Source organism: Schistocerca gregaria, chromosome 4 (genome assembly GCF_023897955.1).
Source record: "Schistocerca gregaria isolate iqSchGreg1 chromosome 4, iqSchGreg1.2, whole genome shotgun sequence".
Taxonomy (NCBI): domain Eukaryota; kingdom Metazoa; phylum Arthropoda; class Insecta; order Orthoptera; family Acrididae; genus Schistocerca; species Schistocerca gregaria.
In genome coordinates, this window is record NC_064923.1 from 156528609 (window position 1) to 156600697 (window position 72089).

The following is a 72089-nucleotide window of genomic DNA, read 5'->3' on the forward strand; positions in this document are numbered from 1 at the left end:
TCACTCGTCCTTTTTTTCAGGTTTTATTAAAGCTAATCTAGATTTCAGCTAGAGCCTAGTCATCATCAATGCACTGTTTCGTAGTCTTGAACGCAGTGTGACAGAAACTTGAACAACACGGAACTGAGGTACTGGGACATGTGTTGATACTACGAAATAGTGCATTGATAATGGCTAGGCACTAGCCGAAATCTAGATTTAATAGAACCTGAAAAAAACGACAACTGATTCCTGTGCTCCATCGTTTTGACAGTTTATTTAAGTAAAGTACCTATTCCTATTTGTGTTATTTCCTGTGAAACACTTGATTTGGCCAGATCTTTCTTCACACGTGCAATTTAAGAAACACGTTTGCTCAGATTCACGTATAATGTATACTTTTGTACACAAAAGTCACATACGTAGTTATTAGAAAAATTAACATTTCATCGCAAATATTTTCTGGTTTCACGCTCTACCTCAGCGTGCCACTGGTCCATTTCAAACGTCATATGACCTATATGGAGCAATTTGAGCTACAACGAGGGTTATGGCGTAGAATTAATCCAATTGTTTGCGGTCCGTTGTATGCTTATTAAAATTTCATTATAAGATACGTCATGCAACCCTCAACAACTTTGAGAAGAGCAGGAAGAAATTTTTTTAACCCTTGACTAGAACACTTTCATCTCTATATTACTGTGGACATGTGATCATCCAACTGTAAATATTAATGAATAAGCAGATTTGTGTCGGTAAAGCATTTGATTCTTTTTCCGGAGGAATCCGTCTCAACCATTGCGCAGGCTAATAGGGCTTCTTTTCATCTCACGAAATGTCATTACGGGTGTTCTGTTTACCTTCCCTCACTCTACCATTAAAACCCTTGTACCAAGCCAGTTCTTACTGCATCATGAATAGCGGCTTGAAAAGTCACTGGAGCAGATGTGACATCTCGATGGAGGAAAGTTTCTTGCCTTCACCAAATCGTTTAGTGCTCTACATGTTCTTCAGAGAACTGGAATCATGGGGTAAGAGAAGTCTGACAGGGCAGCAACAACAGCCTGTTAAGAAAATACCACAGTGCACCATAATGTCCTCCCACTGGCTATCGTGACATTACAACAAGAATGTTGGATGAGTGGCTAAGTGGCTAGAAGAGACCAGCAACAAATTGCGGTCGTCAATACATCTATCCGACCATGGCGCACGCCCTTTCAGCTCAACAGAAAAAAAATTGAAATTTGTACTAAGTTCCTAAGGGACCAAACTGCTGAGGTTATCGGTCCCTAGACTTACACACTAGTTAATCTAACTTTAAATTACGCTAAGGACAACACACACACCCATGCCCGAAGGAGGACTCGGACCTCCGACGGTGGTAGCCGCACGAACCGTGGTAAGGTGCCTTCTTTGACCAAGCGGAGACTCAAAAAACAAAGTAGTCCTCAGTAATCTTCGTATCGGAACTGCCAAATAACAAATACTTGTTTCCTGCTGCATAAAGGTCCGCTGATATCCTATGTTAGTGGAGTGACACTTACAATGGATAGTGTCTCAACGCCGTGTGTTTTCTATGAAGATACGAGGGAAGTCTTTGGACGTTCGAAGGATTTACCTACCAGTTGAAGACACTGATGAGAAAGAGGAACAAAACTGTTCACATTTTGTGTCGCGTCAGGTCTCTTGCTCAATTTAATTGGACGATAATCAAAATGTGATTTTCTGTAGCGATTTATGCTGTTAGTGCCACGATCGACCGAACATACAATGCCATGAACTGTTTTATTAATACTATTAACGTAAGATAATGGTATGAGCAGATGTACTAAACCACGTATGCGTCATTTTTAGTGACTGAGGCTACAATTGTATTGCATTCGCCTTTAGTTTTAGGTAGAGTGATGACTTTCCAACAGTACAACGATATTGAAAACGAGCTCTGATGACTCTGCTGTTCAGTGTTCAACTCTTCTGAAACCATCCATCCATTCAATCCTCGTCCATTTATTTAATTTCGGTGGAATGAATTCAGCATCTCCAAATCTTCTTCATTGATAATACAGGTATGATGTATCTCATCGGTGAATTGTCCAAAAAGTATTCCTGTTTGTAGCTTCGAGGGCAAGCTAGAAAGTAATACCTTCGAATTTTTTTGTTCTCAATATCAGTTGAGGTGTTACATGTCATGTATGTTACTTCGTCGACTTTCCCGTTTGCTAACGCCCGTTGCAGCTCTCAGCCGCTGGAGGGCTCCAAATTGTAGTGTGTGACATGATGGTGCGTAACATATCTATATCGGTGCGTGTTGTAATCGAGTTCTACCACTCTATACATGGAGTAACCTCTTCTTCAGCATGAAAATGACAGACCACAGACGAAAACTGCCACATGTGCAACAAACTCGGGCTTTGGGTTCACTGTCGTAAGTCATCTTCCACCCAGTTACGACTTGGCCCCATCCGGTTTTCATCTGTTTCCAGAACATAACGATCATTTCCGAGGGCATCACTATGATATTGATGAAACTGTGCAAGCCGAGATGAGGTAGTGGCTCCGTCAATAAAGTCATTCCGCATTGACTGTATTAACACACTCTTCTCCAGTTGGGAGAATTGTGACCGCCGTCAAGGTGACTATATAGAGAAATAAACATGAAGGCATGAAGAATACATGCGCAGAATGTCAATAAAGTTTATTTTATTTTAAAAAATCTTTAAGAGTTATCAAATAAAAAAATGGAATCATTACTTTCCAGCACGCCTCCGTATTGGTTAAAATTTGTCTTTTATAAAAAGAGGCAGAAGTCGTTGCACACCCAAAATAAGTTTTATAGTTCTTAATTATGGGTGGCAGTGGTTTTTACAAAGAACCGAACAGAGTGGTCGACGAAATATATAGTGTAATATTGATGTTGTCAAATTTGGAAGTTAGTGCATAAGAGAGAAACAGGGGAGCTGATAGAAACCGGGAAGAAACAATGGAAAGAAGGAAACATTGCAGACTTTGGAGCAATGTGGGAAAAAAACGTTAAGAAGGTGTATGTATTTACATATAATAACGCGCAAACATGTTAATCACATATTTGGATGAAATTCGTAGTTCTGTGGTGATTCAAGATGCAGTGTATTTAAACAATTACTATGCTGTACACCTGAGACCAAATGTGTCCTCACCACCTTTGTCATGAGTTATGGAACTGTTTCGGAGACTGCTCGTGCGTAGAACGAACTGTAAGAGCTAAATGCAGGTACTAAACTTGTGTATTTTGTCTTCAGCATAGCACATTACTGTAGGAGGTAGAGATATATAAAGAATATAAAGTCTATATCGACTGATCTGTAGGCATGTTGCGAAAGAGATGCATCGAAGAATATTTGCGTACTCAGATTAGATAATGCTTTGTTTCTTATGTGGCGCTCCTTAGGCAACAGTCAACCTGTGAATGACAACAGAATCTGAATGTTGAGTTGTACGTCATACTTCTGGCGTTGAGAATCGAAGAAACGGTAGGAATAAAGGTGGACGACGATTAAGTTAACCACGAGGACAGATGAAATTTCTAACAAACGTTGATGCAATGCGTTATACTTATTTCGCAGGAAAATAAGATACATCCTCCTCGTAAATGTGCTTCCTGTGACGGCCTAGGTTTTTCTGGCATAGTTATTCGTACTATGTTTGTCCGGTTTACAGCTTGATTTTCAGGTTATTATGATACATTATTTCGACGTGTCATCTGGCTTCAATCTGTAGAAGCGCGGCTGGAATGCCTAGAAGGTGGATTTTTTCGATCTGAGCTTCGCAGCTGAAGATGGAGACTAGATGAGTAACCGAAATATTATGTCACAATTATTTTAGGACCCTTTCTGCAAACATGGCGAGCATACCATGAATTACTGTTATATTTTCGCCGTCAGTTTGTTAAGACCATGTTGACCTTTTGGGAACAGTTATGATGGTGACATAATCAGCTGCAACGCAGGAGATCTCTTTTGGCAGCCATATCAGGTATTTCAGCTCTAGCTACGCTATGCCACCGTCATCTCATCGCTTTGCCTCTGGACTGTCGAATTTATCGTCTCACCCTCATGTACTTCCGTGGAACTTACGGTCAGTCAGAAGTGCTCGACTCCACGTGAAAGACCCGGAATTATTTCTCCTCAATGTTTGTGCTAAACTATTCGATTTCGTGGGGAACACTGAGTTTTGTCATGTTATTATGGAGTGTAACTGATGATAAATGCTGAACCGTCCAACTTCATGCAACATTTCCTTCTACTTCTTATGTTTGTTTGTGGACATTAGTATTTTTTGCTAGGTATGAATATCTGGCAACTGTAGAAGTGCTTGTTTATTTCTGTAGGTTATAGTGATTATAGCAGTTAATGGACGTAGTTCCCACTTGGAATGGGAAAGTTTAGTATAACATATAGCAAGTCTAATTTTTGTGGCAGCAAGAAGTAAATAAATGTCGCTAAATATTAGAAATGAAAGCTCACGTCTAAGTTTGCCTGTACAGGCTAAGCTGAGGAATTTCGGTAAGGAATTTGATAGGGTTTTATCTAATAGATAGATTCTCGAGAAAGTTGTATTTATAATTTAGAAATATTCCGTGCAAGTTAATTGAACTGTGAGAAATTAAATTCACGCACCGCGTTCCTGTGGCTGCATGGGAAAGTTGGGTAAAGTGACCAACCTAAAAAAAAATTTTTCCTTCTTTCATATCATGCTTTTGATAAGTATACGAAATCTATCCGTCTGAGGGTCGTACACTCTGCAGCTTTTAAACACTTGTGCTATTATTTAAATTCTTGTATTGCAATGTACTACATAATGACCACTATGGGTGGTAGTTAGAGAAAAATGGTTAGGGACAGAGAAAAAAAAACTAGACAGGCATGAAGTGCAATTGCTATTAGGCTCACATTTTGATCGCTGTATCTAAACTATATCCCTCATTCTTTGACAGTCACCTTTTACTGTTTGTAGAATGGTTGTGTCTGGTTATTCCTCGCATCAATCTGAAATGCCTTAATACGTCCATGTCAAAAATATGCTCAAGGAGTTAAAACTCTCGCTCTTGATTGGATGCACATCTAACGTTCCTGAGAATCATCTTCCTTTCTGTAGCATCATGGATTTTTTTAAAAGCGCTCTTTTAAGTGTGTTTCTTGGGGCTTTTGTTGCAAACGACATATTTCCTGTTCTTACAGCATCCAATATCTTTTGTAGAATTCTGGAAACCTATGGCTGTTATACTGGTTTTCTTCAATAATTTAGTACAACTGTTAGAAGAGAACATAGCTTTTCACAAAGGTGTCAATACATCTATGCCTTGGTATACTTATTTTACGAAACGTTTTTGCCTTATTGTCAATTAGGTAGTCTTGAAACAAGGAAAACACACTACAAAACATGTGCTCTGGAAAAGTGGCCACTTGGCTAATTTGTCCAGCCAAGCAGTAGGCTTCTTTGTCCGACAGGACTTCATTTATCTACATGTAGTTTCAATACGATATTACACAAACTAGGTTGTTCATAAACCTGTTGTTACGAATGCTAAAATCTATCTCTGTACCAGCATTGTGGCAATTAGTTTTTAAAATATCTGCTCCTTTAACATATGCAACTGAATTTATCACACGCTTTACCTCATACTAGGGCAAATATTAAATATTTCACTGTTGAGGAATAGCCTATGCAGTGTTCGTGCGATAGCATGAAACTCACTAGCAAAATCAAAAAAGTCTCTCTGCATAGTTATGAATGTTAGCATGTCGGCTGCAACAATCTCCAAAGGAATAAAATGAAATGTTCACTTTACCGCTCTTGCCGTTGTGGCTATCCCTACATTCCGCGAGGGCAAAGCGCAAGAAACACTTTAGAGATTTTAATGTGGTTTCCGATAATAGATAGACTGATTTACGGAGAAAATTTGTGCATTTAATTAAAAAAATTTAGCGCCAGCCCACTATATTGTAATGAAGTTTGTCAGTTAACTCACTCTTTCGGATAACTTTCTTTGTGGGCACTACTTAAAGCATTTAATTATAACAGAATTTGCCTTCAATATTCAGCTACTTAAGTTGTTCTCTGAATTTTAGTTATAAATATTCGCACTGGCCCATAAACGACATGTTGTCCTGCTGTAGATAATATTTAGTCCTAGTAGGATACAATAAGGCAACCTTCGTCTGGACAGGTTTGCAGCTACAAAATATAAACGTCAATCTATATTTATCAACAACCTGCCCTATGTTTTGAAACTCTGCCATACCCTGTAGGTTGGCGTACGGGTAGGAACATCTCACGGGGCTTCGCTCCTGTGTAGTGATAGCTGATACCTCCAGCTCTGCGCTCTCCTGTCATACCCCTGTTGTTTGCCCGTCCGACGTGTCGTGGCCCTCTCCCTGTCTTCCAGAGTTTGCCCTCGTCGCAACAATACTGTAACAGGGGCTGCGCGATGCAGGACTGCCGCGGAGACTCGTCTGCAAACAGTAGGAGGCGGCAGGCTGCCGCCCTCGCAAATTGTCAACAAGCGGGGAGCAAGCGCCTGTGAGGTAGACTGCCGCGCGACACGCGCCAGGCGGCCAACGGTCCGCGAGCATTGTTTGCAGGCTGCGGAGTCGCGATCCTCCGCGAGACTGCAGCCGCCTCTACCGCCCCCGCGTCGGCACTGACTAACCGCGCCTCCCAGCCCCCGGCGGCCCGCTCCCTCTTGAAATATTCACCTAAGTCAAACATGTTCCGAGCCCACTCTCCGGTAACAAAGACCCCCAAAACTCGAGTGCGAATTTAATATTAATGTCCCCCGACGTGGATGAAACTGGCTGCCGTTCTGCCATCGCGCAAAGAGTTGAATGATATTCCTGCAGACCTTTCCAAAAACATTTCCGGTGACTTTTGCAAAATGTAGGAAGTGCCGCCTTCGCCATGACAGAGCACTTGAAATTGGACACCTAACCTTTTATTTTGTTGCTATTGAACTGTACATCGATTGATCGTTCCAATATTCATCCATTCAGTTGCATCTTATTAACATTAAGTCCATGTTTACTTATCTCTGTTCCGACAGTTCCGCTCAGCACAGATCTGTGACCGTACAGAAATGCACGTGAAACCAAGCATTATTACAACTGACTAATATCCTATTTCGTTTTGCTTATCTTTTCGTTTCTACACAGCTTCTGTGCACAGCACCTTCCATAATAAGTTTTCTGCATTTTAGTCCTTATGTAGCCATATAATTTTTCCCTCTATCACTCTCTCCAACGTAAAGTCAACTGTATTTTTTTTATGCTTTAGCAGACGCCTCACAAGCGTATTGTTCCCTCTTATGTTTTCCATAGCAAGCATTCCTCGTGTACTCTTCCTCATTTTGTTTTTTATTCCTCCATATAGTGCTGAATCTTGTCCTATAACATCACAGCTCATAAATTCCCCAGATTTTGCTTATCGACCTTTCAGCTGCATACATTATTGTTCTGGAATTGTACACTTTCGAAAGCCACTTCTTTATGTACAATATTTAAATCTAGCTGAGCTTTTCAGCTCTTTTTGTTTAAGATAGCTCTCCTAACCTCTGCAACATGTTACTGATTTCTTCCTTGCATCTGACATTCCATGTAGTTTCATTTAGGGGGATCCCTGCACTTGTATCATCTTTTGAAGTGAACAAAGTTGTTATTCTCCCTGTACTACACTTTATAATTTTCGTCTTCGCTTTATCTGTCATTAAACCCCATTCTGCGTGAAGTACAGTACCCATTCTTTTCAACAACTTATTACAAATGTTTTAACTGTACAACAAACAACAAATGGTTTGCAGGCAAGTACCAACTCAAAGACTGAGAGATTCTGAATCTGTTAAAGCATCGTACTCAATATGTATTCAGTGCTCAAAACACAAGTCTGGCAGAAGAAAGTGATAACCCTGAGAGCATATTTTCATTTATTACATTTTTCATGTTTGTTTAAATCGATCTAAAAAAATATATATACAGTAAGTCAAGGCCGAATGTACAACTGTGTTCCTTTTAGTTGCAAATGGGATAGTACTTGGCATCATCATCTGGTGCATTCTAAAACACAACAGACTTCGTGAACAGTCAAATCCTTAGTAAACAGAGGGTCTTCACCACCTATTAAAATGTTCTCCAATGCAGTCGAAATTAAAGGTTACCACTACATCGATAAATCTCTTCAGACGAATCCTTGGACAGATTCATCCAGTTTACCAAGTCTGATTTTCCGCACAGTCCTCCTCCAATAGGAACTTGTGCTAATGGCATTTCAGTGTTGGTATTTTTTCTGTCAACTTATTAAGCCCCGATCTGCCCTGAAACTTTCCGTGCCCGTCCCTTGTGCGTGTCAAAGTGAGCCAGTGCTCTGTCTACAAATTATCTGTCCCACAACCGCACCATATGCCACGAACCTCTAGTACTGTCGAATTGTGGAATTTTTACTTCGTTTTGGTTACCTGACATTGTCACACAGACAGAGAATGTAAAACGTCATGTACCGATGGTAAGTTATCAGTACTTCTTATCAGTGCTTAACACCAGTTATTACTATACTACTCTTGTGCGTCAGTTCCGGAGAGTAAAGCTCCTATATTTCAATAAATAGGGTGGCACAATGTTTCACGTATATAGATGTCCCACAGGGGGCAACTAAATCTTACCGAAAAAAGTTGTGTATGTATGTAATTACTGCGATCTGGTCAAATAAAACTTCTCTAAGAAGTAGATAATGTCTGTTTTTTAGGTTTTGTTCCCTCTTCCTCGAAATGTGGTAAAATGATGTATCCAAACCAGTATTTGTCATGTACCTTGTTATCCTACATTTTCCTGTTGAAGTGTGACAACAGTGGGTCATTGTTAGTTTGGTGTATGTAGAGTGAATATAATCTACAGATAAATCTGGGAAGCCAGATTTCATGTAACTTACATCCTGTTCCATCTACAACAATTGGTGACATTCAAACAGCTGTCATTCAAATAATTCGCTCTTCATGAATATACAAAAACATTATTGGTCGTCAAGTGTGTAATTGATATTTATTATAGTAATGCAAGAGTTAAAATATTACTTTCCAAAAGAAGTTTAATCTTGATTAACACTGAATGATGAAGAATCCTCCTGTGCCAGTAGTGCAAAGAACTCAGTCATATTTCTTACTGTGTTATATCACAATTATGAATTATACTCGATGTGGGATAATATGAACCCTTACATTTCTATGTTGTCCTATAAATGAAGTCTGAAATTCACATTCATTGTGAGGCTAATAGAGAAGATTATCCATCCATGTACACAGTTGTCAACTCGTTGCTAACTACTGGACTCCGTTTCATACGTAGCGATCTATGCCTCAGGCAAGGGTATAGACATTTAGTTGCTTAATCATATTCTCATTTATGATTTACAGTTAACAGCCTGTATCCTGATTACATAAACACAAATTAGTGGTTCAACACAAATAGTAAATATAATATACCCAGAACATTTTGTCTACTCGGTTTTACACTATCATACATCGACTGTTTACCAGAATATAGTAAATCACCATTATGTATTCAAACATTAGTACTATGTCAAGTTCGATTTCCTTCTAGTATTTGTTATTTGGTTATATTACCGATCCATATATTTCTAAAACAAGCGAACACTTATCTTACTTATTAAGATCATTTGAAATGACCAACAGTTCATAGTTCAATGTTTAATAAATAATATTGGTCATTTACTTTGCAGAATGTGAGTTCGTGTTTCAGTAGTTAGGATTGTCCCTTTTACATTTCAGAACGACAATACATGACACATACATACGTGGACTTACTGAGTCAATTACATTCACGTTAAAACATTCCCTGGCACATAATCAACACACTACATGGGAGGAATCCAGTTGGCATATAATAAGCTCTTCATGTTAAAAGTACTGCATTCTTTCTTTTCAAGAGGCTACAGTTTTATTTTAGTTATATGCAAATGTGATTGTGAATAATAAGAATAAATTACCTTAGATCTATGCATATTGTGTGACTGAAACTTTTGTTCGCTTCACTGCATAGAAATGAACAAAAAGGTAGCCAGGTAAGTTTAAGGTAAAATATGCATCCCATATGAACAGTATCCATTCTATACACGATATGAGGAGACATTGTGGTATTATGCTCTTGTATGTATATATTCTGATCACTACTTAATCTGTATTGAAAATTAAATGACAAAGGTCTGGTACTGAACTTGCTATTTAAAAAAAATGACTCAGCTCTGGAATAATCTTCGTAGAAAAACCGTTTCTACAAGTTTTCATTGGTTCTCTACTCTGCTGGCGCTAAGGAACGAGCTTGAAATAATTTCTTGTGTTAAGCAAACGGACGCTTGAATTCGGTTAATACTAATGGATGTTATAAGTTCCTCATGGCAGTGGTTGTTTCCTAGATAGAAAAATTTTCAATAAACAGTGAATTTCTTTAATATAGTGAGTTGCATCTTTGTTTGCCGCTCAAAGATTTATCTTAGTCTCGAGGATTATTCATTCAGTGTTCCACTGCGTCAAAAATACACCAGGGTGAAAAGAAACAGGCAACTGAGAAACTATACAACTCTTTTTAATTGAGTAAGACAGCCATATAATTTTTGGAGATCGTAAAAATCTGAGAACTGAAGCAACACGGTACTTCCGACGTGTAGAACTCTCTAATTAAAGACCGTTAAACGCAGAGCACCGGAGTGAAAGTGAGGCAGTGCGATGAAATATGTTCGGGATACCAAAATGATTGTTTTTCAGCGGTACCATTTAAAAGTAATTCATGTTTCTAAACATATTCCATAAAATGTTACTAGTAGAACCACCTCGCACGTAAGTGATTTGCTCTTTCCATCGACAGCAGAACTTGCGAGAGAATCATTAAAGTTAGACAGTATTCTCCTGGAGCGCTTATCACGAAATTTCTAGAAGTGAGATCGTCATATCTGCCCTCAAAGAATTAGATATCATTTATAGATGATAGGAACTTGATGTCAGCTGACAATAAACACAGAAAGTAAATAATCACAGTCATAGTTAGATTACTTCTAATCCTAGTATATTTATTTATTTTATGTATTTCTTAAACGTACAAGATTATGGCCTCATGGTTCTCTCTTGTATGTATTGAGATAACCTTAGAGGGTTACCACTTTCACAGTAGTTCAGGTATACATAGTACTAATAAAAGTAATGTATATAATATTATAAAATTATAGCTCCATTTGTACTGTTTTAGTGTTCTCATGCTATAAACTCCTTGTCAAAGGGGGGAAAGACTATAGTAATAGAAACACGAGGCAGTGTAGAAGGAATAAAAGACGCTAACTATTCAAGGGAAGAATGACAGAAAATGAGGTTTATTTGGCAGAAGAGGAGGAACAAAGAAAATGACCATATAGGATGAAGTAAATTGAGACTGTGTTCAGAAAGATTGAGAGATTTGAAAGTAAGGAGGCAGCTGGGATATGCTGAAAGGGAAGCTACCCCTTAAATAATGTGTAAACATTTGAAAGACTCTTGAGCACAAAGTGTTTCTGGACACTTCGTTCCAGTGTTGTATGATTGAAATGGGTAAGAACAAAAAGAGTTTCAGTCTGAGAAGGTGTGAGTCAAAGGACCTAGGAACCATATCCATTAGAGTAGTTAAGTCTTGAAAGCTATGTTGGGGAAGCACCAGAGCTCTAGGCGCTAATAGGAAATACTGAAGCACAAATAACAATAGTTCCTGAAAGCTGGATAAATATGGAAATAAATTCAGGCAACATCACTACCAAAGACCCTATAGTGTTAGAAAAGAAAGATTAAATACAGTTGGTGGTGTTGTGTTTGGTGCTGTTAGAAATATTTTATCTTGTATCAGACCAGAAGCTGATAGTTACTGTGAGTTAGTATAAGGAGAGGAGGTTATACTTGACAACTGGAATAAATTAATAATTGGTTAATTTTCCAACCTTCCAATAATACAGTGGCTGAACCGTTTAGTGAAGAATTTAATCTCATTTCAATAAAGTACCTCACTCATTCAACTATACGTAGTGGTGACTTCAATATACCCTCGATACATTGGTGAAAATACATGTTTAAATTAAATTATAAGCATAACATATCATTCAAGGCCGTAATGTATGTTTTCTCATAAAATTACTTGGTACAATTACTTCAGTAGCCAACTAGAAGTGTAAATGACCCTATAAACATACTCAACCTTATAGCACCAAATAATCCAGAGCAAATATGGAGCATTATGACTGGTATAGGGATTAGTGACATAAAAGACATTGTAGAGCGAATTAATACCATAACAAGTGTTCTCACCAAAAATAAAAGAAAAAAGCACCCATTTCCAAAAGGAGATAAAAATTCACTAGATGCCTTCTGCAGAGACAATCTCCATTTATTTCGTAGTAAATATGTAAGCATAAAGCAAATATGCCTTGGATGCAAAGTAACATTACTGGTAGCAACGGAGAGTCTTACACCAAATATATTTACAACAGGCTGAAATGACACCCCAGGGTACTCAAAACAGGAATCAAAACTGTTGCTCAAGAAACGAAATTAGCATGCCAAATACAAAATATCCCCAAGATAACCGAGGTTTCACAGAAACTCTAAATTTAGATCAAATCATAGTGTCAGATACTTTTAATATTTTCTACAACGAAATTCTATCTCGAAATCTAGCAGGAAATTCAAAGAGAATCTGATTGTATGTGAACATACGTCAGCTGCAAGACACAAGCAATACCTTCACATCGCGACAGCGGTGGTAATGCTACCGATGAATGTGCCACTAAGGCAGACTTCCTAAATTGCGTTTTCCGAAATACCTTACCGAAGAGGACGAAGTAAATATTCTAGATTTCGAATCATGAACTGCTGCTAACACAACATGTGTAAATTACAAATAGAAATCCTTGGGGTAGCAAAGCTGCTTAAATCATTTAAGGCAAGTCCTCAAATACGGATTGTATAGCAAATAGATTCCTCTCAGAGTTGCTGATACGATAGCTCCATATTTAACAATCATGTACCTAAGGACTAGATAGTAGCATAGGTCCCACCAATAACGAGGAAAGTAAATGGAAGTATCAGCTGAACTGCAGACCCCTATAACTCATGTCAACTGGCTGTAGGTTTCTGGAACGTACAATATGATCGAAGGTTGTGAAATGAAAAACGATGTGCTGACGCAGTCAGCAAATACCGTCATTGTGAAACACAACGAGCTCTTTATTCTCGTGACACAGTGGGTGCAGTCTACAGGAGGGTCTCAAGTCGATTCCATATTTATAGGTTTCCAAAAGACTTTCGATACCGTTCCTCACAAGTGGTTTCTAGTCAGGGTAAGCGCCTCTGGAGTGTCTTGTCATTGATGCGAATGAATTCATGATATCTTCTCAGAAAGATCGTAATTCGTAGTAATTTACGAAAAGTTATAGAATAAAACAGAAGAAGTGATTTGTGGTGCTTCGCCGGGAAGTGCTACAGGCCATCTCCTGTTTCTAATACACATAAACGATTTAGGAGACAACTTGCGCCCATCGTAGATTGCTTGCAGATGATGCTGTCATTTATCGTCTAGTAATGCCAGCAGAAGATGAAAATTAAGTACGAAGTGATTTAGACAAAACAGGTGTATGATGAAAAGAAATTAAGAATAACAAGTATGGGATCAACCACACGAGTACTAAGAGGAATACATACAATTTCTGCTACACAATAACTGAAATAAATCTAAATGCTCCCAATTCAAGTAAATACCTAGGGATTACAATTCCAAATAACTCAGATTCAAACGATCACATAGATAATGTTTCACAGAATGTAAGTCAAGTGCATTGTGTTGAGAGAACACTTTGAAGATGCAACAGGTCTACTGATAAGACAGCCTCCAATACGCTTGTTGTGCGGTGTTGGATCTTTATCAGGTAGGATTATTGGGGGACTTCGTAAAAGGCTCAAAGAATGGTGACTCGTTTTGCACTGTCGAGAAATAGTGGAGAGAGTTGGACGGATATGGCGAGCGAATTGGGGTGGCAATCATTAAACAAAAGGCAGTTTTAGTTGCGGAGAGATCTGCTCAGCAAATTTCAATCTCTAACACTCACCTGCGAAGGGATAAATGATAATTGTAATAAAATAAGAAAATCAGAGGGGGCATGGAAAGATTTAAGTGTTCGTTTTTTCCGTGCGCTGTTAGAGAGTCAAATAGTAGGGAATAGGAGGAATCTGGTTCGATGAAACTTCTACAAGTCATTTAAGTGTTAACTGCAGAATAGTGATGCAGATGTGGTAAGATTTAGAGCTGTTCATAGATACAGCAAAGACGCTATATTTCAATTTGGAACCTGTGACAGGTATTTCATATGTGAAGAGATATATTCATATGCCAGTGGCTAGGGACTAATGATGAAAACTGTATGTGCGGGAATCACATTAGCTGAAGAGGACTGACCTGATCAAGTAATGCAGTGGGAAACATGTCTTACGGAAAAATTAATGGTGGCTAGTCCCAGACATATGCAGGTTTTGGAGTTGATACAGTGCTGAACTAAATTAGAAAAATGGTGATTGTGTCTGGCTGATTTAACTAAATATATGTTTGTAGATAGAGATTCTCTGCGCAGTGTGACAGTCTGCCCTTGCTTACGTATCTCATCCAAGATCACATACGTGTGATTTACTTTGATTTTTGGTAGGGTAATTGAATTGAAGAGAGTTATGGCATGCTGCGACATTTGGCTATTCTTAGCTTTTAGTGTGATCTCTTATCAGTTTTAATTTTTTAAGAATGTAACTGGATAACATCAACAAAATCGGCGGGTGGGGGCGGGCCATTGCGTCGCGAAGAATTCACTGATCACCTTGCCGAGCAATATCAGGAAAACAAGTGATTTCGTACTGTTCGAACTGTAGGGGTGTTAGATACATACAGCAATTTCCGCTTCTTATAGCCCGCAGGTAAGGAGAGAACAGTGTCCGTACACCTTCTCCACGTATATAGCTTTGACTGTGGCGACAAAACATGTTGGGGCTCCCATGCACATCTCGGTTTAGCTCCTCCTGCGAAGGGTCCGTTCTGCTCCCGCTGCGAATGCGGAACGCTCGCCAAATAATATTAAGCTACATGAAAGCTCCCATTTTTGGACGAAATGAAAGAGTAATTTCGCTGTCTACCGAAGGAGGAGCGTAGCGCCGAAATTGCTGCGACTTCAAAGGCCTTTGCGCCAATTACAATTATTACGGTCCGTGGGTAAAATTGCCCGAGGAGATGAGCGGCGCAACCGTGAAATAACCGGAGTTAAAATATTAAAAACAAGCTGCTCGTGCCAGGTCATGGCCTGCTTGGCGGAAATGGGAGTGCTTGGACAGAAATTCGTTGAGGAGACATCCCAGAAAGTCTATCTCCATAGTTTTCTGTGAGTGCGTTAAGAGAACGTACAATTCTTTTTTGAAGCTAGAATATCACTAGGTGCAGCCCTTACTACATTTCCCGACTAGTGGAGGATGTTCTCTTGAATCTGCTATACTTACGCGATCATTTGCTTTCATCCACGAGTTTAAAACTGCACTAATAATTGTGCTACCTATTTTCTGCCTTCGACCGTCTTCTGGTAATCAGTAGGTCCCACGGTCGTCGCTTGTTACAACTAAAAGGCTTATGAAGAATGATTGTACACAAGATATATGAATACAGAGTACACTGCACTATGTTGTTTATACGATGTCAGAACGGCCAGAGACAATCAGGAAAGCTATAAACAAAAGAACTACTGTGTTGTCAATAAAATTATGAAGCATTATAATAGCGTAAATCTCTGAGTTGATAGTACGTCAATAGTTCTTAAATTTATGTCTCTGCATGACTACTCTGTTGGGCTCTCTCACAAAACTACTCATCTTAAAATTTAGTTTCAGGTATGTGCGGGGTTTTGTCTTTTAGTTTCTGACCTTCCTCAATTTGTTGTGGTGCTTAAAGACCGTAGAATAAATTCGTACGCTACTCTAGTCCAAAACGGCAATAATTCTCTTACCATACCCGCACATTTATTATTATTTCTGTACCTAAATTTTAGTTTACACACATGTATCTGTAAACGAAATTTTTCCGATACTGAAAGTAGGAGGTAGGTCACACCTGAGAAGCTGTAGAAAAAACATTTAATTTTTCTTAAATATCGTTAGACCATTGAAAAGGCCTTTGAAATCATTAGTTAAAGTGTGACGTCCCTTTAGCCCTAGCATTATTAATGCATTTTCAATAATGAGCACTGCTAAAGGAGGACAGGGGAGTACTTAGTATTCAGAATCAAAATGAAAAAAGAAATCATTAATTGCTGTTAAGTTTTACCAAAATATTCTTATTTTAAATTTATACTGGCGCATAAGTAGCGTACTGAACATGAAAATATCTTTTACCACAGTTTTAGCAGTATAAATGCTAATTCCGAAATGTATACACAGAGATGAAGAGTACTTTGAAACTGCCAAGGAAAACTTTAAAAAATACAAATTTCGTTAGATTTCACTGAGCTTTTTCCACAAAAAACTTTTTAAAGATGGATAGATGTGTAAGAAGGGTCCTGAACTTGAAAATGTTAGTTTGCCGTTTGTTGTAAAAAGTTGCATAATTCATTTAGATTTAAGTCTTTGAATTAAATTTTTCCGAAAAATTCATACAGTTACAGATACTTGTATAAGAATTATTTACTTGAATTGCTTTCAATTTAATTTTAATCAGCTTTAATACTATTAAATGCAATTTTAAAGTGATGAAGGATTAAAATAAGAAAATTTTCTTTAATTTTAAAATATAAAGTACATAACTAGGCTACACTATTTTAAAAAGGTGGGTGCACAGCATCATCTACCTCCTCGAATTGCAAGGATTTATTTGAAACTTAAAATTACTCAATTATCCCTAAACACAATTTCAGTGTTGTGTTTCCTCTCTATGCCATACTGTCGAAATATATCTTTTACGACTATGAAACGTCCTAGTGTTTTTCTAATACATATAGCAAAATATGTAATGATTCCTTCCATGCCATTAGAAAGTTAAAACTGTATTTTCGCTTTTAAATAAATGACTTTAAAAGCAAGTACCCTGTCAGTACCCAGATCTATTTACGAATAAACTAGGACAAGAGATTTGTGTGGTTCAACAACTTACCACGTGTTATTTTATTATTTACACATGATTAGCTAGTAATAGGCAGTCCGTAAGATGACATGTAAAAGACATAATGCCTCAGAATATACTATGAATATCTGATTTGGAAAAAAGTGAACTATTTGTATTCGATCCATGCTAATTCACCATTCGTTTTAACCAGAAATATGTGTAAGCCGTCACATACAACCCTTTTTACGTTGTTATCCAGTATTGTTAGTAACAGTCTTTTCCTTTATATGAACATAAGACTTTTGAACCAATACTGGTACTTCATCTGATGACTTCTTAACACCACATTGAAAGTTTTAGTCTTGTAGCAACTACAGACAGACTTTCACTATCTGAATCCTTAGCCTAGAATTTAGTTTTACATTGCTACTATGACTGTTACAACAGTTTTGTGCTATGAAAACGGAGAAAGGGAATATGAAATATACACACCATCACCCAAAACGAATTTGTTGCTACTAAAACCAACTTCATATACTCTCCATGCTTTCCAGAAAATAGCTTGGCCTGTTTAAAACAGGAGCACAGAGTAAGTATAAATGTCCCATTCATGATGGACACGAACTATTTTGCAACATGCAATGAACAGTAATGATGCTTATATTCTATTTGAAACCAAAATAGCTTTCAGTTTGTAGTAGCAGTCAATCAGTTATCTCTTCAGCGCTACAAATAGAAAAGATATCAAAACATTACGTTTACACGTTGGTATATAACCTTAACCTCAGAACGTTAGTTCTGTCTCTTTTTCTTATTATATCTACCTACTCAATGTGCTACAAAATGAAGACCCTCACTTCTTCATTTTAAAGGATGATTTATCCAGGGCTATGGAAAGCACATCTCTCAAGTAACAATAGTGTAACTGAAAAGTAGAGAGAGGAACAAAATGTCATGAACGTAAATTTAAATAGCCTCTTGTACCACATATGACCACCCTTACACTTTCATATTCCGATATGTGTGTGATAATTAAGAATGATTTATGAAAGGATAGATGTATGATGCGAATTAAATCGTCTATGATGGACATATATGAAATATTTCACTTTGCGATTATTATTTTTCATATTATCTCACAATTTACTGAGGGCTGTAATTACGTCAGCTATGAATTTTTCAGAAAGGAATCTACGATGCAAAAAAATCAGCCTCTTCTAAAATGACAATGTGTAAATCGTCAGCCTTTCTGATTTCTCTACCAAAGATTTCCTTCACTTTGAAAAAGTTAATAATACTGAACTACTTTACGTTTCTCACTTAAGAATTTTGGAAGTATTTTGAGATTTCCTTTAGAAATTATGTCAAAGACATTAAAAATCGCCAACTTATTTGATAGCTGACTTACCACTTTCAAGGATTTTATTTTCTACATGCGGCAGTACACTTATAACTGATTTTATTTTCTGCATGCGACAGTACCCTTCTAATTACCTGTTTTTCTATGACAAAATGGAGTAGTGTTTATTTTGTAGTTACTACAAGTAGAGACATTTTAAAATAAAGAATATGCTATTGCTACTGACATTAGGCTCTGTGTTAAAGTATAAATATAAAAAGTACTAAGTCTACATTGATAGTCGTCCCACTATTCTGATCATTTAACAGAAAAATGTGGTATATAATTGTAGCCTATTTGAAAATGAAATGCAAGAAGTAGTGCTATGGTATTGGGGCTGCAATTTGGTCACAGTTTGAAGTGGCAGAATCGCACCTTAGATCTAATTATATGGTTCAGACCAGTTATGTGAGGAGTGTATATAATTTGAGGTACAAGTAAATTGGTTTGTTGTATGGATTGCCTGTCGATAATGAGTAGCAGAGAAACATTTTAGCGAAATATTTTCTGCAAAATAGAAGTGTGATCTAACAGCTGTGACTTACATAAAACATCGAATGAAAGCAAGCAATGCAATGAAATCGGACCCTCTGCTGTGATCACAGGCGGTTATTGATCAATTAACTTAATAATGAAGGTTGAAGATTAATGAAGAATCGGTAAATAGTACAAATGCTACTCTAGTGAAGATTATGGCCAAAGAGATAGTCAAGAACCAAGGCATTCAAGCGTAATTTAATTCCAACTATTACTGAATAATTATGGAACTTTGTATTTTACTTTGCTTATAGTTAATTAGAGTATACTGACTTCTTTCTACACCTAGAGAATGCTTCTCATGGGATACATAGGACATTGTACCTGCTGGAAGGAGAATAATTTAAAATACATATAGAGAAACTTGGTTGCCAATATATTTGAAGATCTTGCTACAAAACTAGAATGAAAACTCACTAGTAGGTTAAACGTTAACAATGGTGGAAACTTCATTAAAGTGACAGATCATGGGGGGTCGGTAAGTAAACACGAAACATTCACTGGATCTCCAATAACAACACCCATAACTTGTTGGTTACACAAAAAAGCAAGGAAGGAATCGAACAGCATTTGGCGAACTGGCTATGGAGCCAAATTACTGTATCAGTTTCCAATCCATACAGTCACCAACAATTACCATGAATTTCATTGGCTCCATTCTAGGTAAACAGCATCAACTGACAATGAAAGAGATTCTCATTAAGAATTCTGATGTCACATTGCATACTCTGTAGTATCATGGGGCTGTGAAAGGTTTCAAGCCTAGTGAACAAGAGTGCATACTGTTGATTTTCGACTATGTAGGAAATTTAAATGGAGAGTTTATGTGAACAAGAAGTTTTGCATGTGTGATGGTGTAGAAGAAACGATGGTCGGCTGGTACAATTCATGTGCAGCATTAGTGTCTACATAGACGCTCTTTGGCATCGTTTTAAAAACAGTAGTTTTTATCAATATATGTAAATTGTTTACTAATTCACTCTGGAAAAGTGTACAGGATATCCTAGAAGTAAATGCGCGGAAACATGAAGACTAAAGCCCTTTATGTACAAATTTGTGCTTACAGTATGTTATCGATGATGTTCTTAAAGGACATTTATCTTTTTAAATATAGTTTATTAATGCAAGTGATGTCCCAAGTTACTTCACTCAAATTCTAATATTTCTGGTACTTTTAAAGAAACACGTGCCTGTTGATAGAAGTGGTGAGGCTTATCAATAAATATGTGTAAGTTAAGGGCACACTTGAACATATAATTATGCTGAATGTTTTTTTTCCACGTACTATCACCATGCATCTCTCTTGCATTACATGTCCTAACTTCCATCATCCTTTAGCTGATACACACAGAAATGAATGGAATTTACTCAGAATTTTATCTTCAGTAGTGACAATTTGAGAATGCCACACAACAATTTTAATGCCAGATTATTGGCAGTAGGCACTACTGGATACATTAGACTTTGGGGACATTTCAGATATAGTGGATGGTAAAATATACCTCAAGTGTTTTATCACTAAAATAATTTGCATTATATTCGTAAATTCTGTAGAAATCCTGAAAGCTGTAGCACTTTATTACGTGATTGTGTACAGTGAACAATATAGCGGATTTATATTGGATAGTTCACTCAGCTTCTTTATATCCTGGGCTGTCCTTGTCAAAGTAAACAGTTAAGAAAGGAAATGTTCCTTTACACCAATCGTACTTTTCATTGTAAAACTCTAAAATCGTAATATCTCCAGTATCGCTGTAAGAACCTCCAATATGTGAATACAAAAAGAGCTCCACAACCACAGTAATAGCGTTGTTCTGTAACTAACGATTAAATACTGGTGTTCAGGAAATAGAAGCGTTCTTAGTAACTGGAACAGTCATCTATGGTATTGGCGAAATTATTGTTCTTGCATTAATATTTGATACAGTGAAGATGTATAATCGAACTAAGGCAATGTGTACTTTACTTAAGTTTGTATTATATATTTTTTTGAATTTACCTTTACTTGGAGGTATCAAAGGTAACACATCTTATGAGTTCCTACAGTTTCATCAGTCTTCTCGTAGATGCATAATTAACATCTATATCAGTTCACATCCTCATATTTATACCCCTCACAAAAGGATGTGATATATTAAGTCCCTGCCAGGTAAGATGTTTCTGTTTGCATATACCATTTAGTAACAGAAACGAGAATGTACGGGTTAATAACTGTATTAGTCCATACCTGGTATATACATGTATTAAAGGGATAGAATCACAGTATATGTAGGAGATGGAAGCATGTAGGACGATAAGTCACTGTTCTCTCAATGAATTCTCAACTTCTTTATTTATTAAATATGTTATTACTCTGTGTGCCAACTAAAGAGGAAACAATGTATCACACAATCATAAGCTTCCTTTGAAGAATGGCGATGGAAAAATATTGGTATAAATGGATCATGCTGGATGTAAACGAGGCCAGACAGAAGGAATGTCATTCACCTGTAAACTGAGTGAACAAATATTAAACGACGTACACTCGTATCATGCTCGTACTCGAATAACTAATGTAAGCGAACCATTCATTACAGTGAATGGCTGTTTGTGAATGGAAGTGCCAGGGTGCTGCAAGCAAATGTGCATAACCTTCACGTAATTTTTGTATGGTGTTATAAATGATTTTAGTGGTGGTTGGAGAGAAAGCAGACTAGTGTGAGAATAAAAATAACAACAGCATCAAATATATTAAATTTTGAAGCCTTTCATAAATGCTTCTCTCACTATTCTTCAGCCTCTATTGGTTTCTCAAACCTTACATAGCAGTTAAGCTGAAATATAAGTATAGGTAACTGTTGAGTCATAAAGAGTTGGAACACATTTATTAAAAACAATCTTAGAACTACAATGCAACAAGAACTATCTCTGAAGTATCAATGACTAGAAACTGGTTTTTGCCCTATTACACTATATCGACATCTAGAAGCAGAGCATTTAACCCTCGTTGTACTCCAACATGTCCGACAGTTTAACTTTAAGATTGACTTCCTCAATATTGGAATATTCTAGTTGGTGCAGTAGGACAACGTTTTCACCTACATGTGAAGATCGTAGAAATAAATAGAACATATGTGAACGCATCTGTGTCAGATTTGAACTTAGCCTTTTGGCAGAAAGAAAACGTATTTAGACATTTTTGCTGTTGACACTATTTAAAGAAGTTAAAACACAATGGTGGTTGATTCATGTTACTAATGAGATATATGTAAAATTCTGTGATGGGGGACAACAGCTAGGTAATGCAAGGAACACAAATCGTTGTAGTTTGTTAACAGATATTCCATAAAAACTACTAACTTGGCGCTAATTCACCGACAGTTAATTTGAAGAAAACGAGATACTTTCCTCTATTTGTTTCTCTGTGAATGTCGCTATTTAGTGTACCGTCTGCATTCGCAAGTATAATATAATTATGGGCGCTCAAGAACTTGTGAAATATTATTCTCGCACCTAAAACTAGATGCAATATATTTGCGTTAGAAACACCAGTGCTCTTACTAACATTCTTTTGCAAATAGCATTCCTTCTTACCTGAAATGGCTGTTTGTACTACGCCTAGTCATAATAAAATGCTTATAGTTCACATGAAAGGTATACTGTTTGTCTAGTTACAAGAAAGACAATTTTGTATATTGATGAAAAATTCTGGCAGCTGTACATAATATAGGATTAGTATAGCCTCTATATAGCCAAATTCAGAGTACAATATAAGCATCCGGAGATTAAATGTACCATCTCAGAAATTCTGCATTCACATACAGAACACATTATTGTGCAGTAGCGACAGTTACAACAAACAGTCGTTACACGTCAATATATAACCCGCACTGCCTCTGTTTGTTAAGATGGACCACGAATGAGTTTGTACAAATTGTAGCGTTTAGTTCCTATGTAAATAACAACATTAGTACTTCGCAGATCATTTCATTTCTCTGTGCGAAGTGTTCTCAGTACAATTATATGGCCCTCCTTGTCTCTCCAGAAGACACCTTGAGGTAAATTTGTCCGTAAAGATACGACTTCCATAGTTGGTTCTTAAGGAATTTTCGAAAGAAGCAAACTGGTGAAAAGATAATAGTTTTCCGTTGCGTTTAAACTGTACAGATATCTCATGTCTGAGGGAAAACTACTTTTTTCAAATGCACGGCTTCTAAATGTCGAAGTAACACGCGCTTAACGTCGGAAACGGCAGATGAGGAATTTTGCAGTCCACGACTGCGTTCTTTGCCTGGTTTCTTTTAACTACGCGGAAAATCGCCATAAAAAAAGTCGTTCCCTAACTGGCAAACATCTAAGCTCAGTAGCATACCCGCGTAATGAACAGAAGCTTAAAAAAAGCGTCTACTGTGACATTTCCTTTCCATCTGTTCGAAACTGATGCTACTTTATCTGTTTTAAGTACGTTATCGATACGTATTTACGACTCACGCTGCGTGTTTATTGATGTAGGACAGACAGTAACGGTAGAAGTGTGACACATTTGAGTTTGTCTGCTTTCGATGGATACAAAAACGATCACATGGAACGACAAACGTGGCCGCTGTTATGTAAACAAACGACCGACGTAGAGGTCACGTTATTTTTCTTTTGTTCTAAGTTTACGGTGGGAAGTAGGTCAGCCTTGTGCCGCGTTATCACGTTCCTGAAGTGTAGCTGGAAACATTGGGAGAGTGGGAGGGGTAGAAGACCAGCTGTGGCTACTGTCGCTGGGGGCAACATGCGGCAGCGCCTCAGACGTGGCATCGGTAAACAAGTGCCCGAGTGGCGCGCGCACCGGCGGAGCACATGGCGGCCACGTGGTTACCTTGCCGGGGGCGGACGCGGCGGCGGCGGCGGCTGCGGCGGCGGCAGCGGCGGCGGCGGCGGCGGCTCCTCCGGCGGCGGCAGCAGACGGGCTGTTGGAGGCGGCGGTGGCGGCCGTGGCGGCAGCCACCGTGCCCGCTAGGGGCGGCGGCGGCGCGAAGCTAGGCACCGAGAACGGCACGAACAACATGGGCGTCGGCGTCGCGGTGGCCACAATGTCCTCTGGGGCGGCAGCCGGGATGGCGGGAGCGGCGGGGGCGGCGGGGGCCGCGGCCTGCGGGTCGTGGGCCCGGCAGCGGGCGCACGTGGGCACCGGCTGCGGCTGTCCGGCCGCTGCTGCTGTGGCTACTGTGGTCGCGACGGCGGCAGCTGCGGGGGCGGCGGCAGCTGCTGCTGCTGCTGCGGGGGCGGCGGCGGCGGCGGAGGCGGCCCGCAGATGGTAGAAAGGCTGCGAGGGCGCGGGATAGGGCGCGGCGCGCGCCAGCCTGCAGTCGCAGCGGCGCGGCCTCCACACCGCAGCCGCGCACGGGTACACGTATCCCAGCAGCACAGGGCTCTTGGTGCTGCCGCTACAGCTGCCTAGCGCAGCCGCATCACCGCAACGCGCGCACGACCACGTGGTGCCGGTCCCGGCGACGACCGCACCGCGAGCACAGTCCGTCGCTCCGCCGTCAGCCGGCTACGTACGTGAGCGTGCGCGTGCCTGCCCGAACGTCCTACTGCGAGAGCACCGGGCTCCGCGACTGCTACTGCTGCTGCTGTACTGGCGGTTGCGGCGCCGCTGCTCGCCTCGCGCTGCCGTGCCCGTGGAGCGCCGACCGTGTCACACCTCACGACGCCAGCGCAATCAATGAAAATATATACGCTACAGTACAAGTAGGGGGCGCCGCGGCGGCAGCCGGCGGCTAGGCGGCGGCGCAGGGGCAGAGCGCCGCGCAGACGGGCCCGTGGTGGGGGCGCGCCGCCGGGTGGGGGCGGCGGGGGCGGCGGCGGCGGCGGAGGCGGAGGGGCGCGCCGCGCCGTGACGCGCCAGTCGCCGCGCCGAGCGCCGGCGGGCGCCACGCAACGTGGCCAGCTACTCTCCCGCTAAGCGTCGCTCGCCACTTTCCACGTCAAACATACCGTGCTTTTCTCTTAATCATGAAATCATTTTCGCTTTAGAACAGGTCTGCCAACTCTCCACAATATCCACATCAGTTTGCAGATTGACTGTTACATATACTGCCAACCGGGGTGGCCGAGCGGTTCTAGGCGTTACAGTCTGGAACCGTGAGATCGCTACGGTCGGAGGTTCGAATCCTGCCTCGGGCATAGATGTGTGCGATGTCCTTAGGTTAGTTAGGTTAGAGTAGTTCTAAGTTGTATGGGACTGATGACCTTAGAAGTTAAGACCCATAGTGCTCAGGGCCATTTGAAAATTTTTTTGTTACATATACTACCAAGGAGTAAGAAAACAACAAAAGAAATAATCAAATAGTGGCTACCACTCAACGGTTTGAGCATTTGTAACATTATATCCAAAATACCAGAGTCAGAACACGGACTCTCATTTTGGCACTGTTATATTTCTATATATATACTGTGTCGAAGCTGCATAGGTCGCAAGGTAATAAGTCATTAACTAAATAATAAGTACATTGATGCAAAGTGGCGCCCTTCCGCCTATGCCGTCATCAGGTAAAACTGACCATGAAGGTAAGCAAAGGACCTGATGATAATTGTGTATTATGTTAATATCTTTTTAACTATCGGGTCCATTGGTTACATTCAGTGCCAAGATCAAAGAAGTAATTTCATATTCAGTATATATCTTATTATCTCGCTACCTTCTAAGGTTATACAGACTACATACTTGGTTTACCACGCCTGATTTGATATTACTACTGTGCAGTACAGTCATATGTCTATTATTACTTTGTCTACGTACTGAGAATTTGTAGGGGAATGTTGTCTCAACTGTAATACTTTGGCAATTTTAATTATTATACCCCAAACAACAAGTTACGAAATTACTTATACAATGTCATCTTCAAATGCAGAATTTTGTTCTGGGCATCTGATTTAAAGACAGGAAACTCCGAGAAAAATAAACACACTTCACTTAATTTGCTAGCCGGCCTTTGTGACCCAGCAGTTCTAGGCGCTTCAGTACGGAATCGCGCTGCTGCTGCGGTCGCAGGTTCGAATCCTGCCCCAGGCATGGATGTATGTGGTGTCCTAAGGGATAGTTACGTTTAGGTAGTTCTAAGTCTAGGGGACTGGTTGAGCTATGATGTTATGTCCCATAGAGCTTAGAGCCATTTGAACCATTTTTGAACTTAATTTGCTAATCGTCTGCCAGTGGTAACACATTGGGATCTGACTTCCTAATTTGTACCAGTTGGTGCACAAACTTAACCTCCCTCGTAAACTGTGCCACTGACCTTAAAGAAATTTACTAGTCAAAGTTTAAGGAAACGTTCCATACTTTTGGTTCTTACATCTTGCAACATAAATTTTTCACTCCTTTTTCCATTTCTGGACACGGTTACTTGAATCCACAATTTGCACCTCAATTAGCGGATCATTTCTTCCGTTCGATATTTATCATACCATTCGCGGTATCTGTGCTGTGTTTTACGTTTCCATTCTACAGGTGGACTTTCTTCTCTACTCTTAGTTTCGTTTTTTGAGTGGATTAGTGTGTAGCTCCGATGTGCCTTAGCTAAGAGTTGTTTAGGTCTTTCAACATCTGCCGTGGATTCAGTGAAATTTTTTTCTTGGAGACCTTCTGACAATTTTTTGCCTGCTATGGCCTCTTCTGCAATGAAACTGATGATCAACTGTTGAAGTATAACAATATGCAATCGTACTTCGTTTTCAACATCCTTGGAAAACACTTCCTGTGGCCAAAAGCTATTATATCCCAGTTTGCATTTTTCTTTTCTCTTTTCAGCATGTTCCGAAGTTATTAGCTGAGTTTTATTTTTATGCATGCACATTCAAGTAATCCATTTCGATATGTTGTTTGAGCTAAATGTAGTTCATGTGTGTTCCATTTTCCATAACACCTTTATTTTGCCTGTCAGAGTCGCCGAGCGGTTCTAGGCGCTACAGTCGGGAAACGCGCAGTTCGAAACCTGCCTCGTGCAGGGATGTGGGATGTGTGTGATGTCCTTAGGCTTTTTTTTTTTTTTTTTTTTTTTTTTTTTTTTTTTTTTTTTTTTTTTTTGGTCATCAGTCTACTGACTGGTTTGATATGCGGCCCGCCACGAATTCCTTTCCTGTGCTAACCTCTTCATCTTAGAGTAGCACTTGCAACCTACGCCCTCAATTATTTGCTTGACGTATTCCAATCTCTGTCTCCCTCTACAGTTTTTGCCCTCTACAGTTCCCTCGTGTCTTAGCAGATGTCCTATCATCCTGTCCCTTCTCCTTATCAGTGTTTTCCACATATTCCTTTCCTCTCCGATTCTGCGTAGAACCTCCTCATACCTTACCTTATCAGTCCACCTAATTTTCAACATTCTTCTATAGCACCACATCTCAAATGCTTCCATTCTCCTCTGTTCCGGTTTTCCCACAGTCCATGTTTCACTACCATACAATGCTGTACTCCAGACGTACATCCTCAGAAATTTCCTCCTCAAATTAAGGCCGGTATTTGATATTAGTAGACTTCTCTTGGCCATAAATGCCTTTTTTGCCATAGCGAGTCTGCTTTTATGTCCTCCTTGCTCCGTCCGTCATTGGTTATCTTACTGCCTAGGTAGCAGAATTCCTTAACTTCACTGACTTCGTGACCATCAATCCTGATGTTAAGTTTCTCGCTGTTCTCTTTTCTACTACTTCTCATTACCTTGGTCTTTCTCCGTTTTTCTCTCAAACCATACTGTGTACTCATTAGACTGTTCATTCCGTTCAGCAGATCATTTAATTCTTCTTCACTTTCACTCAGGATAGCAACGTCATCAGCGAATCCTATCATTGATATCCTTTCACCTTGTATTTTAATTCCACTCCTGAATCTTTCTTTTATTTCCATCGTTGCTTCCTCGATGCACAGATTGAAGAGTAGGGGCGAAAGGCTACAGCCTTGTCTTACTCCCTTCTTAATACGAGTACATCGTTCTTGATCGTCCACTCTTATTATTCCCTCTTGGTTGTTGTACATATTGTATATGACCCGTCTCTCCCTATAGCTTACCAGTACTTTTTTCAGAATGTCGAACAGCTTGCACCATTTTATATTGTCGAACGCTTTTCCCAGGTCGACAAATCCTATGAATGTGTCTTGATTTTTCTTTAGTCTTGCTTCCATTATTAGCAGTAACGTCAGAATTGCCTCTCTCGTGCCTTTACTTTTCCTAAAGCCAAACTGATCGTCACCTAGCGCATTCTAAATTTTCTTTTCCATTCTTCTGTATATTATTCTTGTAAGCAGCTTCGATGCATGAGCTGTTAAGCTGATTGTGCGATAATTCTCGCACTTGTCAGCTCTTGCCGTCTTCGGAATTGGGTGGATGATGCTTTTCCTAAAGTCAGATGATATGTCGCCAGACACATATATTCTACACACCAACGTGAATAGTCGTTTTGTTGCCACTTCCCATAATGATTTTAGAAATTCTGATGGAATGTTATCTACCCCTTCTGCCTTATTTGACCGTAAGTCCTCCAAAGCTCTTTTAAACTCCGATTCTAATACTGGATCCCCTATCTCTTCTAAATCGACTCCTGTTTCTTCTTCTATCGCACCAGACAAATCATCACCCTCATAGAGGCTTTCAATGTATTCTTTCCAGCTATCTGCTCTCTCCTCTGCATTTAACAGTGAAATTCCCGTTGCACTCTTAATGTTGCCACCGTTGCTTTTCATGTGATCAAAGGTTGTTTTGACTTTCCTGTATGCTGAGTCTGTCCTTCCGACAATCATATATTTTTCGATGTGTTCACATTTTTCCTGCAGCCATTTCGTCTTTGCTTCCCTACACTTCCTATTTATTTCATTCCTCAGCGATTTGTATTTCTGTATTCCTGATTTTCCCGTAACATATTTGTACTTCCCCCTTTCATCAACCAACTGAAGTATTTCTTCTATTACCCATGGTTTCTTCGCAGCTACCTTCTTTGTACCTATGTTTTCCTTCCCAACTTCTGTGATGGCCCTTCTTAGAGATGTCCATACCTCTTCAACTGTACTGCCTACTGCGCTATTCGTTATTTCTGTATCTATAGCGTTAGAGAACTTCAAACGTATCTCGTCATTCATTAGAACATCCGTATCCCACTTCTTTGCGTATCCTTAGGTTGTTAGGTTTAAGTAGTTGTAAATTGTAGGGGACTGATGACCTCAGATGTTCAGTCCCATAGTGCTCAGAGACATTTGTGACTTTATTTTCTCCTACTCTAATAAAAATAATTACTCAATTAATATCTTAGGATAAATGTCACATTATAATATTCAACATATCGTTTATTAACATTATATTGCACAGTTGTTATTGCTGTTTTGGTTTTCAGTCCACAGACTGGATTGATGCAGCTCGCCAGGCTACTCTATCCTGTGCAAGCTTTTTCATCTCCGAGTAACTACTGCAACCTAGATCCTTCTGAATTTGTTTCGTGTATTCATGCCGTGGTCCCCCTGCACGATTTTTACACTCCGTACGACCCTCCAATACTAAATTCATGATCTCTTGATGTCTCATAACGTGTCCTACCAACAGATCCTTCCTGCTAGTCAAGTGCCAAGAATTGCTCTTTCCCCCCGTTCTGTTCAGTACTTCCTTATTAGTTACCCGATCTACCCATCTAATCTTCAGCTTTCTTCTGTAGCACCACATTTCGAAAGCTTCTATTCTCTTCAACTAATTAATGTCCATGTTTAACTTCCATACATGGCTACACTCCGAACTTCCTGACACTTAAATTTATATTTTATGTTAACAAATTTCGCTTCTTCGAAATGCGTTCCTTGCAATTGCCACTCTACATTTTATATCCTCTTTACTTCGTCCATCATCAGTTATTTTGCCCCAAAATAATAAAACTCATCTACTACTTTATGTTTCTCATTTCCTAATGTAATTACCTGAGTATCACCTGATTTAATTCGACTACATTCCATTATACTCATTTTGCTTTTGTTGATGTTCATCTTGTATCCTCGTTTCAAGACACTATCCATTCCCTTCTACTGCTCTTCCACGTACTTTGCCGTCTCTGATACAATTAGAATGTCGTCTACAAACGTCAAAGTTTTTATTTCTTTCCTTTACTGCTTGCTGAATATACAGAAAGAATGACATCAGAGATAGGCTCCTACCCTGTCGCACTCTCTTGTCAATCACTACCTCCCTTTCATGCCGCTCGACTCTTATAACTATAATCTGGTTCCTGTACTAATTGTAAATAGCCTTTCGCTCCCTGTATTTTACCCTTCCAGAATTTGAAAGAGACTATTCCAGCCAACATTCTCAAAACGTATGTTTCCCTACCAATAATGCTAAAATGCTCTAATAATGTTAAAAATGTTTTTAAGGGGGGTATGACGTCAAACGGGACGACTTATTGCAGGAGAGCACCACAGGACATTTCTAATTTCACTTTCTATACTTTTACAAATAAAATCATAAAAATTTTTCAGTATGACCAAGAAGTATTCAGGACTCACACTGATAGCAGTGGACGTTGAAAATCATACCAAAAGCAATTTGTTTTATATGTGTAATTCGACTATTTGTTCCATTACCATTGGCTGCATTAATTGATTTAGGTACACTTCTCTTCATAAGTAAGATGAATGTTCCACAGCATACAAATCATTCTTAAAGGTGGATGAAAGTCTACAATTTATTTAATTTAGGAAAAAACTGACTGAGTTATTATATTTTAAACTTCATTGTTGGAAAAAACACAAATTTTGTAGTTAATTATCCCAATTTTTAATAGATATGGAACATTCTAGAGTTCTGCATTAAGGAGTTTGTGTTTAATAAGCATACCAAGTTTGATAGTAATAGGATATTTATTTTGGATGCTACATGTACCTAAGTACAGAAAATTGTGTTTTGCGGAAAATAGTCGGTAAAGTTTCTGCTTGTATTTGGCATAGTTTTAGAACTGTCCAGAACAATAAGCTGGTTGTTTATCGTTTTCAATATCAGTTTCCTTCATCTTCACATTCCTATGATGCACTCTTCTTGATTTTATGACCTCCAAAAATGATTTATCTGCTTTCACTACACACTCTCTGTCTGTCATACAAAGCTTTGATACAGTTCACTCCAGGTTTGATTCCCATTTTCTGTAACACATGTATCCTGCTTTGCACACCGTCATTTAAACATAAAACTGCATCATAGACACTCATAGCAAGTGCATTTCTTCTCACAAAAACGGTTTTTGGCAATCTTTCCCAAACACATCGGTTAAAACTTTCTTTTGGGTTTTCGGTACCACCACGAAGGCATTTCTTCAGTAAGTTCAAGTCCGCTGTGTTTGTTCTTATTGCCAAACCATAATATGTCTGTAGTTTGTGAATTTCTGCACCCGTCAGTCGCCCTCTAGGTTTTATTCCCTTCCCATCAGATATTTTTTTCCTGACAAATCATGTCTCAGCCTTCTAAGTCTAGTGTCAAATCTTTTCTGTACACGTCCCACACATTCCAACTTCTGCACAATAGTCTCAGCTCCATATGGTGCACACTTTTGAATCTCAAGGAAACCTTTACTTTCACCATCACCAAGGTACTTCTCATAATTTAGGCCAAGGGAGGCAACAGATCTGGTAAACATGCTTACAACTCCCTGCAGTTCCATACCTTCACTTGATCCTTTATAGTTCATATTACATACATGATCAGCAATTCCTTTCACACAACTATGACAAAATTTACTCAGCACTTCAACATCTAGTACCTTACCAGTGTCAACAGATGTTGCTGTTACAACACCGTTCAATGAAGTGTATCCTCTTTTTTGCCAGGTACCATCAAAAGCAGTCACTATGTCCCTGTTACCATCATTTTCGACAGTAGATTCTTCTGCAGCACTTCTCATTGAAGATTCTGCAACTTCTTTTTCAGCGTCAATCAGTAAGCCATAATACCTCTCAAACTTTGCTGGAGGAGGAGGAAGATTCATCACTTCACAAAGTATTCTTGCTGCCTTCTGTCCCCTACCAATACAGAGCATGCCATATGCTACCCTCAAATTCACATCATAACCTTTGTTTGCGATTTTAGATGTCTTGCAAGACGCACCAACGTTGCATTTGCTGCATATCACAGATACGTTCATAGCAAGGCCTTTCCTGGCACACTTATCTTCTACCAAAGAAACACACTGAACACCGGATCAATGGTTGCACTTAACATTGTCCAATATTAATTGTGACAGTATGTTAACATCAACGATAATAGTACATGAACCTTTGGATTCACAGCCTCCATTTTCATCAGCACCAAAAACAAGTTTCCTTCTAGAAGCACTCGGTGGTGAATTTTTTACCTGGCTCTGAGAGATTGCAGTCTTGAGTCACTGGTGTAACATTTGTTGTAACACCCTTTACTGTGTATTAGTTGCCGTGGTGACGTTGTTTACGGTTGAAGCAACTAATTCTAGGCATCCTGTGCGATAATATGCCAGAAACGAACACAAAACAACAGAGCAAAATGAAAATTGTGTCGAAGATCACAGCACCTCACGGCACGCCTTTCAAAACATAGAACAAAGAAAACCAGCGATCAAAACAATGCATGTCGATAGCAGCAGAGAAAGTATCGATATCGATAGTCCTCTGTTTCACTTATGACTATCTTTGGCATAAATATTACATTCGAATTCTACAGAGCGAAATACACTTAGGTATGACAGAAGAATGCTGTGCAGAGGGGTGTGGCGCTGCTTCTTCATACAATTAGGACCAAATTACGTACTTTATAACTCCTCAAATATGTATGTTTTGTACATCAAATTATTCAGGAAGATGTGGGCTACAAAAAAGCATATTTTTTAAAAATCGATTTTTTTTTAAATTGTAGACGTCCTACCCCCCTTAAAGCTCACTAAACCAGAAAGTTCCTGAAATTGTACCTCTACAATATCAGAAGTTTCTTGCTGTGCATTATACGCCACCGTTCCCCTTTCTCTTTATCAGTGTCCCACACATAAATCCAACATATACATGAGTGTCAGGAAACTAAGGTTATTTCATTTTCTTTCACTTATAAATAAAACAAAGCGTTGTAACAGTCGTTCTCTTCGTCACGTGCTACAAAAGTTAGGTGAAAACTACAATTAAATGGGAGGATGTACGGAAATCTCAATTAGCTTTGCTGTAGTTTCAAATGCTGATGAAGCATCAATTCAGCTAGCAGTTGCTCTCAACTGTTTTCCGCTACTCAGTTATCTTATAATGTTAATTATTCAATGGGACTTTAGATGAGCGTTTAGTTGGTCAGAATAGGCAGTCGGCATATGCAGCCGGGTTTCTGCTTGTCTCTATGTCCTCCTACTTGCAATTTTTGTCATTGAGGCATCAGTCTCCTGACTGGTTTGATTCTGCCGCCACTAATTCCTTCCCTGTGCAAATCTCTACATCTCAGAGTAGCACTTGCTACCTACGTCCTCAATTATCTTCTGTATGTATTCCAATCTCTGTCTCCCTCTACTAGTACAGCTCCCCATAGTACCACGGAAGTTATTCCGTTATGTCTTATAAGATATCCTGTCATCCTGTTCCTTCTCTTTATCAGTGTTTTTCATATACTCCTTTCCTCTCCGATTCCTTACCTTATCAGTCGACCTGATTTTCAACATTGGGCAGTAGCAGCACATATCAAATGCTTCGACTCTCTTCCGGTTCGATTTTTCCCACGGTCCATGTTTCACATCCATACAATGCTGTGTCCCAAACATATATTTAAAGAACTTTTTTCGTCAAATAAAGGCCAATGTTTGATACCAGTAGATTTCTCTTGGGCAGGAATGCCCTTTTTGCCAGTATTAGTCTCCTTTTGGTGTCTTCCTTGCTCCGCCCGTCACTGTATTTTGCAGCGTAAGTAGCAGAATTCCATAATTTCATCTACTTGATGTCCATCAATCCTGATGTTAAGCTTCTCGCTGTTCTTCTATCTGCTACTTTTCATTACTTTTCTCTTTCTTCGACGTCATCTGAATCCATATCCTGCACTCATTACGGTGTCCAGCAGATCATATAATTCTTCTTCACTTTCACACAGCAAAGTCATCAGTGAATCCTCTCATTAATATCCTCTCACCTTCAATTATATTCCATTCCTGAATCTTTCTTTAATTTCCATTATTGTTTCTTCGATGTACAGAGTGAACAGTAGGGCGAAAGAGTACATTGCAGTCTTAAACCCTTTTTAATCCGAGCACTTCATTTTGGTCGTCCACTCTTATCATTTCCTCTTGGCTCTTATACATATTGTATATTACCCGCCTGTTCCTATAGCTAAACCCTATTTTTCTTAGAATTTCGAGCATCTGGCACCAGTTTACATTGTCGAACGCTTTTTCCAGGATGACAAATCCTATGAACTCGTCTCGATTTTTCTTTTTTTTTTTCTTTCGTCTTGCATCTGTTTTCAACCGCAAGATCAGAATTGCCTCTATTTTTCTTTTCCCTTCCCTAATGTCAAACTGATAGTCATATAACACGTCCTCAATTTTCTTTTCGATTCTTGCTTATACCAGGTATCATTTTTGTCAGAATATTGGATGGATGAGCTGTTACGGCGATGGCGCAATAACTCTCGTACTTGTCAGCACTTGCACTTATCGGAACTGTGTGGATGATATTTTTCCGAAAGTCAGATGAAATGTCGCCAGACACATCATTCTACACAAAGGTTTGAATAGCCTTTTTGTTTCAACTTGCCCTCAAGGTTTTAAAAATTCTGATGGAATGTTGTCTACCCCTTCTGCCTCATTTGATATTAAGTCCTCCAAAGCTCTCTTAAATTCTGATTTTAAAACTGGATCCCCTCTCTCTTCTAAATCGACTCTTATTTCTTCTTCTGTCACATGCATAACTAAATTAGCCTTCCTCCTCCCTCATTTCTTGTCCCAAGTCCATATTCCCCTGGAAACTTTCTTCTACTCCTTCCCCTAAAACTTCATCCCAGTCCCCACTGGGGATTCATCACCATTTATGTATTGTATTACCCTTTTAGTGTCCTCATATATATTCTCTATCTCTTTATCTTCTGCTTGCGACGTCGGCATGTACGGTACACCTGAACTATCGTTGTCACTGTTGTTTTGCTGTCGATTATGATAAGAACTACCCTGTCACTGAACTATTCACAGCAACACACTCTTCGCCCTGTCTTTCTATTGATAAAGAATCCTATTCCCGTTATACCGTTTTCTGCTGGTGTTGATATTACAATATACTCAGCTGGCCAGAAATCCTCGTCTTCTTTCCATTTCACTTTACTGACAATTATTATACCTACATTGAGCCTTCGTATTTCCATTTTCAGATTTACTAACTTCGCTACGATATTCAAGCTTTTGACATTCCACGTCTCGCTTCTTAGAACGTTATCCTTTCGTTGATTATTCAGTCTTCTTCGCATCGCCACCTCCCGGAGATCCGAGGTGGGACAATTCCGGAATCTTTTGCCAATGGAGAGATATTCATGACACTTTCTCAATTGCGGGCCACATTTGCTGTGGATACACGTTATGTGTTTTAGCACAGCGATTTCCTTTGCCTTCTGTATCCTCATGCCGGCGATTATTGCTGATTCTTCCGCCTTCACCGGCAGTTTCCCATCCCAAGGACAAGAGAGTGCTCTGAACCTTCATGCGCTCCTCAGCACACTTTTGGCAAGTTCATTGGCAGAATGAGGCTGATTTCTAATATCGGAAGTCTTAGCCTACCAATGCTGAGTGCTAATCAAAATTTAAGCGGTGGCGGGCTTCGAACCCAGGCCCGATGAAGTTTTGATTATTAATCAAAGACTCTATCACTGGACGTACATTGGGGGATTTACAGTACGCGAGTGCTAATGAGTTGTAGTTGATATACAATGGTAACAAGAATCATTCCAAACGGTTTCCGTATCGTACACCTGTGAGAAGTCGTCCCCATGCTGATTTCTCATTCTCACAGAATATATGAGACACTTTAGCTTTCAGACCCTTGTGTCTCCGACGAAAAATATACTTTTCCGAATTTATTTCTCTTAATAAACCGTTCATGCAGGGTTACTATAAACTCAAACTGTATGATGACGAACAGGATTACTTAAAAAAAATTATTTAGATGCTCTTCTGGAGCTCAGCTAACGCGATGCAACCCATCACCGTTCTAAACGAGAAGATTCAATAATCTTCTATGTCTGAGTCCTTTACGTTAAGAACATTCTCACGCTAAACATTTCAGCGTGTCGTACTCCCTGTTATAATGTTTGCGACATGACAAGTTTTGTCGTTATTATACGTTACGCCCACTTCCACGGTTTCTCATTGTAAACACTCATCAGTATCTCGCACCTGTCATTACGTATGAAACGTACAACCACAGCTGCAACAAAAGATATAGCTTTTTAGTTGTTTACATGACAGGAAAAAGACTTCTTAAGACACGTACATGAATAGCGTTTTTATTATTTTCGATCAATTTTGATCTTAAGTGGTCACACGTTTGGCAGAAGTTTCCTTAACATGGAAAGAAGTGGGTAGTCTTTGTGAGAGCACAGCAGTATGTTGCATATAGTTTCTTCAATATCGATCATTTAGTTGACTTAGCAAGTTACAAGTGCCCACTGTGCAGTTCAGTGCGGTAGAATTGTGTCTGGAAAAATGACCTGCAAAATGTACCCGTTGAGGGGAGTTAGAACGGAAATTTTTTTCTCATTTTCGGTTTTTTATCTCATTATAAAATGTGCAAGATCTAATAAAATCGGTAATTTTTTATATCGAAGGTTGTGGATTGCTGTATTATAAAGATTAAATTACGTATTTGTATTGGTAGCACTGTCAAAAACAGTATCTTATCGTTTAATAGTATAAACTCATGTTGTATGCCGAACTGCTAACGGTTTTACGAGGAAAAGTGACGAATAGATTGGTAAATCTCTCAAAAAGTAAAGTATGACGCCGAAACGAAATATTATTAAAAAACGTTTGTTTCAATATAACAGATTTTCGAATAAAGAGAAACTCTTGTTCAATATGTGGTGTGTGAAGTTACAGACAATGAAATACAGGCAAACTCGGCAGTATCTAAAGAAACACCCATTAGTGCTTCGAAGATTAAAACAAAGCATTGTGATGCACAGTTTTCTTGAAACGAAAGTGATGTAAATGGTAGGTTAGATTATATACTGATAGATTTACACATCCTATCAAGGTCGTTAGGTGAACGTGTCTGTTGTAAAATATGTGGAGGGCCGGTTAGTTTTCGTTGAAACAGTGAGGTATCAAATATACTAGCCAGGAATCTTATCATTAAATGTGCCATTTCTAGATGTACTCATTCATTTTGGAATCCTGATTAGTGTAAAGATAATTATTTTTAAGCAAATGTTAGTTGGTTTAATGGATTGAAAGCTATTGGCAAAGGACACACTGCAGCAGAAACGATGCGTGCCGTGATGAATATGCGAATTCCACCTTGTAAAATCGACAAGTGTGCAGGATTTATTGATGATGCTGTGGAATCTGTTGCATGTGATTCAACGAAGGCTGCAGCAAACGAAGCTACTGAAATAAATGATGGTATGATTGACATACCAGTTGCTTTTGATGCACTTGGCAGAAGCGCAGCTACAGTTCTAAAAATTATGTTGCTACGGTGAGCAGTGTAGCTACTGGAAAGGTAATACATTTTCAGATTTTAACCAAACATTGCTATAAGTGTAAATCAGGGCATGAAGAAGGGCATATCTGTGACAGAAATTATGAAGGAACAAGTGGTGGTATGGAGGCCCCTAGAGATACTGAAATTTGTAGTAGATCTGAGAACGAAAGGAATGTGTGTTACACTATCTTCTGAGGTGATGGAGTCTGCAAAGCATATAAGAGCGTAGTAGCCGCTCAGCCTTATGGCGAGAAGATTATCACAAAGCTGGAATGTGTTGTTCATGTCCAGAAGAGGAATGGCAGCAGGTTGAGGAAGTTGAAACAAAGTCTGAGAGACAAGAAACTTTCTGACTGTACAACCATAAGAGGCAGGGTGACAGACAAAATGATTGATGAACTACAGTAGTATTATAGGATGGCCAATAGAAATAATACCGAGGATTTATTGAAAATGAAGCAGGGTGTATGGACTACCTTCTTCCACGGACTGTCAACTGATGAGAAACCACTACACAAACTCTGCCCTCCTGGGCCTGATTCATCGTGGAATTACCGTAATGCCCAGTACTCAAAGAGTTCATGCAGCCATAAGCATTCCATCCCAGCAGCAGTCATGAATATGATAAAATCTGTTTGAAGAGACCTGGCAAATACTGGATTACTGAGGAAGTGTCTGCATGTCAGTCTAAAAATCCCAATGCTTCGTTCAATAATATTATATGTACTCGCTTACCAAAAAATATTTTTGTTGGAATGAAGACTGAAAGTGGGCGGTCAGTGATGCTGTTATTCCTTTTAATGATGGCAACATTAGTAGGGTGAAAGTACTACTGCATATATGAATTAATCCTAGAGCAAACTACGTCAGAGACCTTGTACGAATGGACCAGGTTCGCATTGATAAAGCAGAGTATGCAACACAGTTGGCCACTGAGTAGCCCAGAGCGAAGAACAGAAGAAAAAACATGGAAAAGGTGAAGAGGATAATGTACAGTATGGTGTAAGGCGCTTCTGAGTGACTGAAAATAAAATAAAAAAAATTGGCATATGTTAAGTGACTTACAGGTTTTTTGAAACTTTGGAAGACCTTCCTGAAAATTTACATTTTCTGTTGTATGTTTCCCTAAATGTCAGAAACCACTTCTAGTATATTCGAATTTTCAGGGAGTAATAACATACATATCCTAAGTCTACTGAAATTCAAGGGTAAGTCAATTAGTATCCCCAGTTTGGTTATATTTTTGTTTATTTTGGTAGTGTCACTTTACTTTGTGACGCATGCTTTGTTTATTTGTTGTTATATATTTGCAATTTTCAAGCTGATAGGTTAGTTTCGTTACCGCTGCCGTGCTGTTAATCAAGGCTGCTCTGCTGTCTATTTGCACCAAAGATGAGCAACGTCTAGCGATCCGTTTCTTGTGGTCGGAAGGCGTATCAGGGACAAAAATTCATCAAAAACTTTCGGTACAGTACAGGAACAGTGTTTTAACACAACGGAATGTCTGCGAATGGATTGAAAGTGTTACGCACAATGAAGGAGCCGGACGACCGTTTACCGCCACAAATGAAGAAACCATTTAGCGTTCACGTGAGACGATTCTCTTACACAGACAATAAACTATTGACGAAGTGGCACATCGTCTGAAAATTAGTCACGGTTCTGTCTAAGAAATCATCCACAACAGACTTGGGTTTCATAAACTTTATGCAAACTGTCCCAAAACAACTCACACAGTTGCAGAAACAAACGCGTTTGGACATCTGTAAAAAAACATTTGGGACGCTAGGGTAACGAACGGGACAATTTCTTAGACAGGATTATTACTGGTGATGAAACACGGATCCATGATTACAACCTGGAGAGTAAACGGCAGAGTATGGAATGGAAACATCAAAATTCGCCGAGCAAGAAAAAGTTCAGGGCGCAACTGATGCTTACGGTTTTTTGGGACGCACAAGGTCCATCACTGGAACACTGTGGGCAAAGGGACACAATATTAAACAGGGTACGTTGCAGTGAGATGCTTACTGTCATGATAAAGCCTGCAATTCGAACCAAACGCCACCGGCCTCTGTGGCCGAGCGGTTCTTGGCGCTTTAATCTGGAACCGCGCTGCTGCTACGGTCGCAGGATCGAATTCTGCCTCGGGCATGGATGTGTGTGATGTCCATAGGTTAGTTAGGTTCAAGTAGTTCTCAGTCTAGGGCACTGATGATCTCCAATGGTAAGCCCCATAGTGCTTAGAGGCATTTGAACCATTTGAAGCAAACGCCGAGAATTGTTGTCAAATTTGTTGTTACATAACAATGTACGTCCACATACTGCTGCCCACAGTGCTGAAACGCTCCAGAAACTCAAATTTGAAGTACGGGACCATCCTTCATATATTCCCGATCTGGTCCCTTCTGACTATCACTTGTTTGGCCCACTCAAACAGGCATTGAGGGGCCCTCGTTTTTCATCGGACGAAGCAGTGAAAGAGGCGGTGCATTTTTGACTCGCAGCTCAACCGACAACCTTCTTTTATGAGGGCTTCAGGAAGTTTGTACAGCGATGGACCGACTGCGTTGAAACTCCAGGAGACTATGTCGAGAAATGAGGTTATTGCAAGTTTCCTAATTGTTTACAATAAAATTTTATAACTACTTTGCGTATAATAATTGACATGCCCTCGTAGAAGAAGAACATAATGTTATGTAAAACTAAAATTATTTAGGACAACCCAAAAAAGTACACAAAGTTTTAACTTTTTAGTTAAAAATTTGTATTTCCGAAATCAGTGCAATTATTGTAGTTCGGTAGACTCAGAACATTCAGTTTACTGTCCTGTAAACGTTTCATGCCAATGCCTAGGAGGTTCCTGAAATACAGAGAAGCCAAGTCACTAAATTTAACAATTTCGCCATAGGGCGTTCCAACTCCCCTTAACACCGTAAATCATAAACACGTTCTTCATAGCTAAACAGAGTCCAAACGTGCTTCCGAGTACTGGTTACAGGATTCAGTCTGGTGAACCACAAGAATTTAAGACCACGCCAGATTAAGCTCTTGCAGTGCCATTGGTGCTCCACTAGACACTTTCCAGGTACAACTAATTAAGGCTTATTACTGTACAAGGCCCGTCCTACTCATGGTCTACAGTATGTTTGCCTCTGTTAATACTGACGTCCTTCCTAATTCAATTCTCAGTGTTTTATACCTGTTAGCTTTGCATTGCTAACACTCTCAGGCCCGTCTCATAGGGAGCACTGCACCAGGTCGCGTCCTGTGGGGAACTGCTGTGGGCTCCAAGAGAGTCAGGTTTACGCTTATGCAGTGCCCCCAAAGTCGTTATGAAGTTGACATCCACTATGTTCCAGCCTGAGTGTAGCTATTACCTCAACCGTAATGCTATTTCATTGGTCACCCATACTTTCCTAATTTGCAAACTTCACGGTTGTCAGCTTATAGTCACTTCGTGGACGAGACACTGACAATTTTTGATTATGTATCTAATCTCTACAGAGGCAACTTATTCCGTTGTCATTACCCTGCTCGTTCAAAATATTTGCATGATACTTTCATGAATTCAATTCTTCCAGAAAGTCTATTTTTTTTTCTGTTTTCACCTGCTAGTTTTTTAGTCTTCTAAAGTTCTCTTAAGGGGGGAGGCCTTTGTGGTACATATGATTTGCAACGGCTCATATGCCATAATTACGCGTTCTGAATGCATCATTATGTGCCCTGTATCTGACCGGAAATGTCCTTCCTGCCTGCCCAATCAACTTTCATCGCAAGATGCGTACTGAATTTTATAAATTCCCTGTCTTTCGAACTTGGTTATCTTTTTACCAACGTCATGTTTCCGGTTATACCTTTCTAGATTGTTGGCCTGGAACGCTATTTTAACACCATGCGGTTCAAAAATCTTCGTGATTTTTTACGAAGTTGTTCCATAATACGGCACAGGGACCGTTTTCATTTTTTTCATCGCTAGGTTTATTCTTCTTTTATCTTTACCTTCACCCTGCAGTTTAATAACAATATCCACATTGTAACCTTTATTAACCACTATCGTCTTAATGGTGGTTATTCAGTCTCTCGGTCCTTATTGTTCAATGGCACGCTGACTGTTCTGTGCAATAATCTATGGAGGGCAGCTTCAGTATAAGCATGTAGATGGCATGAATCATTAGGAATTACAGGATCTGTAAAGAGAAACATCTCCACATTTCCACAATCTTTAGTGCTCAAATCGAGGATAGCAAAATGCCGACAGTTTAGTGCGCCACGGTAAACTCAATGTGTCCACGGGACTCGTCGAACTCAATATAAGACGAGGACATCACTGGCTCATTATTTTCAAAATTGCAGTACTGTCTCGTACCGTATCAGGAAAACACTATTTCAGTATCAGACTGAGTCATTTGCAATAGTTAACTTCCTTTGTGAACCATGCCAGTACCTGGTATAAGTTTGCCTAATTAACCTTGCAACCGTTTCCTTTTACGCAACTGCAGTTTACTTTATTACTAATTAAACCTTGGTTCTCTTACCGTTTGTCCAGATACTGCTTCTCTTCAATAGAAATCTTCTTAAAAACATTACGCACGATCACGGTCACATAAGTATGTTGCTAAGTTAGTAATAGCCACTAGTGTGACTTCCTGTTACCCACAATCTAATGTTGATCTGACACATTTTTTGAAATGCTTCCCCTCATTTAACAACTTTTTATTCGAAATTCTGAACATTATCAATAACTATAGTGTGTTGTACATCTTTGCATGTTGTCGATGTCTAGAGTGTATCGTTAACGGAGACCTACTGTAGTTGAATGGGCAATTACCTCTCAAGCAATTTATGCTATCCAGACGGAATGGATTCAGATTGAAAACATTTATGCTCAGCCAACCGAAGAACTGCTTACGTCATTAGTTTGGTGCTCTTTCACGTTAATTAACAAAATTTCCACAACAGTAAAAGGAAAGATAGCGATGTTAGAGCAACAACCAGGGCAATATTTTGGACTGAGAACAGCGCTTCTTGTGAACAAATGCTCTTAAAGTTTCAAATGCTCTTAAAGTTCCAAATGCTCTTAAAGTTCTTACAAATATTTGTTTGACTTTACATCAGAGAAACTAAGGAATGTTCTGTCTCTAGGAACAGTATGTTATTCGAGAAACGCAGGAGAAACTACAAGAAGAATAAGCAATTTTGATGACAGCTTATACTTTGGTTACCAGCAAGCTATAAAACAAAAGATAAGGGTGAATTTTGTGCATGTCTGAGTTAAGGAAAATCGGACAAAAAGATGACTCTGAGCACTATGAACTACTGTGATCATCAGTCCCCTAGAACTTAGAACTACTTAAACCTAGCTAACCTAAGGACATCACACACATCCAAGTCTGAAGCAGGATTCGAACCTGCGACCATAGCGGTCGCGCGGTTCCAGACTGTAGCCCCTAGAACCGTTCGGCCACCCCGGTCGGCACAAAAAGATGTACGGTGGGCCTTCGTCATACTTCTAGTGCACAACAGTTCAGACGCTTCTAGACTCTTCTTTGGATTTCTGACAGTTTAAATCACTTCCGTACATTTCTATCCACCAAAGACTTCTCTCTCAATTCTGTAAATGTAAATGTCGTATGACTAGGGCCTCCCGTCGGGTAGACCGTTCGCCGGATGCAAGTCTTTCGATCTGACACCACTTCGGCGACTTGCTCGTCGATGGGGATGAAATGATGATGATTAGGACGACACAACACCCAGTCCCTGAATGATAAGTGCCCTTAGGAATGACATTTTGTCGCACTGACAGATACTGGTGGCGGAGACTCTCAATTCTGATATAACCTTCAGATTGCCGAGTAGTGCTAAAGTCACCACACAAACATTTTTGTGCTCTGACCTTAGCACAACAAGGGAACCTGAAGGTGTTCTACTAGCAAAGCCGGTCGTAAGACGATGATTGTTGATTGTCTAATAGTACTGCTGACGTGCTTTTCATTAACCATATACATTACTGTCAGCTGTGGTTCTAAATATGATCAAGGATGTATTCCTGTCACCAAAAAGTACAAATGATTATGTACATTGACCCAATAAGACACACCAAGAGAAAAAAAGACGCGCCACGAAGGAGTTATTCGAGTGGGACGAAAATTGGTAGATGAGATGTACGTGTACATATACGAGTACAAACAAATGCTTATTATCTCAGAAAAATCGGATGATATAATAATGAGAAAGAGCTTCACAAATTGAGAAAATAAATAACGCGTTGGTCCACCTCACGTCCTTATGCAAGCTTCGGCTTAGCATTGCTAGAATTGTTAGATATCCTCCTGAGAAATAAGGTTCCAGATTCAGTCCAATCGGCCAGTTATATCGTCAGAATCCCGAGATAGTGGCAGGGATGTGCCCATAAAGCTCCAAAAGTTCTTAATTGCGGAGATATCCAAAGATCGGACTAGCAACAGTAGAGTTTGCCAAGCATAAAGATAATCAGGAGGAACTCTCGCCTTGTCCCGGCGGGCATTATCTTGCTGAAATGTAATCCCCTGAAGGCTTGCCATTAAGGGTAACATAACGGGGAGTAGAAAATCGTCGACGTACCACAATGTTGTAAGGGTGTCAGGGATGAAAACCAAAGAAGTGTTGCTATGAAAAGAGGTGACACTCCACTACCTCAGGTCATCGGGCCGTATGGAGGGCGACAGTCAGATTGGTTTCTCAGCACTGTCCGGATTGTCTCCAGACGCATCATCGACTGGAATCCCACTTACTGGAGTAGAGTTGTATTCAGTCGTGAGTGGCGCTTTGACATGAGCCCCAATGACCAGGCAAGATTGACAGAATATTCCTCTTCGCTGAAAGTTTCCCCATTCATGTATCGCTCTGTGACACTCTTAAAGAAAGTTTTCATGCAGAACGTTGGAAATAGTGACGTAACTAACGTCTTCCCTTCTTCTTGCACTAACTGATAAAATTTCTTCCTTTGCACGAAAAGTTCACTCGTCTAGCACAGTTATTTGTATGTCTGTCTCCCACTATTTGAAACTCTCATTTGTGCCTTTGGCTAGAAAACGCCGGTGGAGTCGTGCAAACGTCTGAGCACAGGCTAACCGCTTCTCAGCGGGTTTATCGTCATAAAGCTTACGCGTTGATACTGCGTTGCTGCCTGCCAGCCATACATGTAGTGCACGGCCATCATTCCAATCACGGAATATGTCGATTATTAATATGATCGAACTAACTCTAACGAGAGAAAAAAAACACAGAAAGCAAAATAGTAACATTTTTGAGATAGCAGGTTGCTCATACCAGTCAGCTCAACACTAAATTGGAGAGACTATTCAAACGTATCTGTGCATAGAAAACTGTGGCGGTGTTTGGCGGGTGCAGTATATTGGCGGGGAGCATTCTCTGCAGTTGCTACTGCTTGTGCTTGCGACTTTCGTTTGATTTTCATATTGAACTACATTGGGAAACCTAAGCAGTGTAATGTAATATCAGTGAACACTAACTTCATGTCATCTGTTCAGTAGTACGACTTGACAGTATGCTCCAACCCACATTTTCACGACGTCTGTGACGTATTGCGTTACGGGTTGACGGCGTGCCGTAGCCTCTCCCGTTTAGTATTGGCTCACAAATTCGAAAATACGCAAAGCACAACAAAACACATTCACATAAACTAAAACCAAAGCCTAGACCATCAGTAAAGATGGATGTGAGTAGAGCAGAAGAGAAATTACCAAATAAAAGTTATTGAAAAATAAATTTCTTCTCTCGGAAATTGATTACGTCACTCTCAGTGTAAACATCCGTCTTCGAACAAAGTAAAAGGAAGGTTGTATAAAGGCAGCCAGATAATTTGACTCTAAAGCTGTGGTATCTATAGCTCTCTGCATTCAGTTTATGAATATACCAGTTGAAAACTGCTCCTGTCAGGGAACAAAAAAGGGTTAATATCACCCTCTGTAAAAGACTCTCACAGAAAACTGGGGAAGAAACTGCCACAGTCATCATTCGGCCTTCCTCACAAAACAATGTGGCCTGCAAACTCTTTTAACGAGGAACGCTCTAAATAATTTTACCTAGTCTCTCCTTGCAATGAAGCATCAATACACAGCAACTCCATGTCCTTGTTATTGTCTGTATATGTTTCTCTCTTACTGCCACCTTTTTCTCCCGTTGCCACTTTGCCTTGTCCGTGTGTCTCTCTGTAACTCCCTTCATACCTTTTTTCCGCTCTTCTTTACTGCTCTCTTCTTCCTGCGCCTTTCACTGTCTATCTGTCCCACTGCCATTGTCTTTCTCCCATTCTTTTTCTCTTCCTTGCCACTCTCTATCTCCCTAACACTCTGCTGTCTCTCTCTTCAACTACAGTTGTCTCCTTTACACACACGTTATTAGAGATGGTTTGCTCTGTATTTTGACTCATAGACAGGGAAATTTTACGAAGTTGGTTAAAGATTGCGGTAAAATGGGAAAATGTTTTACATTTCGCCAGTCAGGGGAAGGGGTCTCCACTCATCTATTAACTTCCACTGTGTTGTCTCTCTATTGCTTCCACTGTTACTGTCAACATCCATCACCCTTTCTCCTTTGGTGCCCCTCAGTTACCATTACAGTCGGCTCTTTCTTTGGCTCTCAATGCACCCATTGGAATTGTCTGCTCTCTCTTTCACTATCTGTGTCTTTCTGAGACACTCGTTTAGCACAAACAAGGCGAATATGTCTGCATGCCAAAATTTTTTGGTGCGGAATTCAGAATGACACTCGAGACAGCTTTCTAGTCAGAGCCTGTAAAAGAGCAACATAATCGACTTTTTGTTCTCCTCCGGCTGCAGTGTTCAGCTGGTTCCCTTTTTTTCCACTGTTACAGCAGGATGTGCTGTTGATATAATGCAAATTTGTAGGTCAGTAAAGTTCTGCCAGTTTATTTATATGCCGGGACACATGTACATACCTTGACACATATGAAGAAAAATTAATAACGCATAATGTAAGGCTAACACAAAACGACTTCCATCTAATGCAGGTTTACTTTACATTACTTTTTAAGCCACCCCCGTATAAAATCTGGTGTTTCATTGACAAATACAAAGAATTTCGAATGAAAAATTATTTTCTTGTAAGGTGCCAGGTGGTATCATCTAAAACTTTCCAGGTCAACACGTCCTGTGTAAGCGTGAAGAGCCCGTTGTACAGAAACACCGCGTTATAAAATTTTGTTGATGAAAAAATGGTAATTAAAGACATCGATTTGTGACCTCAGAACCCTTGCAAAGAACCCAGTACCCATGGCATTTGTTCATTAAGTCAGTTAAAACAGCATTTACGCCACGGACCGGATATTACGTATATATTTCATATGCATTAGGTCAACAAGTACGAACCTCTCGATATCTCTAACAAATAAGTACATTGAAAAAAATTTAAAATTTTCCGAAAACATCTTATTAATAACATAAGGTAAGAACTTGTCACGAATATGAATTATAGAGTTCATACTTCTGGTACCCACAAATCATGGTTTTTCGGGGATATCTGGATAACAGATAAAGAGTTTCGAAAACAGGAAAATGATCAAAATAAATGTCTAAAGAATGTGCAGTTAATTTTTCAACCTTTTTTGTGTTAGTTGTCTAGATAATTGCGTCCCACGGCGTAATAACGGCGAAATACCGGTTTTTGTGGTTTCCTGTATAAGTACGGTAACGTCGAACATTTCGATTTCGGTGACGGTTAATGATATGGAAAAGAATTTCGGATTTCCTGGGAACTTCATATTAGGATTCTATGGCAAAAACTGCGACGGCTTGCCATGAACAGAAATTATGAAAGTGGCCATTCCCACAATTCGTATTTTTGGTACCAAAAAAAAGTCATGAACCTTCGAGGTTTTCTCAGGAACCCGCCCATGAGCAAATGTGCTTTTATACGTGAAAAGAGACTTATCCTCGACCACATGTACGAAAAAAATAACGATTTGCTCAATTTTCCTGAGATAGAGGATGAGTGTAATATTTAAATTTTGAGCCTGTTCTTCAGTTAGCTACAGTATGCAGGTTCATCAGATAGATATAGAAATAGTCGCTTGGCCCGGGCCAACCAAAACAATTCTCCACTTATCACTGTGATCAATAGGTCCCTATATATGATCCCCTCAAAAATCATATCTTCGCTCGCAGCTTTTTTGGAACATCTTGGTACCGTGCACTGTCGTGCATCGAACGATAAAAATCGAATGTCGTGAATATTGTAAGTGTGGCTTCATATGCACTCACAAATTCCCTCATTTCAAAAACAGTTACTCATGGTAATACCATGAAGTAATATCTTAGATTTGAAACGTCACTCCCAATTGCATTACAACATGCCAGAATTTCCCTATTATAAGCCAGTAAAGCGTGCTATTAACAGAAAAGTAATGCTTTCTAGATTGTACAAGTACGTGCTAGACTAATATATGGGGGACGTGGAAATGCAGTCGAAAAGGAAAGCCTGTGTTTTCGTAATCTCTCAGCCGCACAATGAATTTAGGAATAATGAAATGTAGATCTTCGCATGATATTTCACCAACACTCATTCTAAATTTTCATCAATATGCATACACACGGTTTTTACTGTATTATGAATACGTAATGCGGTAATGAGACATGAATAAAACATGAGCTTTAACGAAAATATTGTTGCAAAAGCTTGTGTCTGCTCACAGCCTTCCTCGCTGACTCAGTAACGACACCTATCATACGCAAAACACCAGTACTCTTAAGCACTCGATTGAACAAGTTACGAATATAGATTTGTTTCCTATTTATTACGAGTATTTCAAACTTAATTATCTGTGTCTATCATAGTCCTGTTTCAGATTGTTTAAGGAAAAATTCAAAGAGTTCCGGAAACTGTTATAAATATGGTAGATAAATAAACATACAATGAAGAATAAATTCTTTTATGGGCAAGTATAAAAATTTGAAATTGATGCCTACCTTAAAAATTCAAACGGAAAGAAACTCAGTCGGTAGGCTAACACTGAAATATACCTCTTACCTGCAGATCTAACTGCCAACCGAGCGAGGTGGTGCGATGGTTAGGACACTGGACTCGCATTCGGGAGGACGACGGTTTCAACCCGCGCCCGGCCATCCTGATTCAGTTCTCCGTGATTTCCCTAAATCGCTCCAGGCGAATGCCAGGATGGTTCCTCCGAAAGGGCAAGGCCAACTTCCTTCTCCATTCTTCTCTAATCTGATGGGACCGACGACCTCGCTATTTGGGCCGCCTTCCCCGAATAAGTCAACTATTTACCTTTCCGTTATTGAAATTTCTTTTTAAAGTTACTCCGAAAATTAGTAGCTGAATCTTGATATTTGTAAACATGTTCTGTAAGCAGTCCACACCATAATCGGGTCCAACTTAGGCTAACGATCTCTGCGGTTTCCTGCGATTCATATATTGCACGCTATGAGAAATAACTGTACTCGAATGTCCTATCGACTGTAACTATTTTCGTCGTCGGCTGCAACCCGATTCCGAGTACTCACAGCTTCTTCCTCCATTTGATAAGCATTTCAGTTCAATTTGTGGATGCGTTTCCGGTGGCTGAACAGACCAATCGTGGCAAAACTTGTCGTTTAGCGTCTTCGTGTATGTGACGTTCTCTTTGTGGTGTTCTCCTTCAAAAAGTTAACAGCTGTGGATGTAGTGCTCCTCTGCAGTGAGCGGTCCACAGCACAATCTTCCCATGTTTTTACGTTTATGCCAATTGTCTTCATGATGTGTTCGTTTTATTTGATGAGAAGGGCTCCGTGAGGTTCACTGACAGAGTAGAGATCACCATAAACGATTTGGTGGGGCAGCCTCATATCACACATGAGATGCACATGGCCTAACCATCAGAGTTGATGAGAGATGATGGTTGCCTCAAAGCTGCTTAGATGTGCTTTCTGGAGAACCGAAATGTGGGTCACATGGTCCTCCCATTTAATGCTCAAGATCTATCTTACTTTTTGCTGGTGGAAGCATTCAAGTTTCTTGATACCACGGCGACTGTCCCAGATTCACAGCCATACAGGAGCATAGAGATGACAACAGCTTTGTATACCACGAGTTTGTTGGTGTACAGCATTAGGTCTTTATTCATGATGACTCTGTGTGTTAACCGTACTAATACTGCACAGCAGTCCCAAGTCTTTTGCAAACAGTTTGTTCACAGGTACCCAGTTTAGAAAAGATGATTCTGAGATATGAAGAGTGCTCAAGCTGCTCCACTGCTATGTCTAGGCTAGAGATATTGAACTCAGACTTAATCCTGGGGCAGGTCGTGCGAGTACCTTTGCTGTTCCCACTTTGATGGTAACACCAAAGCGATAACATGTAGGTTTAAATCAGTTGACTGGCAGTACTTCCTGGTGAACGAGGTCTTGCCAGATTGAAGACAACTCCATCAAAACGAAATTTAATTTCCAGGGCTGGCTTGTTTTCAGATAATCCGTACAGCATGACAGCCACTTACAGGCCAAAGACGTTTTAAGCAAGCACACAACCTTGTTTCAAACCTTAAGTGACTGTAAACAAACCTGACATAGCGTTGCCATGAAAACATGCCCAGACATGCCCTCATACAAAGCTTGTATCAGATCCACAAGGTTCTCGGGATATCCAAATTTCTTAGTATCTTCCACATGGCAGATCTAGACATTAAGTCAAAGACTTTTTCCATGACGTAGGAAACTATAGAGGCTTCTGTTTTTCTCTGCATTTTTCCTGGAGGTTTCTAGAAGAAAATTTCATGTCTGTTGTGCCTCTGGAGGTTCTGTAACCGCAATGTGATTCAGGCAAAATGTTCTCTGAATTAAATTGGAGCCTACATAATAGAATTTTTGCTGACAACAGCGATATACCATGGTAGTTCCCACGTTTACTACGGTCGCCTTTCTTGAAGATAGTGCTCATATTAAGCTATTCTCAAGGGTTTCCGAAAACTCTTCTCCAGTTTACCAGATTAAATCAGCATAAAAAGTCTAGACTTCAAGGGTGTACCTCCATTTTGTATCAGTTCCCGAGTAATGTTATCTACATCAGAACCTTTTCTTGGTCGTAACTGATTAAGGTTTTTGATAAAGTCTCTGAGTGTTTTTGTGTGTTGGTGGAAGTGTCATTCGAGGTTGCTGGGGCTACAGAGGGCATTATATAGAAAGTCCTCAGCAACATTGGAGGAACGATTTAGAAGCGCATAAAAATGTTCCTTCCACCGCACTAAGATTTTCCCATTCTCACACAAAGTGATGGAAAAGTCAACAGTCTTCAGTGTTCCTGGTAAGGATCAAATTAGAACATGTATCTCCTTTATACCCCCATAGGAGTTTTTCATGTCACTGGCATCAGGTAATCCTTGCAGTTCTTCCACTTTTTGTCGCCACCAGTAATCCTTGATATCCCTAATTCGTGCCTGATATTTCTCCTTAAGTTTCACGAAATGTGATTTCTTCGCACGAGAAGACAGACGTTGAAGAAAGGATATATGGGATTCTTATCCGGCATTGTTCAGAAGCATATTTTCGTCATTATATTCACCAAAACAGTCTTGTCATTTTTTCTTCACAAAGCCAATTGTTTCTTTAGCTGAATTAGTAATGATCGTGTGAAGTGTGGCCCACTTCTTATTTGCAATATTAGTGGTGACTGGATGACTAGCCAACTTGCTTCAGATTTCGTTTCTGTGATCTGTAGCAGGATTGAATTTCAAGTTAAGAAGTGTCGAATTTCCGTCTGGGCAGGTGGACAGACCGTTTAGCCTGGCGACAGATCGAGGTTATGATCTGTCCAGCAGTCATCTACATTTCTTACTGTCCTGGTGACAAAGAGATCGTTATTTATCACATTCTTGGCGATGATATAGTCAAGGAAGCGCCGTGATTCGAGAGAGGATGCATCCAAGTGGTATAGTAGCGATTAGGCAGGCGGAACTGGGTATTGGTAATAAAGATTTCATGTTCAGCACATAAAACAAGTAGCAGTGGACCATTAGCGTTGCAGTTGCAAAGTACTTGATTCCCTGTCATATTGCTCAATTGATGAGATGTTTGTGAACTGAAATCGCGAAGTAGTAAGAGCTAGTCTGGAGGTGATACTTTCTTGATGGTTGTGCTCAGCAGGTTGTAGAACCGATCTTTAATGTCTCCATAAGCACCCATAGTGAGATCATATGCAGAGATGCGAATAATAAATTTACCTCCAAACAGCGGTATTCGGAGAGACATAATTCTTTCGATGACAGGAGTTGGAGGTAGCTGATAATCATTCACAAGATGTTCAGCACGTGGGCCTTCTCCACTCAGGGAGAGCAGTAGTGATCCTAAAGAGCCCACAAAAACATAGAGGCAGGAACGAATTCCCGAGAAATCAAGGGGTCTCAGAAAGACGACGATCGCAAATCTGCTGCCAACGTGCAGGTCCGAACTAGGACCTAGGATGTAGGGCTGTCGTTTGTACACCGTGCTTACAGCTGCAGTGCAAACGGTTCTGCGGGCTTGGGCCCTCAGTATAGTGTTATAAGCCCACCGAGAGGATGCTCAAAATTCTACAAAAGTTAAACTGGGATGAGTTAAACAGTCATTTTAAAGATAATAACGGCTCCACAGTACCGTATTAGTTAAGATTATAAATGCTTGTTCGCAAATAATTGGTTACGACGTATATAGTGCAAATGAAATTAACTGAAACCAAGGTATCGGACAACGAAGAAAGCCACATTCATAGAGATACCGCAAAATTAACCAAGAAGACTTTGGCGGCATGGGAAAGAGACAGATAACAACTGGAAAGAATCAAGACCAACCTGATATTCATAACAATCGAAAATATTGTTGAACTGAATAAAACAAACTTTCGATCAAAGATCGGTTTGGTTTCCCCGTATTCTGAATACACATTTATTTTTTACCTTCTTTTGAAGTCACTATAGCCTCTCCATATCTGATTCTGACAAAATCACAGAGTCGTCCGCTATCCTTGACTCGAAAATGTGATTACTCTTAGGCCTCCCTTACTGTTTATTTGTTGAGCACAAGCTTGTCTAATATTGTTCTTAGTTACCACCTCCCTTCCAGGTAGACATTCTTTTAGGACTGCAATTTGGTTTTATCTACAAGTTGTATATAATCTTACGCTCCATGCATGCTTTATATCTGCAACAGATGGATTGCTTAATTCTGAAACATCCTTCGCTTTTCGTGGTTATTCACGTAACTCTTAACGTGAGTTTGCCAAGACACAATATACCTAACGGAATTTCAGTTGGTACATTAAATTCTTATAGTTAGCTCCTTTTTTTCTAAAGTTTTACTGTGGTCGCATGATTTTTTTCGTTGATTCCCATCACTTGCTTTCTATTGCAGGCTTGTTTAAAAAAAAAAAAAACAATCTTTCCTATTATGAGGAATTATGTGATTTTATGAAACTCGGGACTCAGTAAGGTGTATCATATAGAGAGGCATCGTTATTAGAGCTGAACGTGTCAGGAAAACGTCTAGAAAAGTATGATCCCACTGTTACTGATTAGGAACAGAAACAGATAACCTACGGTGATAATTACGTGCAAGGTGTCTCAAAGGACTTGAAACCCGATTTTCGAAAATGCAGTATTATGCTTGGACCGCCTCTCTTCGTCCTACAGATAGCATGGCGAAATTAGAAGAAAACGATTTACAGAGGACCGTCAGGTAAGAGCCTGTTTCTTCGTTTCAACGAAGCGACACTAACCATGGCGATGATATGTCTCAAATTGGATATGGTAGGGTAAGTTTAGGACAAAGTGCGCTATTGTTTCGTGGTCTAGGGGTGCCGGCAAAGTAGCTCAGCGTGTTCGGTCAGAGGGTTTAGCTACCCTCTGTACCAAAAAAACTGAGTGAACGGATCAACGAACAAACTGAACAAGTGTCATCGAACGTCCGTCATGAACAATTTCACCGAACAATATAGAACAAAATGAGATTTTAGAAAAAGGGGTAGCGTCTTTGATTCATAATCAAAACGTCTTCGGTCCCGCGTTCCATCCCCGCCACTGCCTATATTTTGAAAATTAATCAGCATTGGCGGCCGAACACTTCCGGCATAAGAACTCAGCCTCATTCTGCCAACGGCCTTGTCAAAGAGGGCGGAGGAGCAGATACAGGTTCAAGGCATTCTCTTGTCCTAGGGGTGGAAAATTGCCCCTAAAGGCGGAAGAATCAGCAATGCTCAACGACATGAGGATGCAGAAGGCAATGGAAACCACTGCATTAAATACACGTAACGTGAATCCGCAGGACATGTGGCCTGTAGTTGAAGAAGTGTCATGATCTCTCCATTGGCAAAAGATTCCGGAATAGTCCCCCATTCGGATCTCCGGGAGGGGACTGCCAAGGGGGAGGTTACCATGAGAAAAAGATTGAATAATCAACGAAAGGATAATGTTCTACGAGTCGGGGCGCGGAATGTCAGAAGCTCGAACGTGATAGGGAAACTAGAAAATCTGAAAAGGGAAATGGAAAGGCTCAATATAGATATAGTAGGGGTCAGTGAAGTGAAGTGGAAGGAAGACAAGGATTTCTGGTCAGATGAGTATCGCGTAATATCAACAGCAGCAGAAAATGATATAACAGGTATAGGATTCGTTATGGATAGGAAGGTAGGGCAGAGGGTGTGTTACTGTGAACAGTTCAGTGACCGGGTTGTTCTAAACAGAATCGACAGCAGACCAACACCGACAACGATAGATCAGGTATACATGCCGACGTCGCAAGCTGAAGATGAACAGATAGAGAAAGTGTATGAGGATATTGAAAGGGTAATGCAGTATGTAAAGGGGGACGAAAATATAATAGCCATGGGCGACTGGAATGCAGTTGTAGGGGAAGGAGTAGGAGAAAACGTTACAGGACAATATGGGCTTGGGACAAGGAATGAAAGAGGAGAAAAGCTAATTGAGTTCTGTAACAAGTTTCAGCTAGTAATAGCAAATACCCTGCTCAATAATCACAAGAGGAGGAGGTATACTTCGAAAAGGCCGGGAGATACGGGAAGATTTCAATTAGATTACATCATGGTCAGACAGAGATTCCGAAATCAAATACCGGATTGTAAGGCGTACCTAGGAGCAGATATAGACTCCGATCACAATATAGTAGTGATGAAGAGTAGGCTGAAGTTCAAGACATTAGTCAGGAAGAATCAATACGCTAAGAAGTGGGATAGGAAGTTCTAAGGAATGACGAGATCCCTTCGAAGTTCTCTAACGCTATAGATACAGCAATAAAGAATAGCGCAGTAGGCAACACAGTCGAAGGGGAATGGACGTCTCTAAAAAGGGCCATCACAGAAGTTAGAAAGGAAAACATAGGTACAAAGAAGATAGCTGCGAAGAAACCATGGGTAACAGAAGAAATACTTCAATTGATTGATGAAAGGAGGAAGTACAAACATGTTCCGGGAAAATCAGAAATACAGAAATACAAGTCGCTGAGGAATGAAAGAAAGAGGAAGTGCAGTGAAGTTAAGACGAAATGGCTGCAGGAAAAATGTGAAGACATCGAAAAATATATGATTGTCGGAAGGACAGACTCAGCATACAGGAAAGTCAAAACAACCTTTGATGACATGAAAAGCAACGGTGGCAACATTAAGAGTGCAACGGGAATTCCACTGTTAAATGCAGAGGAGAGAGCTGATGGGTGGAAAGAATACATTGAAAGCCTCTATGAGGGTGAAGATTTGTCTGATGTGATAGAAGAAGAAACAGGAGTCGATTTAGAAGAGATAGGGGATCCAGTATTAGAATCGGAGTTTAAAAGAGCTTTGGAGGACTTATGGTCAAATAAGGCAGAAGGGATAGATAACATTCCATCAGAATTTCTAAAATCATTATGGAAAGTGACAACAAAACGACTATTCACGTTGGTGTGTAGAATATATGAGTCTGGTGACATACCATTTGACTTTCGGAAAAGCATCATCCACCCAATTCCGAAGACGGCAAGAGCTGACAAGTGCGAGAATTATCGCACAATCAGCTTAACAGCTCATGCATCGAAGCTGCTTACAAGAATAATATACAGAAGAATGGAAAAGAAAATTTAGAATGCGCTAGGTGACGATCAGTTTGGCTTTAGGAAAAGTAAAGGCACGAGAGAGGCAATTCTGACGTTACGGCTAATAATGGAAGCAAGGCTAAAGAAAAATCAAGACACATTCATAGGATTTGTCGACCTGGAAAAAGCGTTCGACAATATAAAATGGTGCAAGCTGTTCGACATTCTGAAAAAAGTACTGGTAAGCTATAGGGAGAGACGGGTCATATAAAATATGTACAACAACCAAGAGGGAATAATAAGAGTGGACGATCAAGAACGATGTACTCGTATTAAGAAGGGAGTAAGACAAGACTGTAGCCTTTCGCCCCTACTCTTCAATCTGTGCATCGAGGAAGCAACGATGGAAATAAAAGAAAGGTTCTGGAGTGGAATTAAAATACAAGGTGAAAGGATATCAATGATACGATTCGCTGATGACATTGCTATCCTGAGTGAAAGTGAAGAAGAATTAAATGATCTGCTCAACGGAATGAACAGTCTAATGAGTACACAGTATGGTTTGAGAGAAAAACGGAGAAAGACCAATGTAATGAGAAGTAGTACAAATAAGAACAGCGAGAAACTTAACATCAGGATTGATGGTAACGAAGTCAGTGAAGTTAAGGAATTCTGCTACCTAGGCAGTAAAATAACCAATGACGGACGGAGCAAGGAGGACATCAAAAGCAGACTCGCTATGGCCAAAAAGGCATTTCTGGCCAAGAGAAGTCTACTAATATCTACTTTATGTGACTAAAGAAAGTCAGCAGGAACGTGGTTTCATGGTTTACGCCCTACTGTTCATCTAGAACATCGGACTGAATGTGTCAGAACGCAGGTAGAGTGTGAGCAACAAAGCGTTTGGTGGTCATCATATAGGACAGTCTTCGTCCTTAAGAGAAAAAATGAACAATGGGTCGATTTCATTTTCCATTCAACATGGAAACGGTGGGTTCCTCTGTAAATCGTAATCCATTTTGTCACTGTAAATCCTCTATAGGAGTAATAAGAATTGTGTGACGGATGAATTTGGCTGACTTTTTTTTATTAGCTATGTCAGAGCCAGCGCATTAGTATTCGTGGCAGTGGCGATATTCTGTGATCCATTAGACCTATCTTTTATTGTTTTTTTTTAGAAAAGCGTTAAGAAATACCAGTGATGAGAGCCTTTCGGAAAGTGTGGCAGCTGAATGTCAGCTTAAGCAAACTTAATGTGCTTCACTCAGAGAAAAGACTTGACTTGCTGAAATTCATTGAACGCATAATCGATGATCTTTTTGCCGGAATCAGCCAAAACCGTCAAATATCTAAGGACGTCTATCCCCAGCACACCGTAAAACAAATAAATGTGGATTGTATGAGTTACATAGCTATCTTCCAGAATAATCGTGTGGTAGTTGACAAACGAAATAAGTCTTTCACTAAATCCATATTTTGTTTTGGCTTTTCCCTGTCCTATCAGGAAATGAAATTCGCCAACGGAGTCAGACGTTTACAAAATTCAGTTTTCGTTTTCAGCGTTTTTTATTCAGATGAAAACTGTTATCTAGGGATAGTCTTTGAGCAGGAATGAAAGCGCCATCGGACTATAATGAATCATCGTCCTCTAACATTACCTTTCATTTATAGAGATAACATTTACTATGCATGCTGTCGATTCTTGCATAGGTTAAAAACTGTCTCAGCCGTTGCACTGTAAGATTTCATATGATTTTGTATACGACGTATTACACTGCAGGTTAAAATGTAAAAAAAGGAAGTAATGTGTTACAATCGATATGTACTAACAGTGAAAACTACTCTTCTTTTAAGAACAATTGGAATTACAAAATTTCTGGCGCAGTTTAATTTCGTATTATTGATTGTGCAATCAAACGCTAATTAATTAATGTAATTGTGGACTTATTTAAAAGTAATGATATCATTTGGTAAAGATTCTTTTCTTTCCGAGAAAGTTTGTAAGCTCTTTTGTTTTGTGAACTCTTTGCAAATTGAGAGTACTGAAGAATGTAGGGGTGGTGGGCTTGCCTCTGATGGAAATAGACGTTTTCTAAACTTGTCAACATAATGATATTTTTGGTGTGATTGAAGCAACAATTGTAAAGTCGGTGTGATTTATAAGAATGAAATGAAAATAATAATATATCCGTAGCAACAGGCAACCGTTCAATAGCTATTTTATCATAAAGAAGCTACAATATCGAAATTTCAGCTGTAAGAATTTACCCCTAGACAATACTTTGAGCCGTCGGCAACAACAACGAGATAATGAAGGTAAGTAAAAACTTCTTCTTTTGTAATCTTGCTCCTCGGGAAACTTTCAAAAGTTGGGCAAAGAACGTGAACTTTAATAGTGTTGTATGGGAGAGTAAGATTACAAGTGGGGACTCATCCGGGATGGGATCATTGTTAACGAAGTTTTGTCTGTTGAAGAAGAAGAAGGAACAGTAATTTATGGCAATTTCAGTCACCTTGCGAAAGTAGAACAGAGAGCTGCCCAACAAAGTAGTATCAACAATGACGAGAATTTCATATGATGTCAACAGTGAAGTACCGGATGAACTGAATGAGGGTTTGACAACTACCACGAAGGACATCTGACTCTGCCAGGCACTTAAATGTCATTTGCAGAGTATCGATGTAGATGTTGAAAAGATAAGTATAAAACATCTGCGAAATTAATCTTCCTTAGTGGATGCGTGTTCTAACAGCAAAATGAATAGAGGCATGGTTAGTGATGTAGATGTGAAAATCGATATATGCAGTGGACTACACCAAAAATGAGAGGAGCTATTGACCAGTTAATAGAAATAAAACCAGATGATAATAGCAAAGCTAGTGCAGTTAATAATCACTAAACACAAATAAAAATAGATAACAGTAGCAAATTTTGTGCAGTCGATGACCAGTTAATGGAAATACGATCTGAACAGAATGATAAAATGGACAGGGTACAATACCGAATACACCAACTAAGTATTCAGCTTTCGGAGCTAAGAAATGGGTTGTTAGTTGGATTAAAAAGTGTGAATGTAAAAGTCAATACATCAGAAAATAAATTTATTGTTTTGGAAAATGAGTTAGTTGCACAATCTTCGCAAAAGGAGAAGAATGTTCAACAAAAGGTCATCGAGGGAAAAATGGAACAGAACTTAAGCAGTTTAGATCAAAAAATTGTACATGCTGAAAACAGTATGCTAAATAATGTGAATGTTATAGACCAAAAATCGTCAATAGTTTAGCAATAATTCATTGACGACTATCTGTATTCAATCAATGGTATTGCATGGTCAACAATCCAGTTAAATTTTTCCATCAGAAAATTTACGTCCAGTGGATTTTCTATACCACTGTAGAGATAGTTTTGTGTCAATCATGAGCTAAGACCAAAAGGTTAAATTTGTTTAAACATGCCTTGAAGTCAAAGCTCTGCCGTGGGTAAATCTAAATTTAAGTCAGTGGGAGATATTAAAGTAGCGAAAAGAGTTTTTTAAATAAATTTTGGTCAGAAGCTGAAAAAGGGATCATTAAAAGTGAATTTCTGAACCGTATAAACTATAGGACACGGGATCGTACACTGAAAGAATTTTGTAAGAATCAAATTAAGAAACTAGCACACCCTCACAGGCAATTTGACAAAAGGACATTAATTGGTGCATTCAAAAGGAGATTACCAGAAAGGTCGCAGTGCGATTTAGTACACGGACCTGACGACTGTCTAGACCAATTTTTACGATGTGTAGACAGGCTGGATAAGGCAGTAGAAAGAAACATGTACCATAAGCGAAATGTAGTGTGAGGAGGGCTGTGTGGAAGGCGTTCTATGAATTCGAATGTAAAGTTCTATGTACTGACTTCGCAAAAAATCCTAAGAAATTGTGGTCTTATGTCAAAGCGGTAGGTGGATCAAATAAAAATGTCCAGACACTCTGCGACCAAAATGCTACTGAAACAGAGGATGACAGACTAAAGGCCGAAATACTAAATGTCTTTTTCCAAACCTGTTTCACAGAGGAAGACTGCACTCTAGTTCCTTGTCTAGATTGTCGCATTGATGACAAAATTGTAGGTATAGAAATAGATGACAGAGAGGTAAAAAAAACAATTAAAATCGCTCAAAAGAGGAAAGGCCGCTGGACCTGATGGGATACCAGTTCGATTTTACACAGAGTACGCGGATGAACTCGCCCCCCCCCCCCCTTCTTGCAGAGGTGTACTGTAGGTCTCTAGATGAGCGTAGCGTTCCAAAGGAAGCGTTACGGACATGATAGATAAACTCCAGTGGAAGACTGTGCAGGAGACAGGCTTTGTAGCTCGGTACGGGCTTCTGTTAAAGTTTCAAGAACATACCTTCACGAAGGAGTCAAGCAGTACATTGCTCCCTCCTACGGATATCTCGCGAAGAGACCATGAGCACAAAATCAGAGAGGTTAGAGCCCATGTAGAGGCATACCGACAATCATTCTTTCCACGAACAATACGAGTCTGGAATAGAAGGGAGAACCGATAGTGGTACTCAAGGTACCCTCCGCCACAGATAGACAGGTCGCTTACGGAGTATGGATGTAGATGTGTATAATAACAGAAATGATACAGATCACAGTGGTAACAACCACAAAATCAGAAATGGTGATAACTTCAATCAGGGTCAGAACTATAATAGAGACAGAAATTTTGAACATCAGCAGAACAGGAATAATGGTAATAGCCATGGGCAATGTAATAGGAGAAACAATGAAAGAGGGACCAATTCCGGATACTGTGGCCCATCTTAATGAAGGTCCACAGTTTCAAGCGAGGAGACATAACAACTGTAGGTCGCCCCAATTTACGTTTACAATCAGACAATAATAGCAGTATTAATAATGTGGCACAGATAACTGAAGTTGAACAGAAGGAACATCAGACTACTCATTTACGTTTTCATCAAAAGTTTTGGAATATTGTGTTTAATTATACACACATCATAAAAGGGTTTACATTCCGAGAGTTCAGGAACAAGCCTGCCGCTGTTGCTGAGCGGTTCTAGGCGCTTCAGTCTGGAGCCGCGAGACCTCTACGGTCTAAGGTTCAAAGTTTAAGTAGTTCTAAGCTCTAGGGGACTGATGACTTCAGATGTTAAGTCCCACAGTGCTCAGAGCCACTTGAACCATTTTTTGAAGTTCCAAAACCTGTATAGGAAACTGGAGTAGAGATCAACATAAACAACATTTCCACCCTTTATACTGCCCATGAAAACCACACATTGCGTTTTGTACCACCATACAGCGAGACCGCCAGGTGGTAGTCCAGATTACTGTACACACCGGTACCTCTAATACCCATTACCACGACCTGTTGCACTAATGGATGCCTGTAATCATCGTGGCTTACTATCCACAAGTTAATCATGGCACTTTTGGTACAAATTGTCTCACACCTCAACGGCGATTCGACTTAGATCCCCCAGAGTGATTGGTGGGTCACGTCGTGCATAAACAGCCCTTTTCAATCTATCCCTGGCATGTTCGATAGCATTCATGTCTGGAGAAAATGCTGGCCACTCTAATCGGGCGATGTCGTCATCCTGAAGGAAGTGTTTCACAAGATGTGGTCGACGGGGGAGCGAATTGTTGCCAATGAAGACGAATGCCTCCCTAATATGCTGACGATATTGCTGCACTATCGGTAGAAGGATGGCAAACACGTATGGTACAGCCGTTAAGGAGCCTTCCATTACCATCAGCGGCGTACGTCAGTCCCACATAATGCCACTCCAAAGCAGCAAGGAACCTACACTTTGCTGCACTCGCACTCGCTGGGCAGTGTGTCTAAACCGTTCAACCTGACCGGGATGCCTCCAAACACGTCTCCGACGATTGTCTGGTTAAGGGCAAATGCGACACTGATCAGTAAAAGGAACGTGATGCAAATCCTCAGCGTCCATTTGGAATGTTGTTGTGCCCATCTGCACCTCACTGCATGGTGCATGGTGTCGTCTTTGCAAAGATGGACCTCGTTATGGGCACATGCCTATTGCGCTCAGTTCGAGTCGTAACACAACGTCCTGTGGCTGGATTAACAGCATTATTCAACATGGTGTCGTTGCTGACAGGCTTCCTTAGAGCCATAATCCGTAGGTGGTGGTCATCCGTGGCACTAGTAGCCCTGGGGCGGTCTGAGCGAGGCAAGTCATTGACAGTTCCTGTCTCTCTGTATCTCATCAACGTGCAAACAACATCGCTTTGGTTCACTCCGAGATGCCTGGACACTTCGCTCGTTGAGAGCCCTTCCTGGCACAAAGGAACAATGCGGACGCCATATAACGGTGGTATTAATCTATAGGCATGGTTGAACTACAGACGAGCCGTGTATCTCCTTCATGGTGGAATGACTGGAACTGATTTGCTATCGGACCCCTCCATCTAAGAGGCACTGCTCATGCATTGTTGATTACATAATGTTTTGCGCAGGTTTAGTGACATCTCTGGTCAAAGGTACTGTGTCTGTGATACGATATACATAGTCAACGTCTGTCTTCAGGGATCTCGGCCCCAGGGTGATAAAAACCTTTTTTGATGTGTGTAATAATGTAGCTACTAATCACAAACAAAAATGTGAAAGTAATGAGAATTTTATATAGTATGTATTAATAAAGTTTATCTTGGTCAGAAAACAGTGTTATTGAGGTATGTGAAACAGGAAATGACTATATTGGATCTGAATTAGGTGGTATTTTTGATATACACTCCTGGAAATTGAAATAACAACACCGTGAATTCATTATCCCAGGAAGGGGAAACTTTATTGACACATTCCTGGGGTCAGATACATCACATGATCACACTGACAGAACCACACGCACATCGACACAGGAAACAGAGCATGCACAATGTCGGCACTAGTACAGTGTATATCCACCTTTGGCAGCAATGCAGGCTGCTATTCTCCCATGGAGACGATCGTAGAGATGCTGGATGTAGTCCTGTGGAACGGCTTGCCATGCCATTTCCACCTGGCGCCTCAGTTGGACCAGCGTTCGTGCTGGACGTGCAGACCGCGTGAGACGACGCTTCATCCAGTCCCAAACATGCTCAATGGGGGACAGATCCGGAGATCTTGCTGGCCAGGGTAGTTGACTTACACCTTCTAGAGCACGTTGGGTGGCACGGGATACATGCGGACGTGCATTGTCCTGTTGGAACAGCAAGTTCCCTTGCCGGTCTAGGAATGGTAGAACGATGGGTTCGATGACGGTTTGGATGTACCGTGCACTATTCACTGTCCCCTCGACGATCACCAGAGGTGTACGGCCAGTGTAGGAGATCGCTCCCCACACCATGATGCCGGGTGATGGCCCTGTGTGCCTCGGTCGTATGCAGTCCTGATTGTGGCGCTCACCTTCACGGCGCCAAACACGCATACGAGCATCATTGGCACCAAGGCAGAAGCGACTCTCATCGCTGAAGACGACACGTCTCCATTCGTCCCTCCATTCACGCCTGTCGCGACACCACTGGAGGCGGGCTGCACGATGTTGGGGCGTGAGCGGAAGAAGGCCTAACGGTGTGCGGGACTGTAGCCCAGCTTCATGGAGACGGTTGCGAATGGTCCTCGCCGACACCCCAGGAGCAACAGTGTCCCTAATTTGCTGGGAAGTGGCGGTGCGGTCCCCTACGGCACTGCGTAGGATCCTACGGACTTGGTGTGCAGCCGTGCGTCGCTGCGGTCACGTCCCAGGTCGACGGGCACGTGCACCTTCCGCCGACCACTGGCGACAACATCGATGTACTGTGGAGACCTCACGCTCCACGTGTTGAGCAACTCGGCGGTACGTCCACCCGGCCTCCCGCATGCCCACTATACGCCCTCGCTCAAAGTCCGTCAACTGCACATACGGTTCATGTCCACGCTGTCGCGGCATGCTACCAGTGTTAAAGACTGCGATGGAGCTCCGTATGCCACGGCAAACTGGCTGACACTGACGGCGGCGGTGCACAAATGCTGCGCAGCTAGCGCCATTCGACGGCCAACACCGCGGTTCCTGGTGTGTCCGCTGTGCCGTGCGTGTGATCATTGCTTGTACAGCCCTCTCGCAGTGTCCGGAGCAAGTATGGTGGGTCTTACACACCGGTGTCAATGTGTTCTTTTTTCCATTTCCAGGAGTGTAGATGTGAATGAGAGGTGTAAAATGACTGAAGTAGGTACGTCTGAGACTGGTTTTCAGTTCTTAAAAATTCTATAAGCCTGCAAACATGTTAACTTTGCAAACGAAGTGTTACTGCATGACGATGAAGATCTTCTGAATCGTGTCGTCTTCAGTGATGAATTGACACTTCGTCTAAGTGGAACTGGGGAAACATACACAATGTGCGCACTGGGAGGGTAAGATTACAGGCCCCAGGTTCGAAACCAGTTCCATTATTGGCGGCCGAAGACTTCCGGTATAAGAAGTTAGCCTCATTCTGCCAATGGCCTTATCAATAGAGTGCGGAGGAGCGCATGGAGGTTCATGACGCTGTCTTGACCTTCGGGTGGGAACTTGCACCTAAAGGCGGAAACATCAGCCGTGACCAACGGCATAAGGATGCAGAAGGCAATGGAAACCACTGTAATAAAAACACATAATTTTTATCCACATGATATTTGGCCTGTAATTCAAAATGTGTCATGATGCTTTCTCAAGCAGCAAAAGGTTCCAGAGTAATTCCTCATTTACATGTCCGGGAGGGGATTGTCAAAGAGGAGGTTATCATGAGAAAAGTTTGAATAATCAACGAAATGATAATGCTCTACAAGTCGGAGAGTGGAATGTGAGACGCTTGAACATGATAGGGAAGCTAGAAAATCTGGAAAGGGAAATAAAATGTAGATGTAGATGTAGTAGGGGTCATTGAAGTGAAATGGAAAGATGAAAAGGATGTTTGGTCATCAGCATAAGAAAATGGTAGAACGGGAGTAGGATCCATTATGAATAGAAAGGCAGGGTAGAGAGAGTGTCGCAGTGAAAAGTTCAGTGATAGGGCTGTTTTTATCAGGATCGACAGCACACCAACACTGAGAAAGATAGTTCAAGTGTACATGCCGACCTCGCAAGCTGAAGATGAAGATATAGAGAAACTATATGAGGATTTTCAAAGGGTAATAAACTACGTAAAAGGAGATGAAAATCTGAAGTCATGGGGGACTGAAATGCAGTTGTAGGGAAAGAAGAAAGGGCTGCAGGAAAATATGGGATGGGACATGGAATAAAAGAAGAGAAAGACTAATGATTAATTGAGTTCCTTAATGAATTTCGGATAGTACTGGTGAATATCCTGTTCAAAAATTACAAGAGGTGGAGGTATACTTCGAAAAGGCCGGATGATACAGGAAGATATTGGTTAGCTTACATAATGGTGCGACACAGATTTCGAAATCAGCAGTATATATAGACTCAGATCACAATGAAGTAGGGGTGAAGAGAAGGCTGAAGTTTAAGAGATTAGTCAGGAAGTATCAGTATGGATATAAGTGGGATACGGGAGTACGAAGTAATAATGAGATAGGCTTTATGTTCTCTGAGGCTATAGATACAGTAATAACTAACATTTAGCTCAGTAGGCACTAAAGTATTATAGGAATGGAAATCTCTAAAGGGGCAGTCACAGAAGTTGGAAAGAAATACGTAGGCACAATGCAGGTAACTGCGAAAAAACCATAGCTAACAGAAAAAACTTACATATCTGCATATTATTTTAAAGCATGATCACTCTATTGCTTCAACACTTATTTTATTATAACATGTAATAGATGTGAGACTAACACACCCTTTTTCTCCTGCTGTCAGTCGTTTCATACAGTAGCTCTGAATCCCAGCGTAAATGGTTTTTGGCTTGTAATTTTTCCACTGTTTGCAATATAACTATTACACTTAACCTTTTTAAGGTAGCATTGATTACATATATGACTACAAAGCTTAATGTATGTAAAGTTCACAGGTACCATTTGAAGTATTTACCCTAATTCATTGTTTCACTTACTTAACCAAAGATTTTAGCAGTGCCAGAATGAGATTTTCACTCTGCAGCGGAGTGTGCGCTGATATGAAACTTCCTGGCAGATGAAAACTGTGTGCCCGACCGAGACTCGAACTCGGGGCCTTTGCCTTTTGCGGGCAAGTGCTCTACCATCTGAGCCACCGAAGCACGACTCACGCCCGGCACTCACAGCTTCCAAACTTTATAGAAGCTCTCCTGCGAAACTTGCAGAACTAGCACTCCTGAAAGAAAGGATATTGCGGAGACATGGCTTAGCCACAGCCTGGGGGATGTTTCCAGAATGAGATTTTCACTCTGCAGCGGAATGTGCGCTGATTTGAAACTTCCTGGCAGATTAAAACTGTGTGCCCGACCGAGACTCAAACTCGGGGCCTTTGCCTTCCACGGGCAAGTGCTCTACCGTCTGAGCTACCGAAGCACGACTGCGAAACTTGCAGAACTGGCACTCCTGAGTGAAAATCTCATTCTGGAAACATCCCCCAGGCTGTGGCTAAGCCATGTCTCCGCAATATCCTTTCTTTCAGGAGTGCTAGTTCTACAAGTTTCGCATGAGAGCTTCTGTAAAGTTTGGAAGGTAGGAGTCGGATACTGGCTGAAGTAGAGCTGTGAGTACTGGGCGTGAGTCGTGTTTCGGTAGCTCAGATGGTAGAGCACTTGCCCGCGAAAGGCAAAGGCCCCGAATTCGAGGCTCGGTCGGGCACACAGTTTTAATCTTCCAGGAAGTTTCATTTCAGCAGTGCTTTAAGACTTACGCTGAAAGGGATTAGTTGGTTTTACTATAAATTCTTTGTACTTTGAAATAATATTTCTGTTTATTCCATATGTTCTTTGCACCTATTAGTTTTAGATGCCTACTTTGTTTACCAGTTGTGATAGTTTATATATGAAGTATTCTCAAAGAGATAGAAGCCAAGCTATTTACTCTATTTTAGTTGTTTAATTTTCACATTTATGCCCAGTTTTTCATTCAAAGACCTACATGGAGCTATATTTGAAATAGTGTGTTGTTGTTATGTACTAGACAGTGCCACAGGTTATCCCAAAGTCGTAACATAACAGACTATGTAGGTAGGTGCATGGTGAAAGACCCCCTGGATGTGGTAAAGTTAAATTCATTTTTAAAAAGTGAAACAGCGAGAATGACAGAAGCAAAGACCAACCGTAAGCTTCGGCAAACACATTAATTATGAATGTTGGGTAAGGCGCAGACAAATGAACAAAATACATTATTCACTTTTCTTTGAGCATGATTGTTTCTCTCTCACATATGTAGAAGGATGGTTAAGATGTATTGCTTGAAGTATGACGTGGTAGGAATGCTTTATATTATATGTCATTCTGAACAAGAGAAGACTTAACAACACTATTCAGTATTTTTACTGAAGTGGAGCCAAGCTGGGACGATTTCCTTCATCTTAAGAGGTTCTAGGCGAACGCCTACATCTACAATTGAAATATAGGAGAATAATTCTGTGGTCCTATGTCTTATGATTAACAGAAATGTAACAGCTTTCAGAAGACGACAAACGTAATTAAAATATATATAGTGATGGACACACACACACAAAAACCAAGAAGCGACAAAAAGTAAAGTGAATGAAGAATAGCACAATTTCGTACACGCAGGACATTTACTAATAGTGCAATTGTACTATCCCTCATTTTTCTGTATTTTAATTATATATATTATTACTATTACTATTGCTATTATTATACAAGACACGTATTTATTAATACACATAAATCCATCTGTAGGTGTACAATTAGGCCTCTAAAACGGGTTATGTAAATATAGGTACAGTCACTGAGAACAATAAACTTGTTACAGTTGATTTACATAAGTCAGGGTAATGCTTAACTTACGGTGTTCAAATTTAAACTTCCTTTCAGCGAAACCTGCGTTAGAGGTTAAAATATATATCTTTTCGTAAAAGCTTTTCATGTTATTACCAATCCGCATTCTACGCCATCCTTATCTATGGACACGAAAACAACTTCAAACTCCACCAATGTCCGATGATGCGTCGTACTGCACGCAAAATTCTGAGAAGTAAAACTACTAGAGACAGACAAAGAATAAACTCCTACGTGGTCACGACTAATCCAGCATAAATGAATCTGGTGTATGATTGACTAAATCAACATGAAATGCTATAAACCCGTATGGATGGGTTAGTGCTATGCCAGTACTGACACCGAGTAGTAAGTCACTGATTCCAAGCTAATGAGATATGAAAAATCGCCACCATGATTGAATTTATTAAGGGGAATTAAAGGTTGTCACTTAAGTGGCCAAATACGATAAAATGTCGTGGGGGCCAAACGAAAAGATAATTCGGTAAGTTCTCTCAAAGAAGCGTCATAATAAAATAATAAGTGACAAATGTTTGGTAAAAGGTACGTAGGACGAGAAGGGAAAATGACATTGACGTGACTTTATCGACCACTGAAAGAAGAAATATTCTTACCAGAAGGGCTCTGAACTCCGCTTCTCGCTGTTAATGGCCCCTGAAATTAAGATAGTACTGTTCCGTAGTGCCGGAAATGACAAAAAAAAAGGAAGAGGAGGAAGGAAGAAAGATAAGATATACAGTCCGTCCTTTTCAAAATATCTATCAAGGAACTTGCCGCAAAATGTTTTAGGGACACCAAGAATACAAGAATAGTAATGTCAAGGGGAGAACCGCAGTCTTCCCGAATACGAATCCTGTGTTTTTCCACTAAGCTATTATTCACGTTTAAAGACAGAGAAGAAAGAGAAAAAAGTAGATGAAGAACAAAAGAAAAGAAATGTTAAGTACGTGGCAAACATAAAACATCTCAGATTCCAACTGTCTCCGCTCGTTGTACGGCTGTATGTTAGTGTATTCCATTGACGCGTGCTGTAATAAAGAGATTTTGTTTGTTGCCGAACTGGAGGAACGCTCAATGCTAACGATTATAGCGCAGTAACTTACAGCCGGCGGAGCAATGCCGAGTTTTACGGGTAAGCGGGCTTCAGACTCCAGGGAAATGAACTTCGTTCATAAGCTTTAGTGAGCTGCATTTGGGGATTCTCCAAACGCCTCCCGGTTTACCTGCCGCGCCGCCGTAACTGAGCGACGGATAATATCGGCTCTGAAACTTTGCCTGAATAATAAAGCCTTGTAGTTCTTTCAAACAGGCAATCTACTCAACTGCAGTGGATCTAGTGCGGCTTCGGCGTGCAACGAAGAACATCGAATATGTGGTTGTGAAAGAAAAGCAGGAGATGCTTTTCTTTAGGTAATACATACAAAAATGACGACGTTGTTGGTTCCTCTCTGTGGATGAATAAGGAACCGTTTTGGAAAATTGTAAATTACATACTAGTACAATAACATTATTAAGAAACTTCAGTACGTTAGATAAAGATCTATTTAACTTTTCCCTTCCAAAATGAATTAATTGTCGCATTTTGAGAGTCACCACACATTTCTTTTAAGTGATCTAAGATAATTTGATGCTACTCACAATATTCGCCAGTTTCTTTTCATGCATGATACACCGAACGTTCTTTGTAATTATCTTTGCAGTCATTCCCATCCATTATAATTTATCTTCTCTATCAGTGCTTCCAGTTTCGAAGCGATTGTTCCTTCTTGTCGTTGACGATGTGCACAGCCCTTTTCCAGCATTAGCAAGGAAATTCCAGAGATTACTTACCTATCCATCAATTTAGTCTGTCAGTGAAAAATAGAAGTAGAGGTGCTCAAAAACTTTTATACATACACAGCCGCAAAATAAGGACTTGTCTAAGAAAAAGAGAGTGGATTTTCCGACAGACAACAGATCGAATATACACCCGCATTCGCATCAGTGAAAGTCTGTCTTTGTATCACATACCGACTAATGAACGGATATATAAGGTTGTTCATTGTTATATTCATAGGTGCTGTATGCTACAATACGATGATATTTTATTATGACACACTGGTGTACGAATGATATTCAAACAGTTTTGCACAATTTTAAAAAATCGTAGTCACAGATAACACAAAACGGAAATTTGTGGTGAAAAACATGTGATACGTGGAACAAACTGTATAACTTGCAAACTGATTGTAACACAGAAACTGGAACAGTCATTTTGATGTAAGAAAAAAAATTAACGCTCTCCGTTAACGTAAATTTCTAATGTGTCAAGTTTTTTTCTCCCTATCCGGATGACCATGCGTGAACGTTTTTCTTACAAACAGTGCTATGCCCTGTGTAATTCAATCAGTGATGCATAATACAGTCCCAACAATTCTTCCCCAAAGCATAGTCAGTATTTGGTCACAGAGAGGCTCTGTTTGAGGATAAAGCTAACTTCTGCTGCGCCAGTCCAGTCATGAAATAGTCTGCCCTGTAGCCATTGCGTGTGGTCATCCCGCTTAGTTGCGAGAATCGCTTAATATTCTCCAGTATATTTCATCTGGAACCGTGATGTTAACCGAGACTGTTATCATCTCTATTATTCACCAACATTTAGTTCTTAGCTTTTTTCAGCTGCATCCACTGGAAATTTTCTGTCCATCCATTGACATTGACGCTTGCTTACTTTTTGGTCAGAAGGACTACATAGGCTGCCAACTCAAGGAAATATCACAAATCGGAGCTAACTCACAAACCTTGTTGACTTCGCAAATCTATACTAATACATAAAATATGTAACATGTAATTACTGAGATATGGAGACACAATCTCAAGGACACACTTACGTTCGAAGTTATAATGTGTCTGTAACAGAAGCAATGGAAGTGTCACAGTGGTACCTCACTTATCATCGGTTGCAAGTTACGGAACCGAAAGGCAGGTACCCTAGCTTCTTGTTGTTAAAGGCTATATTTAATCTCACTGTATTAGCAAAGGGTCTCTCATCATTTGTGCTATCCGTGAGGATACCAAATGTGAAGGGAGGGGCAAATGGCGTAAACAGACTGCCAGCATCAATTCGCACTCACGTCCACCACCACCACCACCACCACCACCATCGAAGCATTCACTATCCAGTATGTACCACAGTTAAATATGAATATTTTGTTTTGTGAGGTAGCAGGAGCGATACATTGAACAAACTGAGTAAGTCAAAATATGACATCCAAAGCCTGATCGCGACGTTAGGAAGAATCCGAAATAGGTTTGCCATTACATATGTGGTTTAGCAAAATGCTATGTTTAGCATCTCTTTTCAATTTGTTTCACTGTTGCTCACAGGCTTTTGGAACAATAAAACAGTGCTTATGCTGACTCCCTTTTCGGGAATGTGTGAGATCTAATTCGATGTTCTGTATCTGACAACACCAAATATGTTTAGTTTGGACAGAAAGCGAACGCTATTGCTAGTGAACTATTGTTCAGTAGTGATTGATAACAAACACATTTAATACCACCAGGAAACTATGTTGAGTTATTTCCTGTACGGGTCCATTCACGGATAACCTTTTCTGTCAATCGACCAGTTGAATTTCATGAATGGACCATTAGATGTATATCCGAAATTTTGTGATTAAATGCGTATTATTCCAGTATACAGCGACTTGGTGGATTCGAATACGGTTATACGGGATAGTTAAGAAAATAAAAGGATGATTCAGTAAAAATTAATTTTAATATGAATGGCGAATGTTGTTTCTGAGCTTACAAAGTATTAAATTATACCAATAATGAAGTTCAGTACAATTCTAAACTGACATTATTCTGACATTAAGCTAAATTTAGTTTACTTTATAGAAGAACTGAGATTGAGTATAATTGTGGACAAACTATGAGGCTGATCAGACTGTTCTCCATAACACCGGGATACAGCGTAACTTCAATGAAAATAGAACTATCTTTTAGTATTCTTCCTAACTCCAAAGACGTTTTCATATACCCACTCCTTACATGTAACGCACAGAATCACGTCTATCACTGATCGATTCTGACATGGTTTACGAAACAAATAATTGGTGTTGGTACTTCTCACTCGTTTCATTTGACTGACTTTAGGCACCTTTCTCTGTATGCTAGCTGGAGGTTTAGCACAACATTCTAATTTATACTGGTATAGAGAACCACGGAAGAGCCATGGATTCGGCCTTGGGTCGTTTCAGCGAGCTCTTTGTGCCTCTTCACAAAATTGTAGTACCACTTCCTGCTGGCCGTCTGGTTTTCACTGTTACTCTCTGCAGTGTTTTGTTCCTTAAGGCAACTTTGAATGGTATC